This window comes from Miniopterus natalensis, chromosome 1, assembly GCF_054644295.1.
Source record: "Miniopterus natalensis isolate mMinNat1 chromosome 1, mMinNat1.hap1, whole genome shotgun sequence".
NCBI classification, from domain to species: Eukaryota; Metazoa; Chordata; class Mammalia; order Chiroptera; family Miniopteridae; genus Miniopterus; species Miniopterus natalensis.
Genome location: NC_142081.1, coordinates 18,774,002 through 18,844,128, shown reverse-complemented (window position 1 = coordinate 18,844,128; position 70,127 = coordinate 18,774,002). Strand labels below are relative to the sequence as shown.

Sequence of the window (70,127 nt, the reverse complement as noted above, 5' to 3'; positions counted from 1 at the left end):
TGTTAGCTTCTTTTAAAAAACACACAAAGGAAACATTTACAGCATCAGTGAAAGTGCTAAACATACTGGGAGTAAGTCTGACCAGAGTTGACAAGAACAGCTCTCATTGATGCTGTTGGCTCCTGGTTCCCAGCACCGAGACATAATACAGTCCAGGGCAGAAGTCGGTTTATAGTCTTGAGTACTTCAAACAGAGTTTATTCACGTATTATTACTTATTCATTACTGTATTATTTTCCATACAAACAACTGTAAACCTTCGTTTGCCCCGCCCTGTAGATATTGGTGCAGTGGTGGGACTGGCTCACAGATCAGTGGGACAGAAGAGTGTATCTAGACCAAGACAAAGCACACTTGCTGTGCAGCGGTGATCCTAGTGGTCGCCAACACGCGGTGGTCCCCACGTGCCAGGCGTTGTCTGCACCCCTCACCTGTAGCCTAACACGGTCTGTAGGGTGGAATATACTTAAGTCCTCTGTTTCCTCACTGATCTTCGGTCTGGTTGCTCTATGCATTACTCAAAGCAGTTTATTGAGATCTCCCACTATTATTGTGTGACTGTTTCTCCCTTCACCTCTGTCACTGTTTGCCTCATACATATATGAGGGGCCCTCTGCTCTTAGGTGCATATATATTTATAATTGTTATATCTTTCTGGAGAGTTGACCTTTTATGATGATAGAATATCCTTCTTTGTCTTTTGTGGCAGTATTTGACTTGAAGTATTTTGTAGTATAAACATGGCCACCCCTGCTCTCTTTTTTTACCATTTGCGTGGAATATCTCCTTCCATCCTTTCACGTGCAGCCTTTGTGTGTCTTTACAGCTGAGGTGAGTCTCTTGCGGGCAGCACACAGTTGCGTCTTTCTCCACCCTGTACCTGAAAGAACTAATTTATTTTTCACAATAACCCTAGGCACATGGTGCTGTTCTTGTGCCCATTTTAGAGGAGGAAACTGAGGCATAGGAAGGTTAGATAACTTTTTCTAGATCCAGTGAAACTGGAATTTGGACTAGCACTTGACTCAGAGGTCTTGCTCTTTATATCCATCTGCTACACAGTTAAATTGAGATTTTTTTAATCTAGAGGGAGGGTGATGATGCGGGAAGGAAGTGGATTATTCAAACATGATTTGGGACAACTATGTAGCCTCCTGGAGTAAAAAATAAAGCTGGGCCCTACCACACTCCTATCACCAAAGTAAATTCTAGAAAGAAAAGATTAAAAAGAAGGAAAGATCAAAATGAAAGAAAACCCTGACAATACTAGTGAAAAACACAAGCAAATATTTTTAGGATCCTCTAGTTGGAAATACTTTTGACTACAAAAAAACCTGAAATTTCTGTAAGCAGAAGATGCCATAAATAATGTAAAAAAAGAGACAAATGACAATTTGCAATACACATGACCAAAAGTTAGTTGCCTTAATTCAGAAATACCTCTTAACAATCAGTAAGATAAATTAGAAAAGATATAAACAGACAGTTCACAGAAAAATAAACGCAAAGGACAATCAATCAATAAACATGAAAATAATGCCTGCCCTTTCCGATAATTAAGAATTACACACTGAAACCTGATAGCACTTTTCATCTCTCATATCATCAGTGTTGAAAATTTGATAACACAGTGTTGTCAAGGGTGGAGGGCAACGGGCACTCTCGTGTGTGGCTGAGCAGCGCAAACTGGTTCATCCCCTCTGGAAGGCAATTGACAATATCTGTCAGAATTTTAGATACACCTAACTTTTGATTCCTTACCCCAGAATTTATTCTTCTACAGCTAACCTCACACATATGCACAAAGATATGGAATCAAAGATGTTCATTGCAGCTTTGTTTTTGCAGCAAAAAATGTAGAAACAACCGAAACATCCACTGACAGGACAGATTCATGGAAATGATAATGCCTCCTTCGATGAACACTATGAGTTACTACATGAAAGGTCTAGGATGCTATGCAGAGATGTGTGATGTATGTTAGCTGATGAAACAGAGACAGAGTACCAGGAATAAGTTCCTGGTTGGGTTTAATATAAAAATGCAGGCATAGATACATATATTTGTCAATATTTATGGGAAAATATTTTGAAGAAAACAAACAAGGAGCTTGACAGTGTTTATGTTTGGGAGTGGAACAGACGTCTGGGATAGCAGGCAGACTTTTCATTGTGTGTGTTATTTTGAATGGTTTTATTTTCCCCCCCATTAGCATGTTATTTTCGGAATTTAAAAGAATATTTAAAAAGAAACTAGTTATAAGGAAGAATACTATTTAAAATGTTGCACCCTGAACTTTCTTTTCAAATTCTTTGCTCAGTGAGTTCACCAGTTCTCACATTAAAATTTTACATCTCAAAGGGTCCAAGAGACTATCTCCAATATTCATTTTGTCCATGAGGAAAGTGAGACGTAGAGAGGTTTCGGCAAGCTGCCCAGGTCCCTTGGCCTGTGTCTCTGCAGAGATGGCGCTCCTATAATGCCGCTTTCAGGAGAGGGGTTGATGGCCTCTTTATGCACATGATCAAAGCTTCATCCTTGGACTTGGCCTTTTCCCAGCACATAGTCCAGTGAGTCTTATTCCATGTGGATCCCTGTGGGGAGCCCATTAAAATGCAGATTCCCGGGCATCTTCCTAAAGAGTCTTATTCAGTAGGGCCCTTAAACCTGCATTTTAGCAATGTTCTCCACCAAATGATTCTGAAGTCCTAGTTGAAGTCACCTGATGGCTCTGGCCCCCTCTGCTCTCCCCAGCTCAGCCCTGCTGGCAGTGTCTGTGTATCTAGGCTGAAGTCCCCCACCCCAGCAAGGGAAAGTGGGTTGCTGCAGTGGAAGTGGCAGAGAGACCTAGGTGCTTGGACTCCCAAGGCAGTGCTCCATCCATGGTCCCCCTCCCCTCGGGCCCCTGCTCAGCTGAGATGAAGGATGGCCCCTGCTCACTCACCCAGGGGTGGGCAGCTGGATGTGGAGGTGGGAGGTAGACTGGGAGTCATAGCTGCATCTGGGGTGCCCCTCACCCCATCAGAGCTCCCCTGAGGCAGGCCTTAGGGGAAGATGCTGACCGGTATGTTGGACCTGGGCGGGGCCTGGCCTGCTTTTACAGGGGAGGAGCCCTGGGGAGGCTAGGGGAGGATTGGGATCCATGCCCGCCCGCACTGACAGTGCTCATTGTCCCCGTGCCACAGAGCCTTGGACCAGCCACCTTTGTGGTCAGGAGGCGAGCAGGGCTGTGGCTGGGCCACTCGGAAGCACCTGACAACAGATTGAGAGAAGGGACAGCTGGTGACAGCCCATCTGCCTGAGCCCCAAACCTCACCTGCTGCCCAGGTAGGTACCCTTGCCATCCTCCCACTCAGCAGGGCTAAACCCCTAGCTCCAGCTCCTTCCTGAGCCTGGGAAATGTAGCCTGTGGCTCTCCAGTCAGTGCTTGGGAGAAGGCCGTCCCTAAGCCCCCTAAACCCACAACCTGATGGGGGGGTTCAGGTAGGGCCCAGTCCTATCTCCAAAGGATACTATTCCAGATGACCCTGGCTCCCAAGGCCTGGGAAGGGGGCCCAAGACTCTCTGGCTATAATTAGGATGTCCCCTACTCCACAGAAACACCCCAGGCTGGGCTACTAGCTGCGTCTCTTGAGTGGCTCTTGCCCGGCTGACCAGGGTTTGGGACAGGACTGGAGCCCAGCCAGACATAGCTTTTTTGAGAGTTCCAGGCCTCTCAACACCTCTTCCTTGAGAAAGAATTATGACAAATGGTATCTTCCTGGACTGTCAGAGCTGGACTGTCATTTTACTTCTCACGGGTTACTTATGTCAATAGTGTCGTTTAAAATGTTGTGACTGAACAGCTCAGAGGGCTCAGGTGTAATCTCATCAGAACAGCCCTGGAAGCCCTCGGGTCTCAGGGGCTCAGGCAGCCCTTCCTGGCTCAGCTGCCCCCTAACCTGCCGAGCCTCAGCAGCCTCTGCCTCCCCTCCACTCCCCCCACCAGACTCTGCCCCCCCCAACTCCTTTCCTCTCCTTCCGCCAACCTGGTGACTCCTAGCAACACCCCCCCATTTGTGAAAGGGACAAGAGGTGATCAAACCCCCAAAGCTGGCAAGTGTTGGAACCAGGTTAGCATGGAGGCGAGGCTTTCTTCCTCACTAAGAGAACAAGTTAATAAAATCAGGGAAGGCTTGGCTAGTCGAGAAGCTATAACTGTGATAGGGGTTTTTTATTTGAGAGTGTCTCTAAAATCTCTTTTCCATGAAAGAAGTTATCCTGTGTGGGCTGTTGGCCAAGAACATTGCAATCGTCGTTATTATCCATAAAAGTAATCTTAGGTATAGCTCTGTTCAGATCAAAGTGCTCGATGCTCGCATCTCCCCTATAATGTCCTGGTCGGCCTCGTGAGAGCTCTCCATGGCAAGGAGTCTCAGCTGCAGGCAGTGCATGTATCACTTCTGTCCCTCGACCATGCCAGCTGCCCCAGCCCTGAGCTGAACCCTTGTCCCTCCAGCCTAGATTCCTGTGAAAATGGGGGACATCTGTAATACTTTCAACAATAAAATAAATTAAAAAGAAAAAAAGAACTCAGGCTCGGGAGTCAGGTGGGTCCGATTCCCAGCTCCACCACCTACTAGCCTAGTCATCTCCATGTACGTCAGCCTTTTCATCTGTGAAATGGGGAAAACAACAGTACCCGAGGGGTACCGTGGAGATTAAAGTTAGTATCTATAAAGTGCTCGAAACCACACCTAGCACTTACTGAGTGCTTCAAATGTTAGTTCTGATCATTATAAAAGCCTCTCCTCCCCATCTGCACCCTGCTGCCTGATGAACCTCCCTAAAGCACAGGGCAGTCATCTCACTCCCCTGCTCCAAAACCATCCATGGCTCCCTATTGCATATTTGGTGACTGTTCTCTGACCTGCCCTTTAAGGGCCTCAAAGGCAGAAACTCTACCATTTTCCTTGCACATATTAAGGAATCATTAACATTTGCTGAGAGAGAGTGTTTCCACCCTCAAGGTGGAACTGAGACCCTTGGAAATGGAAGTGCAGCCACCTGCAGCCCCACAGCTAGGGGTTTTGATCCAAGCTCTTCTGCCTCCCCAAATGTGGCCTGGCCGTGACAGCCCTGGATGTCAGGTGCTGTGTCTGACCACAGGGGAGGTTTGGTTTCCCTTGGATCTGCTGGGGCCTCAGATGCAGGGAGCCCTATTTCATACTCCAACCCTCATGGTTCACATCAGAGTGAGGACAGGATGCCTGGCCACAGGCCAGAACAGGCAGTGACCGCAGTTACGGCTCACACTCTCCGATGGCTTCAGGCCAGGTGGCAGATGTGACATCACTGTTCTTATTCATCCCTTGGAGGTGACCCAAACCTCAGCTCCCATAGCTCAGGTGGGAAGCCTGAGGAAGCAGAGACCCCTGTGACCTGGCACCTTGGACAGAGAACACAGCAAGCTTCACACCCTGCACCTCAACTGCTTCTCTGGCAGCAGGGAGGCCATGTGCCATGGAGGAAGGGGCACTGGGTTGGAGTAGGAAGACCCATGTTCAAAACCAGACTCCTCACCTGGTGGGGAGAACTTGGCCATGTCAATGAGCTTCTCTGAGCCTCTATTTTTCCATCTGTAAAATGGGAGGATAGTACCCATTTTTGTGGGAATGGAACAAATGCGCAGAGCATCTGCATAGTGCCCACATGGGGTGGGCACTGGGTAACTTGCAGATATTCTGATTGACCCATCAGAGTTGTTCTTCTAGGCTGCCGGGTGAAGCTGCCAGCCTCTTGTTTTCCTTAGCTGAAATTTTCCTCTCTTGATCTCCTCTCCAAGATGAAGGAAAGTGGTGATGTTTTGGCAGAGGAGGGGAGGAGGAACAGTCCAAATCTTCCCAGACTCCTGGCAAGTGTGAGAGGCGCAGCAGGGGAGAAGCAGTTCTGTCTGATTTTCCCAGAGATTTTTCCACTCGGGCGATGCCAAGCTCAGGAAGCCAAGAGTAAAGTGACAGACCCTGCTGGTTCATGCAGGGTGGTATTTTTCTCTTGATTCATTCAACAAATGAATGAATTTGTTGGGATTCCAGGCACCATGCTTGGCAATGGAACATTTAGCAGCAAATATAATGGACATGGATCCTCCCCTCATGGGGCCTTCATTCTTTTCTTTTTTCTTTTTTTAATATATCTTTATTGATTTCAGAGAGAGGAAGGGAGAGGAAGAGAGAGATAGAAGCATCAATGATGAAAGAGTCATTGATCAGCTGCCTCCTGCATGCCCCCCACTGGGGATTGAGCCCGCCACCCGGGCATGTGCCCTGACCCAGAATCGAACCACGATCTCCTGGATCCTAGGTCGATGCTCAACTGCTGAGCCACGCCAGCCGGGCTGGGGCCTTCATTCTAATGAGGGTAGAGGCGATGACAAACAGCATAAACTATGGATGAAATATGTTAGAAGGTGGTACAAGCGATAGAACCGAAGGAAAGGGGGATCGGGAGTGCCAGGGGAGTTGTGTTATTAAATATGGTCATCAGGACAGGCCTTACAAAAAAGTGACATTTGAGGTCCCAATTATCTGTATCCTTGAAAAACCCCTAAAAAGCTTGTGGACCAGGTACCTTTCATGAGATTCTAGGGAAGGAGCAAAATCTAGGCCTTCTAGTCCCAGCCCAGATGTTATGCCCTTCCTCCTACACCCTACGAATTAAGTGCAGATCATTCAGCCTGAGATTCAGGGCCTTGTGTTCTGGCCCCAATATGTCAGTTATCTCACCAGATCCTTCTTACCCTACCTCTGCAGCCAAGCCAGTCAACCTGCCATTTCTGGAATATTCCACCCTCTGCTTTCCTCCTCCACTCATTTGTCCCTTTACCTGCTCCCACTGGTTTCTGTCAGCCCAGAAACTGTACCTGCTACCTCTTCAAAGCTTTCCCTGGACCCCCAGGGCTGTCGTCTCTGAGCCCCATCACCTTGGCTTATACCATTCTCATTGCATGGCCCTTACTCTGGGTGTAGGCATTGGTTTACCTGTTTGATCTCTCCACTAGGCTGGAAGTGCCCTGGGCAGACCTGGAGGCCTTTCATGTCCAGCAGTTAGAGGGCTCAATTGAGTGTGCCTGAGCTCAAAGGCCCCAGCAACACTGGGACAAGTGGGGGTGGGAAGAGCCTCTGGTCTACTCAGACAAAGAAGCAGAAGTGGGAGGCCAGCAGGAAAGGATAGAGGGAACTAAAACGTAAGTGAGATTTGATGAAGGAGCTAGTGAAGGAAGGAGAGAGAGAAATCCCCACCAAATGTCTTCCAGAGAGGCGGACTGAGACGGAAGGATGGGTCTCCCCCAGAAATAGCTGCTACTCCCTTCAGCATCTCTAGCCAGTGCTTCCTTGTGTCTAACTAGAATACCTCTTGCTGCAGCTGGAGCTCGCTTTGTCTGGTTCCGTCTTCTGGATTCAGGTCTCCATTTGAGTCCTCATTCAGCATGAATCAGTGGCTTTCCTGACCCACCAACCCAAGGGACAGGAGCAAGGTCATCATGAGGCTGGCCCCTGTCCTGGGGCCCTGTGCTTTTGTTAAGGGGACCAATGACCCCTAGAGCCACACAGAGACTGCCTGGGGCCAAAGCGTGGGGGCCACCATGGATCATAGAGCTTGTGCCAGCTAGCCACCCCTCAGCCTCTCTTCCAAGCTAACCCTTCATACAAGCAAATCCAAACAGAGAGAGCCCCCACTACAGGAGCCCTGTGATTCCCAACCCCTCTTGTTCTGGGCTCTCTGCCCTGTAGCCCCTGTGAAGCCACTTAAGCCAGACTCGCAGCCTCTGCCATCTGGCTCTCACCCGTCGCTGGAGCAGCTGAGCTCACAGAGAGAGCCCCCTCCACCTCTCTCCAATCCCACCCCTACCTTTGGCAGCCAGTGTCTCCTGCCCTATTTAGCCAGATGGGGCCAGAGCCTGGTGTCCCTCCCATCTCTGCTGCCCCAAGGGGTGGTGCGTTCCCACCTGGGGGACCTGAACTCCCTCAGGGGAAAGCCTCCCTCTCTGCTTTGGTGCATGCCTGGTCTCCTGGAATGTCCTGCCCCTGACCTCCACAGGGCAACTCCTCTCCAGGTGGGAAGCCCGTATGCGCTCAGAGCTGGGAATGTGACTGCTGGAAGCAGACTGACTGGGCTCAAATCTCTCTTCAGCCACAGTAACTCCCATCTTGGGGTTATTGTGAGGATTAAAAGAGCTCGTGCTTGCAGAGTCTTATCACAGTGCCCAGCAGTAAGCCATCAGTTAATGTGACTGCTGTTCTCCGTCCTTTAAGAGCTGCCTTTGCTAGAACTTCCTCCAGGCAGCCTTTCCAGATTGCCCAGGGCTCAGACAAGTGCTCCCCCTTTGTATTCCCCGAGCTCCTTCGCCAGGCCTCTGGAGTACACTAATGCAGACCTGTCATGGTTTCTTTGTGGGGGGCTGTCTGTGTATCCGCTAGAATCTTACGCCTAGACTGTAAGCGCCTTGAGTGCGGAAACCAGAGTCTGGACTATTATTTTGCTGAATAAATGATTTCATGAGTGGCATGTGGGCGGCTGGGAGAGAGAGACTGAGAAAATAGGGTTGTACCTGCCAGTACTGACTTTTCCAGGGCCTGTCCTGAAAGACCAGGATGCCCCCACTAAGCATGGTTGGCATCACCCAGCAACTTGTTAGAGGTGCAAAGTCTCAGGTTCCACCCCAGACCTACCGCATCAGAGCCTCTGGGGTGGGCCAGCCACCTGTGTAACTAGCCCTCCGGGTGATGCCGATGCACCGTGGCTCTAATGTTTCAAAGTAACTTGGATTCACAGGAGGTAGAATCCCTCTCCAGGCTGGGAGGGGTCTCTGCTCTGCTGAAGCCTCCCCAAATGGGTGTCCAGCTGGGCCCCCAGGGTACTGCTCCTGCTGAACCTACACTCCTGAACTTGCTCATAGGGCAGGTGTAATGCGGGACACTCTGCCATAGACCTCCCCTTTCCCAGGTGGCCCTGGATCCAAGGGGTTGCTGCCCCAACCTGGGTGTGATGATAGCCCCCCCTCCATTGACCAGCATCCCTCAGCGCCAGCCCCTGCAGCAGGAGCCCAGGACAGACTTCTGGAATGTTAGGGCCAAGAGGGACCCTGGAGATCTTTGTCTACATACACATACGCGCTCACACACACCAAAACACACAAATATATCGACACACACAAATGCGTACACAGACACAACTCAACATGCACATATATGAACATATAAACCCCAAATCACATATTAGCACCTCCAACCCAAATTATAGTCACAAACGCGTTCCCAAGCACACCCAAATACCCCCCCCAAACATACACGGACAAAACACGTTGATATACACACCTCAAAATACACAAACACAAATGCATAGATGCAGTGTATTCATTTCCTTGGGCAGCTGTAACAAATTACCATAAGCTGGGTGATTAAAACAGCAGAAACCTATTCTCTCAGAGTTCTGGAAGCGGGAAGTCAAGTCAGGTTGTTGGCAGGGCCATGCTCCCCCTGCAGGCTTTCGGGAAGCATCCTTCCTGGCTTTTTCCTGGCTTCTGGTCGCTGCTGGCAACACTTGGATTTCCTTGGGTCGTAGCTGCATCACTCCAGACTCTGCCTCTTACTTCAGTGGCTTCTTCTCTGTGTGTCTCCATGTGTCTTTCTGATAAGGACACTAGTCATTGGATTTAGGGCCCACCCTAATCTCGTGTGACATCATTTTAAGTAATTCTATCTGCAGAGACTCCATTTCTAAATAAGATTTTATATACATATTTTAATGAAAGTGTAATTGACATAACATAATATTAGTTTCAGGTGTACAACATAATGATTTGATATTTATATATATTGCAAAAGGGTCACTACAGTAAATTCAGTTAATATCCATCACCACCCGTACGTACAGCAATAAGGTCATATTCTGTGGTTCCAGATGGACATGACGTTTAGATGAACACTATTCAACCCAGTGTGTCTACGCATCCCAAATCACACAGGTGCAGATACGGAGGGACAAATGCACACGACCCTGGCAGATGAGAGCCCTCAGATCCTGAGGCGAGGAGCAGCCCCCAGTGTCAGAGCTGCCCTTCCCTCTGGGCCCAGCACAGAGCAGGTCACACCTACTGCAGTGCCTCTCACACGGCGCTGCTTTTCTTCTTGGTTTTGCTTTTGTCGTCGTTTTATTTGGTTAGATATACACACAGTACAAAAGCTAAAAAGAGAATATAATGAAAGCACGCCGCCCTCACCCTGCCTCAGCCCTTACCTAGTTTCTCTCCCGGAGGCGTCCACTGTCGAGAGTTTCCTGTGGCTCCTTCCAGAGAAAGCCCCGCGGCAGGCGGGCTCGCGGGAGGTGGCATTCTCTGCCGCCTGCCCCTCCCTTGTTCGGCTGAGCTGGCATCTGTTCCTCTCTGTCCTGGTTGGCTGCTTCCGCATTGTTTGGGTCTCCCCCACCCGACCGCGCCCTCGCCGAGGGCAGCTCTTGCCGCTATTTATGCCCCCCCTCCCCCCCCCCCCCCCCCCCGCCCAGTTAAGGCTGGGTCTCCCTACACGTGGACAAGTCATCAAGAGCTGGTTGGGTCTTTGTGGACTAGGACTCAGTGTCCTGGCTCCAGAGCCTGGGTCTCTGTGTCTCCCCCAGCTCCTGGCACCGTCCACCAGAGCCTGCCCGGGCAGCGGGAGTTGCCGGGTGGGACGGCGCCCACCAGCATCCTGCCTGTTTGCTCCTGCTGCTGGGCACCTTCACCGCAGCTCTGACTGACTCTGAGGCCCGTGGGGCCTCTGCCACGCTGCATCTCCTCTCCCTGCGGTCCCCTCAGTCCACTCAGGGCTCCTGCAGGGGAGCGGGAGGGAGCTGCAGGGAAGGGGCCGGGGGAGTGCTGTGCTGCCGAGTCTCTTCTGTCTTTGCTAGAGGAAGGCTTGGTCTGGACCTGTTGCCACGGAGACGGGAATTACCGCAGTGACAGGGTCGAACTGGAGCCTGCAGCTTCAGGCTGCTCTGGTGGGAATGCGTTTGCTCCGCAACACTCAGATATGATATGTGCCACATTTTTTTTCCTAAATCAAGACAGAAATGGATGCCTCTGTCCAAAATTTCACTCAGTGTCCTGACTGAGCAGAGCCCCAGGGGGAGATGGAGCTGGAGGTGGGCAGGGGCTGATTGGAAGCCGAGGCAGTGTGAGCCGGCGGCAACCCTTGCTCATCTGTGGGAGGAGCGGCTTAGGTTAAAGGGTTTGTAAGAACCCCTCTGGCCACAACACTCTGGGTCTGAGATCGTGGGGTCAAATGGGACCCCCTTAGCCCCACTGCCAATCATTCCTTTCTTTAGCAAATATTTGTAAGGCACTGAGCTCTGCCCAGCACAGCAGAAAAAATGAGCAGACACAGCCATGGGCTCTGTCATCAAGGAGCTGTCCATCTACTGGCAGTGTCTGCCACTTGCTACTACATCCCATTAATAAACATCAAAGTTCTAGGTCCTAACGAGGAAAATAATGCTGAACCGCACTGAGCCAGAGCTGTGCGCTAGGCATGTTCTGAGCGTCTTGGTGGATTGGTTCATGTTATCTGCACATTCACCCAGTAAGCGTGGATGCTATTAAATCTCCATTTTACAGATGAGGAAACTGAGGCGCAAGTTAAGAAATTTGCCCAAAGACATGGGGCTAGTAAATAGCAGAAGCAGGATTTGGACCCATGGAGTCTAGCTCACCTTAGGACCCACACGTAAATGCTACACTATGGCAGGCTGGTCCCCACTCGCCCGACTGAGACCTGTGTTGGGGGGAAGGGCACAGAGCCCCTCATCGCTGCACCTGGGTCTTGGTGCTGTGGTCAGCATCATGCCACATCTGGGGAGGGAGGAGGATGGTGCCCCTGGCTTCCAGGCAGACTCCCAGGGGTCTGGTGGTTACCTTGGCCCACACGGTGCAAGTTCAAGCCTTGATCTTCCTGCACCTGGCCCAGCCAGACCCTACGGGGGCAGGGAGGAGGAGATGGCATCAGATTCAGGCCTTGACTCCTGAGTAGACAGCCTGTACAGATACCACCAGGCCCCTCCACTCCTTCCATCCCATCACAAGCTTGAGTGGGAGCTGGTTAAACTGGGGCACTTGAAGAGGAAAGAAAGGTTTGATGCAAAAGAAAGAAGGAGAGGTGATTGTATGCATGCTGGGAAATATCAACCCTTCCTTTCTAAATATGACTTTTTATAATTATAAACAATAATGCATGCTCATATTAAACAGTTTTTCAAATTCAGAGAAAGTTTTTAAAAGACCACAGTCCCACCACCTAGAAACAAATGGTCTTTTCCCCCCCCCCGCAGGTATAACTTAGTTTTTTATTCTTTCTTTCCTTTTTTTTTATTTTTAGAATTGAGATCACCTAGTTTAACAGCCTTATAGCTTGCCGTTCTTACTTTCTTGTCTTTTTAGCACAAGCAGGGAGTCACCCCTCCTCCTCCTGGTGTCTCCAAGTCACTGCCCAGCTCCCAGGGGCCTGGACGTCGTTGATGTCCCCACAGCTGTCTCTCCCTCCTTCCAGCCCCATCTGGGCACTATTATGGCTACTTGTGGACTCAGGGCCATGGCAGAAAGGCGTGGGCCCCTGGGTGGGGGTGCAGGGTCTTCAGGGCAAGAAAAGGAACCTTTCAGCAAGGAGACAGGTTCCAGAAGTGAGATGGGTAAGAAGGAAGCCTGCACTCTCAGCTTCCAGCCTGGGCCAATGGCCACATTCGCCCCTTGCTGCACTCCAGCTCCCTCTGCCTCCCAGCCTTTCCTCCCCATTAGTGGAGAGTCCTTTAATGTAGCACAGATCTGTACCCCAGAAATACAACCCTCCTGGAATGGGCAAAATAGCTCTGTCCCTAATTGTGCCTCAGAGGTCCCATGATGTAGTGGAGCCAGACACTTAGATTCTAGTCCTGCCTCTGTCTCTCTCCAGTTGCGTGACTTTAGGCCAGTGACTTAACCCCTGTGAGCCTCAGTTTCTCTACCTGTGAAGTGGGGATACTGATACCCACCTCTCTGGCTGCTACCTCTTAGCTTGCTTTGAGGCGTCAATGATGGTCAGTGGGATAACCATAAGGAGGCACCTGGTACCATACCTGGCTCATGGCAAAAAGTCCACATTCTCTCCTTCTCCTGAGACCTTCTCAGGGGCTGTGCCCACTCTGGCCTGGAGTGTGTTCCCAGAATTTCCTTCCAGTATTTACTTTTCTCCATTTAGCTTCTGTCTTCAGCCTGGGGGCATCATTCCTGGAGGAGGTTGGGGAGTCAGGTGTCCTGGGTTCAGGTCCCACTGCTCACCAGCTGCCTGACCTGGACTAGTCAGTTAACCTCTCTGTGCCCAAGATTCCTCATCTGTAAGATGAGATAACAGAATCTACTTGTTATTTGTGTAGGAAGCAAAAACCACTCTAAGCACTTTAAACAAAACAGAATTTAATACAGGGAATTACATGCTTACAAAATCATCAGAAGGGTTAAAATCTGCATCTTCAGGACAGAGCAGAACTGACCCACCAGACAAACCACTCCTCAGCCACAGCCAGGATGGTACTACTGGAGTCTCACCTGCAAGCCAGGGATCAGGGAGCCTCTGCAGACTGCACCATTATTGCCTCTCACTCCTTACCCCCACCCCTCACCCTCCAGGAACCAGACTGGGGATTGATCTGCTGCAGAGAACTTCCTTTCCTCGGCATTACATGTCAGCAGAACACAGCCCAAACAGCAAGAAGGTGGCTCCTCCTCCCTTCCACCTTATAAATCTGCCTCCAGTGCATCTGAGAGAGTGTTGGAAATGTAGTTTGTCGCTTTCTAGCTTCTGCAGTATAGGAAGGCACACTAGAAAGAGACGGGAATGGATGCTAAAGGCCATTGACTAGATCCAACATGTCATCTGATAGGTGCATTAAGAAAGTTGGCACAGTGCCTGGCACATAGAAATCTTATTCTTGTTATTGGGCCAGGGGCATCATCGGGTGCTGCCGGGCACTGCATGGAGAACCCAAGCAAAGAGGAGCAGCTGCAGAAACGTGGTGCTGTCCATGGTGCTGAGCGCCCCTCTGCTGCTCCCTGCTGCTGCTGGTGCCTTATTATTTTAGAGGGCCAGATGGCAGGGTGGAACCCCAATCCACTCACCCTGTGCTGGGGCTTCTTAAGGAAGGCTGGTCTCAGTCATAGGAAGACAACAGCAAAGGCAACATTCAGCATTTGTGGTACTCCTACTTTACAAAAATGTCTCCACATACCATCTTCTTTAACTCTCACACCCGCCCTGGTGTAGGCAGGATGGACACAATTATATCCATTTATAGAAGAGACAACTGAGCAGCAAGAGATTAAATTGCAGTTGATAAACAGTAGATCCAGATTTACACCCAGTCTTCTGACCCCAAACCATATGTTCCCTCCACTCCATGCTGTGCCCTGGGGAGCAAGACTTGGTCACCAACAATGTGCTTGGGGGAGGCGAAAATGACTGTGTGCAAATGTATGCAGATTGCCCAAATTTTATTTTTCCTGCTCCTGAGTGTAGCCCTGGATAAAGGAGCATCTGTCCTTCATTGAGGTCTACTACATGCTGGTCATTGAGAATCACAGTGACTCAGGCCCTGCCATCAAGGAGTCCACAGATTTGCTGGGGAACTGGCTATTCATGTATGTGAAAAGGAGAGGATAGTGCCAGGCAGTGGTAGCAAAGGCGAGCCGTGTACAGAAGGTGAGACAAGGCACAGACTGGGCTGCTCATTGGAGGAAGGCTTCGGGGAATAGGATTTGAGCTGGACCCAGGGGCTGTAAATGCTGATGAGGCCAAGGTCCCAGGCTAGCCCAAGAGGAAGTAGCTCAGGCTCAGTCAGGGCGGGGCAAGCAGCTCTGAGACATCAGGACAGGACAGAGGGCAGGCATGGTGCCCATGAAGAAGTGGCCATGCCAGTGACCTCTGGCCACAGGGAGAAATGTAAGAGTTCGGGGATTCAAGTGAAGAGGTGGTATGGCCTCTACAGATCTCCAGCCAACTTTGCACAGACTCAGAATGAACTGGGAGTGGGGGAGGGGTGATCTCCTGAGAGAAGACTCTAAGGGCAGGTCTCACGAGCTGCCCCATTGCAACATGATTTAAGGGATGCTGAGCCACCATCCTTTATCCCCACATCTCCACATTCTCCCTCCTCATTTAAGGAGAGTCAGAAAACATTTTGAATCCTCAAGAACTGCTTATTTAGATGCAAAGAACCCTGATAATCTTAGGCTGGTGTTTCCCTGTGTTGATTGCACATAAGAATTGACAGGAGATTCTCATTCTTAGAGTCTGGAGTGGGGCGTGAGTATCTGGAGCCACTAAACACCTTCCAGGTGACTCCAGTGCCCTCACCCCCACCCCAGGCTCAGGTTTCACTGATGCAAGCTCTAAGAGCACTGAATGAGAAGCCATAAAACCCAACTTCTGATCCCAAATCCACCACTTCCCCCAGCCTTAGGCAAATCTCTTAGCTTGCTGGCAACCCAGTTTCTTCATATGTTAAGTTGGGCAAACCATTCTTTGCTGTGAAGATATGAGGAGATTGAGACTTGAGTGCAGTTTAGACGGAGGAAGGGCTGGCACTTAGAAGGTGCATGGCCAGCTGGCATGGTGGGTGGGGAAGGACATTAGCCGGAACCCTCATCATAGTATCACCCCTCCCCTCCTCCAAAGGCCTGGCCTCCTAGCAGTGAGAGTGGACCTGGACCACTGAGCTGGTGTCCTGGAAAGAGGGTGAGGTGGAGACCTGAGAGCAGAGAGCATGGAAGCGGATGTGAGGAAAGTCTCAGAGCCGAAGGGGAGATGGGACACAGCATAAACTCCGGCTTATGTTTTCAAGGTTCAGAGCCATGGGAAATAATCTTTCCTGTTGTTAACAAAAAGGCGATGAATTATTGAAGAGATTGAGAAGGTCAGGTGTGGGGGGAGCTGGAGGGTGGATGCAGGTGCTCTGGCTTCATGCACTCTGGAGGGGCAGGGTTAGGGGAGAAAGTGGGGGTGCCCCCACCCACAGCTTCTCCTAGGAAATGGCTTATGGCTACAGTGACTAGCTTCTCCAAATCAAAATGCAGTCCCTGTGGACCAGCTCCTGAGCACTCATGGGGATGGTGGAGCAAGTGAGCTCTGGGCAGTGCCAAGAAATGTAGGCTGTGTGGCTGCAGGCTGTGTCTTTGAAACATCTGGATTCCTAGCTCTAGTCTGGCCCTCAGAGACCTGCTACCCAAACCCCTCATCTTACAGACAGGAGTCCTAGAGAGAAGCAGGCAGCTGCTCAAGGACACAGAGATGGCCAGGGCCCAGCTCTCATGGGATCCCTCAGTCCACAGCATTTTCCACTGAAACCGCCTGAAGGGCTGGGAAAGGTTCTTTCCCTGGACTAGGGTTTGAGAGAGGTCATCCCCTTCCTCTACTCCCTGCCCAGCGCTGCCAGCCCAGCAGCAGGAGGTAGCAGAGCAGAGGCTTACAAACTGCTGACGTTCAAGGGCCAGTTCTGCTAACTACCATGACCTTGGGCAAGTTATTTAACCTCTCTGGGCCTTAATTTTCTCTTTCATCTAGGGACTATTCTAGTACCCTAGGGCACTTGTAAGCATTAAATGAGCTAGTACTTAAATGGGAAGTATTTATCCTATAGTAAGTGTTCAATAAATGTTAGCTACTAATAAGGTTGCCCCCTCCTAGGGCTTCCTGGGCCACCCTAGCTCTGGGATATGGGCTCCCCATGCAGAGGAGTTGACCTTGAGATGGGGAGTGGGGATCAGAGTGCTGGCCTGGCTAAGCAGTTGCTGAAATCAGGCCACTGCTGGAAGGAGGGGTGTGAGGGATGGACCAGAGGAGTAATAAAGACAAAGCAAGTTATTTTCGAAGCCTTTGCCCAGTTGCCAAGAAAAACTTTACCCAGGTCCAGGACTGATAGGCCTCCAGCTTCTGCCACTGGAGGCTGGGATGTGGGAGAAATGGGAGGGGAGGAAGACCACATGCTTCCCCTATCAGATAAGATGTGTAGCTGAGGAGGGACCTGAGAATCCTGACTCACCAACCAACATTAGCACCATCTCTCACTGCCCCTTTTTGGCCCCAAAATCAAGGCTGACATTAGCTTTTCAGGCACAGCAAGAACAGAGGCGACAGCCACCTACAGGCTGCAGTGTGGGGGGTACTGGGCTGTCCTTCCCTACTCCCCATCTTTCCTCTTGCCAGTTCCTCATAGGTGGAAGGAGACTAGGAATGGTCTAGTCTGGGCTAATATTGAGCATGTATAGTTCTCAAGGATAGTACAAAGGGCTTTATGTGAATGATCTTATTTCATGTTCACAATGACCCTGTGAGGCAGTACTGTTCTTATCCCCACTTTCCAGAGGTGGAAACTGAGGCTCAGAGAGGTGGGCCATGGTCACACAGAGCTAGCAAGAGTGGATCTAGGATTTAAGCCCAGACAGTCTGCTCCAGAGAGTCCACATCTCCCCGATGCCCTGAACAGCCTCCCTGTGCTCTGATGTGAGATTTACAGTCAAAGACAGGAGTCCCCTATGCCCCCTGCACCGGGCAGATTGATGCCTCTGCTCCGTGTTCCTTTAACCTACTCAGATTTCCAGTTTCATTCTTCCCAGTGCCGGTGCTTTGGTCTTCAGAAAGCGCTCTGTCCCTCTTCTTCAGGCTCAAGAGCTGGCCTTCCCTTCAGAAGGGAGGATGGCCCAGGCATGGTTTGGGGTGAAGAGAAAGGGCAGGGTGCTGCTCTAGGTTTCCATGGCCACCGTCTCCCTCACTATTGCCTCTGCTCGCTGCTGGAGAGCTGCGGAGGGTGGTAAGATGGGGGTGAGCTCTCTTCTCTCTTCTTCCTCACCTCCCCTTCAGGCTGGGTGGCCAGGTGAGCTGAAAGCCTGCACCCAACCCAACCAACCCTGCTGGATGGAATCCACCCCACTCCAGGCTTAGGCTCTGGGACCTTGTAGCTCGGGGCCTCCAGGCAGAACGGCAGCCTGGGCAAGGCCTCCCAACAGCAATCCTCCTCCCAAATCCCAGAGGCTGTGAATTCCATGAAGAGGACCTCATGTTTATACCTCCAGGGTCTATACAGGGCCCGGCAAGAGTAGACACTCAGTGAATTCTTGTTGAAGAGATAAATGAACAAATGAAAGAACAAGCCAGTGAGCCATCCCACATGCGGGCTGCGAGTATGCGTTTCCACTTTCCCACATGCTCACTCTGCCCTCTGGGTCTCTGCCAGGACGGTTCCCTGTGCCCACGCTTCCCCACCGCACTGTGCTGACTCCAGCACCTGCTCTGGCTCTGGCTGGAGGTCGCTTCCTTGCAGAAGGCTTCTCTGACTCCTCGCACGGCTCCCTTTACCCCAGCTCCGTGCTGGAGCGTGTGGTGGCATGTGCCTGCGGGCTTGCCTGGCTCCTCAGTGAGCCTTGCAGCCTCGTGTGAGCAGGAACCAGTGTTCCAGGCCCCCAGAGCCTGGCATGATGCCTGGCTTTGGGTAGGTACTCAACCCTTTGTGGAAGGAAGAAGGAAGGAAGAAGAAGGGAAGGGAAGGGAAGGGAAAGGAAGGGAAGGGAAGGGAAGGGAAGGGAAGGGAAGGGAAGGGAAGGGAAGGGAAGGGAAGGGAAGGGAAGGGAAGGGAAGGGAAGGGAAGGGAAGGGAAGGGAAGGGAAGGGAAGGGAAGGGAAGGGAAGGGAAGGGAGGATGCTTTTGGAATGAGAGAATGAGAGAGTGGGAGTTGAATGGAAAAGAGCAGCATCCAGAACTCAAACCTCCTTCTTAGAGCCAGATGGATGCCCAGAGCTCTTCATCGCCCAGAACGCCCTTCCCTTCCCCCCTCATGCGTCGTATTAACCAAATAATAACAACAGTTCGCTGAGCCAAGCGCTCTCCCATCCTGGGCCTGGTTCCAGTCCCCAGACAGACCTGAGAGGGGTTATAAGCCATTTGCCTCATTTTGAAGGTGAGGATTCAACAAAGGATGCTGGGACCATTGGATAGCCACATGGCAAAAGATGAACGTGGACTCTTACCTCACACCATATGTAAAAATTAACTAAAAGTGGGTCATAGACTTCAGTGTAAGAGCTAAAAGTATAAGGCTTTAAGGAGAAAATCTTTAAGACCTCGAGTCAGGCAAAGATTTCTTAGATATGAAACCAAAAGCATGGTCCATGAAAAAAAATTTGATCCATTGGACTGTGTGATCAAAACTCAAAACTCTGGTGCTTCAAAAGATACCGTGATGAAAATGAAAAGACAAGCAACGGACTGGGAAGAACTATTTGTAAAACACTCGTGTGTTAAGGAGGAGCTTCCAGAGCATAAGATGGGGAAACGGGCCCCGAGGGATGGCGCTGCCAGAGAAGACAGCCTGGGTAACTAAGTCTCCTGGTCTCTCCACAGTGTTTGCCCTGTTGCAGCAGCCGGGTGGTGAGTGGAGTCTCCAGGCCTGAGTTGGACCCTCGCTGGAGAGCTGACTCAGGTAGGAAATCTCACCAAGGCCCATGGACCCACCAGATTCTCCTCCAGCCCAGGTGCCCACCTGCTTCCTCGGCCCGGGCTCCCCCTAGTGGCCACCGGCAGAACTGTAGCTTGTGCCACAGGTGACCAACGCGGGGAGAAGGCAGGATGCCTGCCCCGTCCACCAAGAGACCCCAGAAATGCCATCACTGCTACTCTGACCCTCTGGCGGAAAGCTGTTAAAACATACCATGTTCCATGTAAACTACTACAAGTTTGCATTTTACTAAACATGTTAGTGAAAATGAGTTAACCAGTGATCTGGTTATAATGAAACAGTGGGCAGCCTAGGCAGAAAGAGGGGGGAGCAGAAAGCAGGGAAACTGAAGAGAGGCAGGAGGCTCCCTGCTCCTGTTAGAGGCTGATTTGGAGGGGAGCAGGGTGAGTTTTGTGATCCCTTTCCTTTTTCCAGGACTGATCTCATTATGCCCCTTTCCCGCTATATTTGTGTTAGCACAGTAAGCCTCAGACCCCCCAGGCCACCTCCCATCTCCTCCATGCCAGTCCCTTTACCCTTATTTTCTCTCCATCCCCACCTTCTCACCCTCCCCAGCACCTGAAACTGTTCCACTCTCCCCCTGAAACTCTGAGTCCACGTTTCATTTTACAAACACCTGTGTTGTACTTCCTGTGTCCCAGGCACTGTTTTCCATGACTGACAAACCTTAACCCACTCACTCCTCTTAACAGCACTGTGAAGTGAGTACTAATTGCTAACGCACCCCCGTTTTACAGATGAGTAGATGAGGCATGGAGACCTTAGTGCTGAGTAAGCGTTGGAGCTGGGGTTCAATGCCATAGAGCCCCGATGCCCAGAAACACTCCCAACTTCAGTGCCCCGCCTTCTCACTGAGAACTGACCCCCCAGGACCCCACTTCCTTTACTGCCATCTCGGGGAGTGGTTTCTGTTTCCCCCTCAAGGATACTAGCCTGGGGATGAGAGAGATATCTTTCTTGCTTCTCTTTGCAGCTTTCAGACTTTCTTCTTTCCTCCACACTAAAGCCTTCATCTTGGACCCACAGTGTCAGCCTAGACATCCTGCTCTTGCCTTTATCACAGGCATTGACTCCTCCCCCCAGGCCACTCCCCTCCTTCCCTGAAGAGTTCAGCTCCTGCCTCACTGTCTCCATTCTTACTGATTTCAATTTCCACACAAAGATGACCCTTCCAACACTCTTGCCTCGACACTGCACCATTCACTCCATGGCCATGCCCTAGACCTTACTACCAACAGCTGCAATCCCTTCTTAGTCTCAGTGTCGCCCAGCTCATTTCCCAGCAGCCACTTCCTATCTGTCAGTTCACATCTTCTAGTACCCAGTGAAACTCTAGACTATTCACTATTCCTCACCCATCTCATGTCCCAAGTTCCACAGACAATCATGAAAATCACTCCCTTGCATACCCCTCCAGCCCTCTGGTCACATTCTCATACTTGCTTGGGAGATACTCCCAAGGCTCAGATCTTGAGCCTCACTCCACACTCTCTCCTTCGGTGACCCAATCCTATGCCTCTAAGAGTCATCTTCATGCTGGTGACTCCCATGTTTGTGTCTCCAGTCTCTCCTCTGACCTGCAGACTCATATAGCCAACCATCTGCTCAATCCTCTCCACTCAGCTCGACCAAACCTGACTCCCGGTTCCCTTGCCAGCCCTCACTTCCCAGCCTGCGCTTCTTGCCTTTTCCATCCAATAACAGCACCTGCGTTTTTCCAGTTGCTCAGGTCGAACACTGAGTCATCCTGGACTCTCTCGAACTCCCCATCCAATCTATCAGTGCGCCTTGTTGGCTTCCCCTTCAAAGTAGCTCTAATACCTGACCACTTCTCACCACTTCCTGTGTCCATCCTGGCCCAAGCTACCATTATCTCCTGCCTGGATTCCTACAGTTTCCTCCTAACTGACCTCTCTGCTTCTACTTCTCGGCCCCCGCCCCACTTACTCCCCAGACCAGGATCAAAGTGAACTCTTGAATACGTAACTCATTTCTTGTCACTCCCTGGCTCACCCTCCCCACACCTGTGCCCTTCACTAACCTGGGCTCTTTGCTCTCCCTCAGCACCCCAGGCAACATTTGCTTTACCTGAAGTGCCCTTTCCTCTGTAACTGCATGATTTGCTCACTCTCTTCAAGTCTTTGCTCAAATGTCATCCTCTCAGTGCGACCTTCCCCAGTCACGCTCTTTCCAATTCTAACCTCGCCCTCACCTCAGCACTGCTTCTTCCCACCAGAATCCCATGAGGGAGGGATTTTATTTGCCTTGGTTATTGATGTATCACCAGCGTTAGTCTGGCACAAGGCAATTGTTCACGGAATATTTGTTGAATGAATGAATAAGCCTACTTTTCTTGAATGGCAATGAAGAGTTTCTAGGGTAGGATAGGTCTGGAGCCAAAACAAATGATCTTTTAAAATCAGGACAACTTTGCAGATAAGCCCAAGCAGCTACCAGTCACTTCCAGATTTTACCTACGCTTTCTACTCTTACCCGTGCCTGAAGAACACTGCTCCAGTGACCATGGACCCTGCCATTGAGTCTTCCCATAATGCTCAGGCTCACTGGATTGGCTCAGGTCCCTGGGCAGGTGCTGATCTCTCTGCTTCAAGTTTAACATTAGACGGTGACTTTACTGAGTCACCGCTGTGTGCCAGGTAGGATCATTTGCCTCTCCTGGGAACTGGTTCTGAGAATAGTAGGATGTTAGAGACGAAGACCAGTGAGCCCTGTCCACACGGGCGTCCCGTGAATGCAGTGGCCCCATCCTCCTAACCTCATATTTCCACTCAGACCTGACTCACCTTTGTGAAGTTTGTTCATTTATATACAAAAAAGCTTTACAAAGGTTGAAGTAAGAAGACCATTTAGATATGCATTTTACAGTTTTTGTAAAGGGATCAAGTGGTACAAAATGCAAACGCTCCCTGGAGAACTGGGCTCTTCTGCCACCATGGCCCTGGGTTTGAGGGAGCTGCTCTTACAGGATGGGGCTGCGTGCCCTCTCAGGGCACTCCTCCTGCCTCTACCAGTTACAGCTGGTGCTGGGCACTGGGCCTGGGCCTGATGTGCACTCACACACCTCCCCCCAGCTCCTAGGCAGGCTCCTGTGTTTTGCAAAGTGTGAGAGATTCCTCAGGTCTGACCCGGACACCCCTGTGTTCACCAGGGAGCCTCACAGAATGGCTACCTCACCGGGATACCTGGATATCATGGAAAAGGCACGGAACATGACAGTGACTGACTGCTTTCAGTCTCGGAGCACCGTGCTGAAGGGGCAGCCCTTTGGGGGCATCCCCACCGTGCTGATCATCAACACCATCTTGTGGTTGGTGAGTCCTGGGCATGCAGTGGGCAGATCAGCAGGTCTCAGCTGGGCCCAACAGTCAGACTTTCACAGGCGATGCAACAGGGGCCCCAACTGGTCAGTGGACACCAGCCACAGTGGTGGGGACTCCCTGCATGATAATCTCACCCAGGGTGACCCCAGGTGGGTGGGCCTTGAGGGGAGAGGGCTGAAAGAACAGCCATTTTCCATGCACCATTGTCCAAAGGCCCCAGGCCAGTGCGCTTGGGCCTCCCATCACTCTCCCTTTGCTGATTTTCCAAGCGGTGTCTCGCCAATAGTTCTAAACATGCCCCCAGTGCCTTCATTCAATAAACCCTGAGCATCCACTCTGTGCCCATAAGCTGCTGGGCACTGGGATGCAGAGTTGAAAGGGCATGGCCCCCACCCTGTCAGCTGGCTACCTAGTGGGGAGTCCCCGGGGACCTCGGGGCCAGGGCCTCTTCCAGGGAAGTGCGGGGCCAGCCGGGGAAGGCGTCACGAGCTCTCTTGCCCCGTGTCTCCTTTCCTGGCCCGTAGTTCATCATTCTGATTTACTCCTTCCTCCGGAAAGCCGCGTGGGACTATGGGCGCCTGGGCCTGCTGATAAACAACGGCAGGTGAGAGGCGGGGTCATGCTGACAGCCGCGTGCTCCCTCAGAGACGGTGCTCAGCCGGGACGCGGCTCTGCCCAGTGCCCGAGCTGCGGCAGGTGGCACCTCATCACCCACCCCTTCCCCTGCTCTGGCCCTCCCTACACAAAGGTGACCTGGAAGGCAGCCATCTCTGGGCACGAGGCTACTTTTTTCTCAGACCTCTGGCTTTTTGGATCCCGTGACTCCCAAGATGTGTTTGTTGGGCACCTGGCAACAGGGGTGATCACCATTTGTACCCAAAGCTGTGTGCTCAGCGGGCGAGCTGAGGTGTGTCTGCTACTGGGCAGGAGGCAACTGGAGCCCTCGGCCCAGGGAGCAGGGCAGAAGCGAGGTGGGCACCTGAGGCCTCTCCTGTCCTTTTCTGCCTCCCCACCACTTTTCATGCCAACAGCCTGACCTCGCTGATCTACGGGGAGCAGAGTGAGAAGACGTCTCCCTCGGATATTTCCCTGGAGATGGAGCACAGGGACAAGGTGCGTGCTGGGCAGGCCCGGGCCAGGCGGGATGGGGGTCCTGGCTCCACAGCAGCCCTGCTGTGTGCAAGAAGGAACATGTTCATAACTAAGGGCTTTGAAGTCAGCCAGACCCAACCACTTCTAGCAATATGACTGTGGACACATTCCTCAGCTTTGCCAAGCCTCAGTTTCCCAGTCAGAAAAATGGACATAGTAGCTGCACTTATCTCCTAGGGTGCCAAGGAAGTATTAGCTAATTCTGATATTTTAAAGGGACTTTAAAAATGAATGTTTTTACTCTTTCCAAATCTCCAACCCTTCTCACAGCCCCAGTCCTGCCCCGAGCTCCGACTCTGAGCCAAGGATTCACTACCTTCTTCACATAGAAGATTCGAGATATCAGGCAGGGCCTCCCAACCCGCTGACAGAGCCTGGTTTTCTTCTCTTTCCTGTGGAATGCAAGTCCTCTATAGGGGCTTGTTTATTCATTCAGCCAGTTGCTGTGGAGCACCTGCCATGTGCCAGCCACTGGTTTGGGGGCTGGGCACTGAGCAGTGCATAAAATGAACCTAGTCCTGCCTCCTGGCACTTTCTTCCTGGGTGACGGACACAGACAGGCATATAGGACAGTGGTAAGTGTGTGAAGGAAAAAGGGCCAAGGAAGGCCCTCAACAGCAATGGAACAGAGCTGAGGTACCACAGATGGTGGTCAGGGATGGTTTGGGGCATAAGATGGCATTTGAGTGGGACTGAAATGCAGAGAGGGAGCGAGCCATGAAAACTTCCATTCTCCCCCCAACTGCCTGTCTCTCTTGGCCCTGAAACAACCAGCTGCGCTTGCTGTCTTTATTCTCTCACCTCCATTTACTCCTCAACTCCCTCAAATGTGGCTTCCACCCCCATAATTCCAAATATGGTTAATATTTCCAGACAGCTCCCAAGATCATCAGTGATCTCATGCCATGAGACCCAGCTGACTTTCCTCAGTTCTCATCTCATCTCATCTCATCTCATCTCATCTCATCTCATCTCATCTCATCTCATCTCATCTCATCTCATCTCATCTCATTTCATCTCTCAGAAACAGCTGGCCCTGTAGACCACCTTTTCTTCTTGAACAGGCACTTTCAGTTGCTTCTCTTGGCACCACCCTCCCTGGGTTTTCCTTCTACCTGTCTGTTCCTCCCCTACACACCCACCTGGAGTTCTCCACAGCTGTTCCCAGACCCTCTCCTTCTCCCAGGCAATGTCATCCACACTCATGACTTCAACTGTCACCTCTACGCTGATCCCTTCTATGTTTCTATCTCCAGCTAAACCTTCCTCTGGGCTCCTGTCTCATTTATCCAGTGGCCTTCAGAATAGCACCACACACATACTGTAAAGGCATTTAGTATTTAATATGTCCAAAACATGCCATGATCTCCCTCCCAAGATTCCTGGTCTCAGACTCTTCCCACCATCCACCAGTGTATTTGCTTCCCTTGCTCTAGGCCCCTGGCATGACCAGTTCATGACCACATTGTGTTGTTTTGACCTCAGTTTTGTTTCTCTCCACCTCTCCTGCCATCCCCCATCCAGGCCTCTGTCCGTCTCTTGCTTGGATGACCACAGTGGGCTCTGACTGATCTCTAGGTCCACAGTTGCCCCCTACCCCACCCACAGTGATCCACATGAATGGGGCACCCATTCCCCTGCATAACCCTTCAGTGGCTTCTTAATGCTCTTGGTATAAGTTGCAGACACCTTGATCTTGAGATTTGGCCTCTTACCCAGTCTATCTTTCTCCTTCCAACTCCTTCACGCCTGGCCCATGGCCATCTTTTAGCTCCTCAAAAGTGCCACCTCCTTCCCTGGCTCTTCCTTCCCCACCTTCCCCACTGGCCTCTCTCTGAGCCAATACACCCACCCTTGTTCGGATTTCAGCTCAAGCACCACTTCCCCTCCCCATCTGGGTCTAGATCTTTTGTTATATGCTCATGAAAAAAGCATCCCTTTTCTTCAGCGCTCCTAACGCAGTCTATAATGATACATCAACCCATCAGCCCAGTGTATGTGCTTCCCCAGTGAGAGCCAGTGCTGCTCCGGTCCTGCTCAGTGCTGTCCCAGTGCCCAGTCCAGCCTGGCATGTGATTAGGATCAGACATGGATCTGTTGGATCCAGCGAGTGAGTAGAACGATATTCCTTCCGTTGTCATCCTTCCAAGAGACTGGGTCACTTTATTTGCCAGGATCTCTTGGTCAGACTGGGGAGCCTCAGATAAGTTCTTTCTCCCCAGAACAAGGACAGTCACACCTACCTTCCAAGGTGGCTCTCGGGTTTACTTTTAGAAACATCACTTTGGTTGGTTTTAAAATTTTTGTACAATGACAAAAATCATTTTATTTTAAGGTATTAAGAAAAGAAATCATTATGGCAGCTAAGGGCAGTCAAACTGAAGAGAGTAGAAATCTGGCAAGGAGGGAGAGAGCTCCAGCCAGGATGGTGGGTCTGAGCTGAGCTAAGTGGTGAGGGAAGCAAACGGGTCTCACCAGAGTGCTGGAGCCAGTCAGGGCAGCTCTCATTACCCCATGTGGCAGAGTGTGGAGGATGGGGCCACCAAGATAGGTGCAACGAATTGGCCGCTGTCACTCAGGCTTGTCAGCTGAGCTGGCCCCTGGGAACTTGTGGCCATTTCCTGCAGGGGTGAGGAGAACAGGGGAGGTGGCTTCTCAGGCCCACTGTTCAGCTGCTAAGGTTTCTGAATGAGTCCTGCCTTTCAGAGCTACGATGTATATGCAGGGGTTTGTGTATGTGGGGGGGGGGGGAGCGAGGGAGAGAGAGAGAGAGAGATGGGTTCCATACATGCTCATTTACACATCTGTGTTGATGTGGTTTTCATGGGTACATCCCTGCCCTTTCACGACGGTCCTGTCCTGTGTGAATTCCAGGACATGTGTGTGCCCTGAGTGATATGCGTCTGTGCACCTGTCTTGGAAGGGGTGGGAGTGACTCCGGGGAAGGTGTGTCCTCCACTGTGCATAAACACTAGGGGCTGTCAGCAAACCTCCTTGCTCTTTAGTAAGTCACAGCCCTGTCTGCCCAGAGGTGGGCTGTGGAGAGAGACTCTCCATGAGGGAGGGGTGGTGGGACTCTCAGCCCAACTCTTGTCGCTATTCACCCCTCCCTGGGGACTTTCCCAATCGCTGCTGCCATCATCATGCGGTTCCTCGTCATTGCTCTGACTCATTCCTGGGCATCTGACCTTATTTTAGTTCCCCAGGATGTAACTGGGGACATGGTCACCCAATGTCCACCCCGAGTGGACATTCCCAGTGTCAATCAGCCCAACAAGGGAGGGGGACTTAGAAGGTGGGCCTTATGCCAAAGGTAGCAAAGAACTTCCTTTTTTTCTTGTTTGCATGCCTCGTTGCCTCCTTTTGGGACATACCCCTTCCCCAATCCATGTGGTCCCAGGGGACTGTCAGCCAATGTGCCTGCCTGGTTCACTGATGCGCTCATGACCCAAATGGGGCCAATCAAGAATGGCAACTTTTTCTGAGGTTTTGTTAAACCCTCTGGGATCCCGGAAGGAAGCATGTACCAGCCATGGGCCCCAGCCCGCGCTCATGCACACCCTTCCCAAGCTGAATGCCTCTCTAGGCCCTCCCAACTCCCCCCCCACACACAAGGCCAAGGCCACCTTTCCCACCACCCAGAAACTCCAGACAGCAAGAGCCCAAGAGAAAGGCATAACCAACAGAACCCTCAGAGGCAAGAGAAGAAACTCAGCTCAAACTAGTTACAATAAAGGGTAATGTGTGGCTGGAGTGGGAAAGTCCAGGAGAAGCAGCTGCTTCAGGTACAGCTAGATCCAGGAAGCCTAGTGTTGCCCTCTCTGATCATATCTCTTTTGAACTGGCTTTTTTTCTCAGACAAGATACTGCATGTGGCATCAAAGAGGGCACCAGCCCACCCCAGGCTTCATGGTATTTCCCAAGGTTCAGGAACTCAGAAGGAGAGAGACCCTCTCTCCCAACACCCATATCAATCCCCTTAGGAGAATTCCGATTGGCCCTACTTGGGTCATGCTCCTGTTGGTCACCTCACCATTGGTGGCAGCTGCCTACATAATGGACAACCCCAATTTGATGGACAACCCACCTACATGCATGGGGGAGGGACATGGACATTTCCCAGAAGGAAGCAATGAGGGACAGATGGAAAGCAACTGACACCCACCCCAGAAAGAGCCCCTTCTCTGCCTCTAGCCCAAGCCCTCATTTCCTATAACAGGATGCCAGGCGGCAGGAATGTCAGCTCACTAACGGGGAGACATCTCCCTCAGCAGTCACCACTGAGACCAGACCGGATCAGCTTCCTTCCAGGGCTCAGGCCCTTTCTTGATGTCTCCTGCCGGGGAAGGAGGGCCCATCTGGACGCTGCCTCACCGCCTGGGATGACGCACTGGCTGCCCGGGTTCCCAGAGCCGGGTGGGGCCGGCCCAGGCCCGGATTTTCTCACGCTTCCTCTCCTTTCTCCTCCAGGGCTTCTATTCCTGGTTCTTCAACACCATCACCATGAAGTAAGTGCCTGAGCTTTCTGGGCTTGCCACAGCAGAGTGGCCTTATTTGGGGGAGGGGTTGGGCAGAGCCTCCTACCCTGCATGACTGGGCCTGGGCCTGAGTTCTGGGTCCCCACTGCCCACTCCCCACTGCCTAGCACAGCCGGCTCAGGCAGAGGATGCTCTCTGGGGTTAGTTGGTGACATGGGAACTGGACATGGCCCACAGCCCATTTATCTCCACCCCAGCCCTCAAGGAAGGACTACTTTCATGTGCTTATAAAAATGCTTTCATGAGCTCCACACCAGGAAATAGAAACCCTTCCTGTCTGCTATTTGCTTTATTTCTGTGACCATCATTCATCATATCTGTCAAAATGGAAAAGAAAACCAAAAAACAACCACCACTGGGCAGAAGGGTAGGCTTCCTCTTAACCTCGGCGCCCGATGGCAGAGGGATAGCCCCTCGCCCTCCTCAACTTTGGGATCTCGTTAGTGCCAGACCCCATTTGTTAAGGAGACAGACCCCAAGTGACCTGTTTTATCCTGATTCCCCCATACCAGCCAAACACTTCAGTCAAGCAGATACTTGCCAGAGCTCTATGGCCCACTTCATGTGTGTATACATGCACACACACATGCACATGTGCACACAGCTCTGCCTCCACCTCAGAGCCCTGTACACTCCTGGGCTCTCCCTAAATATCCCCCATCCATCCTGCCCTGCCTGCCCTTCAAACCACTCCTCCAGGATACTTTCCTGCCTAGTGATGCCTGCCTTAGGGTGCAGCCTCACCGCCCCCGGGGGGTCTGACTGGGCCTGCTAATTTGCTTCTTTGCAGAGACGCATAGGACTTCTTTTTCATGTGCCTCCACACCCACCATTCAGGTGCTTTGCTGGAAGCATTCACACATTGTCCCAAACCCCCAACCCTATGAGCCACACCAGGGCACCTCTCTTTCCCCAGAGCTGCTGAAGGGCCTGGGACCCTGTGGGAGCACAGAGCAACCTGACTAGGCCTTGGGAATCCAAGCCGAGCTTAGGACCAGTGGCCTCTGGTGTTTGAGCCCCAACCCTGCTGATGGGGAGCCCCACATGACCTTGGCCTTCAGTCTTGATTTATCAGAGTCCCCGGAAAGTGATGTGACTAATTTGTGTGTGATTTGGGAAGCTTAACCACATGTGGGGGGAACAGGAGGGAGACTTTTATTTCCTGGTACCTTGTCTAGTTTTGCTTTGTTAATTTTTAAAACACGCACAAGCTCACAGAAATACATTTGATTAAGAGAAACATACACGCCCACCTCCAGTTTCTCATGCCCCTCTTCACAAATGGAGGCAATCCCTGTCAGCAGCTTCAGGGAATTTTCTTTTTGACAAGCATTTACTATTTTTGCATTTTAAAAATAACCAACAATGCATATGAACATTTGGAGCTTGTTTACCCTGGGAGACTGCATGGGCTGGCTCTCAGTTCCTGGGTTTACAAATTCATGAATGAAGGGCAGAGATGTAATGGCAAATTAGGCATCCCTTTGCATGGGAAAGAGGGAGGGAAACCTGGGTGAATGGGCCTGCCTGTGCCAACCACATCCTTAGGTCTGGGAGGAAAGGGTTAGTTTGAGGCTAACTTTCTGGATTTTCTCTGCTGTCTACTGACACGTTAATGGATACACACAAGGCAGGGGAGAAAGTGTCTGTGTTGGGAGGGAGGAACATACATGCAAAACATAAAGCTTCTTGTAGTAGGTACCTGTAGGGAGTGCATGTGAGTATGAAATAAAGGATGCAGGTCACTGCATTGGTGCAAATCTGTGTGTACAGCTGTTTGTGTGTGCACACCTGGTCCTGGAAGTCAGTAGGAAGTCAGTGTGTATGGACGTGTGTGTCTGTGTGAGATTCCTCTTCTCCCTGCCCCCACCCCACCCAAAGGCCCCTCCATCAGGAACACAGTATCCAGGAAGGGAGGAGGGCTGGGCTCCGCACTGTGCATCCTGCTCTCTTTGAGAGCAGCGTCTAGAAGGCAGCTTAATACATTTACTGAGCAAGAACAAGGAGGGCAGAGTCCCAGTGCATAAAATCCATCAGTCTAGTTGGAGAAGCAAAGGGTTAACAAGACTCAGGACAGATAATTCATAATGAGGAGGTTATAACCATGCAAAGGGCATTTAGGAGAGCAGGAAATTAATTCCAACTAGGAGGGTCAGGAGAAGCATAGTGTTGAGCTTGACCTTGAAGGATGGGAAGAATTTCAACCACTGTGCTGTGAGGGGCCCATCACAAATAAAGAACTGTGGGAGCAAAGGTTTAGGGCAGAGATGGGCAGGGACTCTCCAGAAATGGTCATTCTGATGTGGCTAGAGGCAAGGGTACGTGGCAAGAGAGGGGCGCAAAGTTTGGGCTGAAAGGATAGGGTGGGACCTTGACTACCATACTGAGAATCTCAGGCTTTGATCTAGAGGCAGTAGAGAGCCAATTACTGTTTTTGAGCAGGAAACTCAGGATGGCATCTGTTTATAGGTAGGAGTATGGGGGTGGGGTGGCGAGTGGCAGCTGGGAAAGTCCAAAGGTAAGGTGAGCAGCTAAGGGGGCTTTTCCTTTTCCAGGGTCCAGGTGAAAGGAGGTGGCGACCAGGGAAAAAGTGGGGAGGAGGCATAGGGGAGAGACATCATGGGGTGCAATCAATGGACCGTGGTTTCCACCTAGCTTCCACCACCTGGCTAAGAAAGGGAGAAATCGAGGCCTGGTTTCTGGGGAGAATAGTAATGTCACTAGTTAGAAGGTGATGAGATATGATGAGTTGGAGAAATAACCAGATATGGCCAGGGCAAGCATGTGAGTTGACCAGCAAGCTATTAAAAAACAGGATTAAAGCTTAGGAGAAAGGTCAGAGCTAGAGATTTATGTGGGTGCACAGAGGTTGTAGTTGAAGTCATGGGAGCAGATGGCTCACCCAAGGGAACAAGATCAAAAGAGGCCCAAGGGAGAGCGTAGTTGGGGTGGGAGGAAGGGGTGGCACCTCCAGGGCATGTGCCCTCTGAAGCAGGCAAGCGCCTGGAGGCTCCAGCGAGGGTGGCCAGCAGCCCCTGACGCTAGGAGGCTGAGTGGAATGGGAGCTGAGGGGAGGACATTGGCTTGGACGATTTGGTCTCTCTTGGGAGGGCAGTTCCAGGATGTGGAGCTTTCCAAGTACAGGCAGAGAAGGAAAGTCACTTTTTTTCAAGAGGTGGCTGGGAGGAGGGAAGTAAAGATGTTGGATGGAACTTGAGGGGCAACAGGTGAGAGAGTGGATGCTTGAGGAGCTGCTTATTTGATTTGAGAGACACAAACGAGCACTTGAACCTGGTTGTAGTTTAAGGGAAGAGGTGTGGGTGGGTGTTGAGAGAGGTGGATGTTAATTTAAAGATGAGAGAGAAGAACACCAGATACAGCAAGTCGCCAGAAAGAGGGAGAGAAGGGGCAGGGGTTTGAGCAGAGGTGAGAATTAATTGTGAGTAGGAGAAGGTGATGGCTGGAGCGTCAGGGCGGTGGCACCTTAAAGAGTGGTGGGAAGAGGAAAGAATTGAGTAGAGGAATATAGACAGACTAAAAAAATCCAGGCTCCTCTGGAAACTGTAAAATAAGCTGCTGAGTATAAGCTGGGCTTCTGGTGGAGCTGGAGGACAGGGCCCTGGGGGAAGCAGGAATTGCCAGCCCTGGAAGGAAAGTCTTGGGTACTCGATCCCGTCCAGCCCTCTGTCCCTCCTCGCAATGGGAGGCCCCCTTGGACCTCACCTCACCTCAGAAACACTGTTTCTGCCAAGTGACCAGATGGCAGCCCCCAAGCCAGCAGCAGGACACCCCTGTCGTCCCTCCCCAGCTTACAGCCTTCTCACCAGTTCTCATCCTTAGGATTGAAGTCTCAAGTCCAGGGCAGGAAGTATTTTAACTGCTTGCAGTTTAAAAAATCGAGAGCTCTAAATAATTCCCTAAATGGGGATATCGAAAGCCTTGAAGATACGCAATTTGTAGTATTGTTTAAAAATAAATCTGAATCCTGGACTGGATGTTGGAAGTTACATACAACCCACAGGCCTGACCCAGGGGGCAAGGGGGAGTCAGCTACAGTACGTCTACCAGTGGGGTGGGAAGGCCAGCCTGGTGCTGGACGTGAGCCAGTGCTCCATAAACAGAGGCCACTGCCACCATTATCCTTGTGCAGCCACGAAAATATTCAGACAGACATGTCAGATGGTCAGAAAAGGCTTAAGATTAAATGCTAAGCAAAAGAGCAATACATCAAGTGCTGTTTATACTCCAGTGAGTAAGTTAAACCAGCATAAGAAACTAGAGGAAATTAACCCAAATGCTCCATAGTCATTGTCTTCGGTCGGATGAGACTGTAGGAGAACGATTTTCTTCTCTTTTGTATTTTGCAACGTTTCTATAATAAGCTGGTGTTGCTTGTACATTTTTTATTGAAGTATAACACGCACACAAGAAAGTGCACAAAAGATCAATGTCCAGCTCAATTATCACAGAGCAAACCCTGTGCCACCACCATCCTGATCAGGAATCAGGACATTCCCAACATCCCAGAAGTCCTCTCCTGCTCCTTCCCAATCACCTATCACCTCCTCCTCTCCAAGGTAACCAGCATCCTGACTTCTAACTCTATAGTTCAATATTGCCTATTTTTGAACTTTGTCTATAAAATCATATGGTATATATTGTTTGTGCCTGGCATCCTTCACTCAACATTGTCTTTATGAGGTTCAGCTATGGTCATTCATTTTTATCTCTCTATAGCATTTTGTTTTCTATCTATATAATGTGATATATCTATATCTATCTATGTGTATGTATATCTATACCTATATCTCTATATAGCCATATATCACTACATATATCACTACATATATATCTCACATATATGCATATATATCTCATAATTCTTATGCCCATTCCACCTTTAATAGACACTTAGGTTTTTCCAGTTTGGGGCTATTACAAATAATGCATCTATGAAATTCTTAAACATGCCTCTTGATGCACAGGTGCGTGTATTTCTGTTGGATATAAACCTAGGAATGGAATTGCTAGGTCATAGGGTGGGCATATATTCAGTATCCATAGGAAATGCCCACTGTTACCCAGAGTGGCTGTGCCAATGTATGTACCCATAAGCGTGGGAGCACTCCCAGTGCCTCATACCCTTCCCAACGCTTGATGTCTGGCTTTATAACTTTGGCCAATCTGGCAGCATGCAGTGATATCTCATTGTGATTTTAAGTGTTCCTTTTTAATTTAAAGAATTAAAAGAAACAAGTTTTTAAAAGTAGGCTGGATCTTGATGTGACTAGTGGTTTGTCCGTTGCCTGCACCATAGCAAGCACTCAAAATGCTTGAAGATGCGAGAAAAGACCAAATGAATGCTTAGTTTCCAGAGTACCTCTGTATTAAGTGTAACATAGCCTCTATCTTTGATATGCCTGTGAAATTCAGTGAAATACATTTCAGACATAACAGAGGCTTTAAAAAGAAGGGCAATATTTCCTTTTAAAAAAAGTGTTTATTTTTAATTTATTTTTAAATGTTTTTATTGATTTCAAAGAGAGGAAAGGAGAGGGAGAGAGAGAGAAACATCAATGATGAGAGAGTCATTGATCGGCTGCTTCCTGTACGCCCCCGACTGGGTGTCAAGCCCCCCTGGACAGGTGTCCTGACTGGGAATCGAATCGTGATCTCCTGGTTCATAAGTCGACGCTCAACCACTGAGCCATGTCGACCAGGTGAGAAGGGCGATATTTCTGAAAAAAATTCCAACCTGGGGTTAAGGTGCTAATCTTCTCTTCCTTTCCTAGGAAATGCCCACTGTTACCCAGAGTGGCTGTGCCAATGTATGTACCCATGCGTGTGGGCACCTCCCTCCCTCCACCCCCAACTTAAGCTGTGGCCACACTGGCTCCTGAGGAATGTCCTTGTCTGTGTCTCTTCCAGGAACGCAGATCTGATCAGCAAATGTGGAGACGATGCCCGAATCTATATCACGTTCCAGTATCACCTCATCGTCTTTGTGATCATCATCTGCATCCCCTCCCTGGGCATCATCCTGCCCATCAACTACTCTGGGAACGTGCTGGGTAGGCAGAGCTCAGCGGCTGCTGGGCCTAGGCCACTGGACCTGAGGGTCATCCTGGCAGACGGGATAGAACTGGGCCCTGGAAGTCTAGAAATCTACATTTTAATTCTACTTCTCATAATTAGTTATGTGACCCAGCAGTCTGTGCTTCAATTTTCTCACTTGGAGACCGGAGATACCACCTCCTTTGTCACAAGTTTTACCTAGGACCTGGCACCTAGCAGACACCTAGTAGTAATTCAGTCTAGAAGTGAATGTTTATCCATGACCTCACCCCATAGCACACCTGGCCAGGTGTTCCTGGAGGTCCTTTTATGACATGTAAAGTCCCTGAACCTGATTTCTTCCTGTACCCACTCGGAGGGACACAGATCGTAAGTGCAGAATTTGTCTCATACGGCGTCTTCCCACACTTGTTAGAGCAGGGTAAGTCCTTTTGACAAAGTAACATTGTGGGTGAGGGCTTGGGCTGCAAAGACAGAAAAATCTTGATTCTCCAACTTTGATCCACATCAACTTCCCAGAAAATATCTTTGCTCAATCTAGCAAATTATTTCGTTTTATATTTGGTAAACCAATCTCCCAGGCCTCAGTTTCCTTGGCTGTCACGGGGATTGAGAGATAATACACACTGAGCGCCTGGCACAGTGCTCCATGTAGCGGGTGCCGAGCGAATAACAGCCAGTGTTTCACTTAGAAATAGAAGGTGGACAGAGCTGTGCGAAGGCTGTACGGCCAGGCCATCTAGAATAGCACCGTCAATGCCAAGTGGCAGCCGGCTTTCCCCTGATCGCTCAGGTTTCGACCTCTTTTCTCCTCAGGCCAGAGGTAGACCTCAGGGAACTCAACACAGTGTCCGGGCCACAGAATACCACCGCCAGAGCAAGCAGCTCCTCATCCCTTCTTTCCAGAGTCTCAGCCTAAGCTAGTGTGTTGGCAGTAACAGTATAACGCAGGATTTCCAGACACATTTCACAAAACCTGGAGCTGTCTAGACCCACAAATACACTTAGCCTGAAGGATTGACTCTGTCCCAATGAGGGAGCCGTCACATTTTCTGGAGTTCCAGGTTCTTGTAACTGTTGCCAGTGGTAACGGTGTTGCTAATTTCATCATTGCACTCATGGAGGGACTTCAGGTTCCTTCAACAAGCATTAACCAGGTGTCAGTTATGCACTGGGGATGCCACACCAAGGCTGGGTCTTGCTTCACGGCTGAGGAGCCCCAATCAGCAGACCCAGGGAGGAGAAGAGGCCTCTGCTGTGTTGGTTGGAAGTTGGGGACAAGCTCTGGGGAACCAGAAGGAAGAGCAGGTTGTAGGCTAGCATCTCTAGACCCTAGGCACCATTCAAGAACCTTGAATTCCGGCACCCACAGCAATCAGGGAGCCAGGCTTGAGGTCAGCAACTTTCTTCTCTTTCAGACTGGAATAGTCACTTTGGTCGGACCACCATTGTCAATGTCTCCACAGAGTAGGTACCTGATCTTCTTTCTTCCCATTCTACTGGCTGGGGGCTTTGGTGGGGAGAGAAGGTCCAACGTGTGGGTCCATGGCGTGGGCACCACTTTGCTGATAAGAAAGACCTGGTTTCCTTGGGAACCCAGGCCCTAAGTGAGATGCCAGAACTTGTGTTCTCTTGGTCGGGCAGAACTCTTGGTGCCTCAGTGTTCCCTGTAATGGGTGGAGCTACCCAAAACAGCCACCCCTGAAGACTTAGAAAGATGGCCCTATTTGCTTAGTATGTCCAGTTCCCAATAGGCAAAGACCCCATAGCGAGCAGAGGTTTAAGGTATTGCTTCTCTGCCCACAAAACAGGGCCAGGTAATTGAGTGAAGCATAGACCTGATTCCCACAGTGGAGGGATGGAGGAACCTGGGCCCATGCCCCACTTCTGCCATTAGCTGGCCCTGGGTCTGGGGCAGTGCACCTGCCTTTCTGAACTTCATTCCTAGTCTATGGTGGGGGAAACACTGTTGGACATGATCTCTAAGCCCACTCCAGCCCTCACGGCCCAGGAACCATGGATTTTAACATCAGTCAAACCAATGTGTGGCCAAATTGATTTGTACTGAGCCCGGTGGAGCCCTGCTGGTCCATGCTGAGAAAATAGACCTACTAGGTGTCTGGCCAACTTCCTGAGAAAGTGGAAGCATCAGTTCTAGCAGGCGTGAGTGGGGTTCACACACTCCTGCCCCACCTCCCCTCCCCCTTCCCCTCCCCCTCCCCCGCTGCACTCTTTCACTCCATGAACTCCCCAGTCAGCAGAATGGGGCCCTGGTGTCCTCTCACCTCCCTTTCAGCCCACTCCTCCTGGGGTGCTTACCGGCGTCTCCCCAAGCGGCCACTGGTGTGAGGCACTTACACCTTCCTAACAATTTTATTAAGGCAGCAAAGAGCCTTCAACATCCCTAAGTCCATATTGGCAGAGAGCTGGACTGTCCCTTAGAGAACGCGTAACCTTGCCCCCTCTGAGGAAATGGAAGATCGAGGTGTCCAGCCAGATGGGAATGTTAGAGGAAATGTCAGGGACTGGGACACAAGCGTGAGGAGGTGTTTTGAAGCAAGGCAGCCTTTCTATCCTCAAACCACTCCAAATAAGGTGGCCCTGTTTCTGAACAGTCACCCTGGCCAGATGCCTGGGGACAGCATCGCGTGAGCCCAAAGCCCCAGTGCCACCACTCTTCCTGCCCGAGGGGAGGTGTCTCAAATCTGCTGAGTCCTCCTTCCTCCAGGCTTGCATGTAACCCCAGAGTCCCTCATTTCAGAGGTCCAGAAACTGGGGGGGTCTGAGATGCAGGCACTTAGAGTGAGGAGTCTAAGTGCTTCTGCCTTGGCTAGGAGCCACCTTAGGCAGATCACCTACCACCCTCACCCCCGTGTCCCGCTGGTAACATGAAGACAGTCACATGGTGCGAGAGTCTAGTGAGAATGTGTGTATAAAGCATCTAGTCCACCCTGGGTCTGGCATATAGTAAACACTCAATAAACAGCCTTCATTAGCCAGAGCGGTACACCCCTGTCTCACCACTGCCATCCCGTCCAAGGTGGCTAGTGTCTGGAAGCACCAGAGGGGGGGCCTGGGGAGACAGCGTGGGTGGAAGAGAGGATCCAGGGGAGACTGTGTGCGTGGAAGAGGGTATCCGGGGGAGACTGTGTGGGTGGAAGAGAGGATCCAGGGGAGACTGTGTGGGTGGAAGAGGGTATCCGGGGGAGACTGCGTGGGTGGGAGAGAGGATCCAGGGGAGACTGTGTGCGTGGAAGAGGGGATCCGGGGGAGACTGTGTGCGTGGAAGAGGGTATCCGGGGGAGACTGCGTGGGTGGAAGAGGGTATCCGGGGGAGACTGCGCGGGTGGAAGAGGGTATCCGGGGGAGACTGCGCGGGTGGAAGAGGGTGTCCGGGGGAGACTGCGTGGGTGGAAGAGGGTATCCGGGGGAGACTGCGTGGGTGGGAGAGGGGGTCCGGGGGAGACTGCGTGGGTGGGAGAGGGGGTCCGGGGGAGACTGCGTGGGTGGGAGAGGGGGTCCGGGGGAGACTGCGTGGGTGGGAGAGGGGGTCCGGGGGAGACTGCGTGGGTGGGAGAGAGGGTCCGGGGGAGACTGCGTGGGTGGGAGAGAGGGTCCGGGGGAGACTGCGTGGGTGGGAGAGGGGGTCCGGGGGAGACTGCGTGGGTGGAAGAGGGGGTCCAAGGGAGACTGTGTGGGTGGGAGAGAGGATCCGGGGGAGACTGTGTGGGTGGGAGAGGGGGTCCGGGGGAGACTGTGTGGGTGGGAGAGGGGATCCGGGGGAGACTGTGGGTGGGAGAGGGGATCCGGGGGAGACTGTGGGTGGAAGAGGGGATCCGGGGGAGACTGTGTGGGTGGAAGAGGGGATCCGGGGGAGACTGTGTGGGTGGGAGAGGGTATCCGGGGGAGACTGTGTGGGTGGGAGAGGGGGTCCGGGGGAGACTGTGTGGGTGGGAGAGGGGGTCCGGGGGAGACTGTGTGGGTGGGAGAGGGTATCCGGGGGAGACTGTGTGGGTGGGAGAGGGGGTCCGGGGGAGACTGTGGGTGGGAGAGGGGTCCGGGGGAGACTGTGTGGGTGGGAGAGGGGATCCGGGGGAGACTGTGTGGGTGGGAGAGAGGATCCGGGGGAGACTGTGGGTGGGAGAGGGGGTCCGGGGGAGACTGTGTGGGTGGGAGAGGGGGTCCGGGGGAGACTGTGTGGGTGGAAGAGGGGGTCCGGGGGAGCCTGTGTGGGTGGGAGAGGGGGTCCGGGGGAGACTGTGTGGGTGGGGGAGGGGATCCGGGGGAGACTGTGTGGGTGGGAGAGGGCATCTCACCCTCCGGTGTCTTGCTTCTGGCAGGAGTAAGCTGCTGTGGCTGCATAGCTTCTTTGCCCTCCTGTACTTCATCATCAACTTCTTCTTCATGGCTCATCACTGCTTAGGGTTTGTGCCCAAGAGGAGCTCTAAGGTAAGTGAAAAGAGCTACCAGGACTGCTCTCTCCCAGCTACAGTCCCCCCCCCCCCCCAGCTGGACCTTTCCGCTCCTAGCTTCCCTCAGAGGCTTCCCAGCTGGGCGCATTCTGCACACCTATGGGGAGGAGTCTCCCCTCGGCCCTGTGAATCAGCACCTGGCACCCCTGCGCAGCCGTCCCAATTGTGAAAACACTGAATCACTTCCAGACTGGTTGGTAAATAGCTGCTCCTAGGTGTCTCCTACCCCTGCACCCCTGACAGTCCGCTCTCCAAGGACCCCTGAACCTACTCACCATCCAAAAACTCAAAAGTTAAGAAACCCCTGGACGCGCAGGGTCCTGCATCCTAAGTGGCCAGTGCCCCCTGCTGAACCATTGGGTAAATATTTTCACCTGCCTTGTCCACTTCAGCCACACCCAAGCTCCTTGGCCTTCCTGAATCTTCCTGGGGTCAGAGACCGCATGTCCTGCCCCTGTGTCTCCCCACTGTCTTGGTTTGGGTTACCTTCACCCCATCTCCCAAGCAGGCCCTGACACAGGATTTGAGTAGCATTGGTTTATTTGAGTGGTGATCCCAGGAAGGACCACTGGACCTGGGGGGGTGGGGCAGTGGGGCTGGGAGAGAAGACCTCTGATATAAGGGGGCAGTAAGGGGCAATTCACCACTGTGGGAGCTGGCACCTAATCCCATGGGGAGATCTGAGAATTGGAGTAGAGTGTGTGCCCTGGAGTTTCTGAAGCTAGTGGGGAGCAGTCAGGGGCATTTTCCCACCAACTCCCTTTCCATCACTGGCTGAAGGCTGTGCCTGGGGGCTTTAACTCTTCTCCACTCCTTGTTCTGCACATGGGCTGGGCATGCTCCCAAGGTCAGTAAAGGGACTCAGGCAGAGACCCTGTGTTTGAAGAGCTCAGGCGTCTTTGGGGTGTGAGACGAGTGCCCAGGGGTTGTGAGCAGGCCCCACAAGGGAAGGGGCATGAGAGCTGTCTGGCTTTGGTTGGGGGAAGAGAACCAGTGAAGAGGAACATCCCTGGCTCATGTCCTCAGCCTTTTGAAGGTTCAGTGGAGTGGAATCAGCTCCTTTGAGGCCACCCATCCTAATGAACTGGTTGACTTTGCCTCAGTTCAGAACCCAAATCTACATACCCCTCAAAGATTACCCCGAATGCTTCCACCTGCCAGGTGTGGCTAGTAGAAGACCTGCCCCAGATGCTGCCAGGCCCCTCCAAAGACCCAGACATCCAGGAGTCCCGTGTGAGCACAGTCTTACTTCATTTACCCTCCCCACCTAGGTCACAAGGACACTGATGATCACCTATGTCCCCAAAGATATCCAAGACCCAGAAATCATCATAAAGCATTTCCAGTAAGTGGTTTGGGTGGAATGAGCATGGATTGCCTCCTGCCAGGAACCCTGCCTGGATTCTTATGTGGGTAGTGAGTCGGCCCAGGAGGGTGCGGTGAGAGATACCCCAGGTGGTGGCTCTCCCTGGACTGGGCTAAAGATCAGCCTTTCAGAATGGGGGAGCCCTAGAGCCATAGCAGGGCTTCTAAAGCCTGGGGTTCCCTGCATGGCATCGGCATCAGGGGAGAGCTAGTTTCCTTTTCCCTCATGGCTCCAACTACGAGCCCGAGGAGCTCCTGGGCCGCAGTCACCTAAAGCAGGTCATCTTGAAATGTCTTCCATGACCCAAGTTCCCAGCCCCAGGAGCTAATGACTTCTCCATGAGCAGCCATGCCCAGCTCTGCCCCTTGGCCCTGTTCTGGGTCATCTGGGAAGGATATAGCAAATCTCAGATTACCAGGGATCAACCCTGAAGTTTGGCTTTAGGAGCAAGAGCTGGATTCTCCACCCAAGAACCAGGAACCACAGGCAGCTGAGCCACCCAGCCCTGTGGACTGTAGCTCTGGGCACAGGGTAGGGTGGCACATCCCCAGCCCCACAGCTGGCTCAGCATCCATGTTTGTGGCTGCAGCGAGGCCTATCCAGGGTGCGTAGTGACCAGAGTCCACTTCTGCTATGATGTCAGGACCCTGATTGACTTGGACGATCAGAGGTGAGGCTGCAGCGGGGCCTGTCTGATCTGGGGTGGGGGTAGGACGGGAGGATGTGGCTCTGCTGGCCCCTGACTACAAGATCCCCCCGCCCCCCATACCTGCGGACTGACAGGCGCCATGCGATGCGGGGCCGACTCTACTACACAGCCAAGGCCAAGAAACAAGGGAAGGTGATGATTAAGGTCCACCCCTGCTCGCGCGTATGCTTTTGCAAGTGCTGGACCTGCTTCAAAGAGGTAAGTGGCACAGGTTTCCAGGGACACAACAGAGGAGGGACTGAAGCACTGGGTCTCCGGGCTCCATCCACGGCTCAGGTAGTGCCTCTTGCCTGCCCACTCAGGCCCCAGGCCCCATCCGGTCTGCTCTGGTGCTGCATCACCTTCCTTGATCCCTTCCCACCAATCCTGCCTCCCTACTGAGAATGTAGAGGAGCGATCCAGGGAGGCTTGCTGTGGCCCACTTCCAGTCTTGGGTGGGAGGACCAGAGAGAAAACAGTAGGCTGCTGTAGCTGGCCAGGCCTTGGGCTTTCAAAGAGATATGACAGGAACAGTGGAAGGCAGTGGGCTTCATCTTATCACCCACCCACTGTGGCTAGAAGGCAGCCTCAAGACTCGAACACCTGCCTCAAGGTAGCACTGAGCTCTAGTCCAGAGAGAGAATCATCCCCCTTTCCTGGAAATGCCGCAAACACACCCTTTCACTCCTCTAGGGTCCACCGATGTCCAAAAGCAGTCCTAACCCCAGCTGTGCCTCACTATCCCCAGATCTAGGAGCAGGGAGTTAGTTTTAGAGTCATAGCCTCTTCCTGTTCTAGAGTTGGGTGCTTAGAACCCACCTGGGGTCCTGAGCCGGGTGTCAAAAGGAGCTGGGGATGGACCTGAGGCCTCAGACCCACTGCCCCCGGGGTGCTGAGTGCAGAGAGGGCCCATGTCTGGCCAGGCCCTCCTGGAGCTCTGCCCCTCCAGCCCTGAGGGCCCCATCCCACCCCAGGTAGATGCAGAGCAATACTACAGTGAGCTGGAGGAGCAGCTGACCGACGAGTTCAACGCCGAGTTCAACCGCGTTCGGCTGAAACGTCTGGACCTGATCTTCGTTACCTTCCAGGACACCAGGATGACGTCGCAGTGAGTGCCAGGGCTACACTGAGCCCAGCCCCGCCCGAGGAGTGGGCCTCTGTGTCTCTCAAGCCACCCTCCTTCACCCCATCTCAGCCAAGGGAAGGAGAGAGCCTCCCTCCAGTTTGCAATATCCTGACCCCCCCCCCCAGTGCCACCTGGCTTGCCAGCGCATGGCCATACCCATTTCCCCCAGGTGCCAGCTCAGCTTGTCTCGAGACACCAGGCCCTGAACCCCTCACTCCCATATGTCCTTGCTTCAGCATGGGGGTGGTCAGACTAGCCTTTGGACTCTCAGTTCCTCTTCTACGACAAGAATGATATCCATTTTCTCCCTCATCACTCGTCACTCCTCTCCTCACAAGTGACAGAGTCAGAGTAGAGAAGCTCAGCTTGCCACTTCTCTCCTGCTGCAGGCCTCCCCTCACTCATAGCCTCACAGCCTCCTCTCTCTCTGCCCAGCCTCTGGCAGCCCCATCTTGATAGGGAGTGGATTAGGTCCACTCTGGAATGTTCTGGAAGGATCCTTAAGTCCTTAGGACTGGATCAAATAGACGAGAGCCCCAGAATCAGTCTCTTGAGGACCGTGGGGTACCACCTCCCCCTGAGGGACCTGGTCATGCACAACACTGTCCTCACCTACCCAGCCCAACAAAGAAACAATGGGATCACCTGGAATTTAGTCACAAATAACTGTGTGCAATTTTGCAAATCACTTACACTCAGATTTCTTCTCTGTCAAATTTGGTTGCTTATATCTTCCCTGTCCACCTCCCAGAGGCTTAAGAAGCCTCTAATTAGCGTGCGTGTTCTATAAAACACTATACCTACACAACACAAAACTGCTTATTTTCTGAGACAGCGTCACTCAGTAGAGAGGATGTGAGGTTAATTACAGCAGAAGTGTGAATGGGAAGACCGAAGATGGGGGTCCTGGTGTATCTTCAGGCACCTCACTTTAGCAGTCTGTGCCGTTGGGATTATGTTGGTCACCAACCGGCACAGCGTTGGGCACACAGACAGAACTCCACGATTGGTAGATACTGATTTAGGTGAGAGTGCAATCAGTGCCTCCCCTGTCAAGCTCTGAGAAAGAGCGTGTCTTGTGTTGTCAGTGCTGTTAAGGGGCCAAGGCATTAACTGAGAACCATGTGGTCCCCTCCCTTCCTGGGTGGTCCCCCCTCTAACATCCCTTTCCTCCAGCAACTAGACCTCAGGAACTGCCCACCTCTAAGGTCCTGGGAGACATATCCAAGGCTTCACGAGGCCCCAGGAAGTGTGTGAGCCCCCACCTGTGGAACCCTGACATGAGACACCCCCCAAGCCCATCATCCTCACTCCAGACTTCTCTCTCCTTCCCCCGTCTCTATAGCATCCTGGAGGATTACAGGTACATCCAGTGTGGTGTGTCCCCCCGCCAGTCCTCGGTGAGCACCATCGTCAAATCCTACCGCTGGAGGGTTTCCTTTGCCCCACACCCCAAAGACATTATTTGGTAAGCCCCCTCTGTCCCCTCTCCTTTGAGCTCCTCTGAGACTACAGAAGGCAATGGGTAACAGAACAGGGAAAGGAATCGGCCCCCACTGGGCCTCCCTTGTCCTCTCCTGAGCACCCTCAAGCCCGCCCCACCAAAAGTGTGAAAGGTACCAGCTCTTGGGAGAAAGGTTTTTCCTGCAGAAAGAACTTGTCTATTTATTTTTGTTTTTATTTTTTGGCTCACCTATGCGATACATTCAGAGCTTTTACAAATGGTGTGATCGAGGGAAAGATCCAGGGCCAGTCGCATGCAGGTCTATGTCTGAGGGGCTGAGTTAGATCAGGGCAGCCTGGGTCCACAGCTGGATGCAGGAAACAACACTTGGGCTGTGTCTAAGGGCTGGGACCTGGGGCCCTAACTGCACCTCTGTGCCCCATCCCTCCCCAGGAAGCACCTGTCCATCCGCCACTTCCATTGGTGGGCCCGCTTCATCGCGATCAACACTTTCCTCTTCTTCTTCTTCTTCTTCCTCACCACTCCTGCCATCATCATCAACACCATCGACATGTACAACGTCACCCGCCCCATCGAGAAGCTGCAGGTACCTCCTCTGCTCAGGCCAGCGTGGGGCACCCCGGGCGGTGAAGGAAGAACTCAGACGAAGATGGAATGGGGGGCCCAGGGGGCCATGGCTCCAGGGCACAGGCCCCTCCGGCCAGCATGGTGGAGGTGGCAGTGGTGTAAATGGTGGCCTAGAGTTTCCGTTGTTCTAAAGGAGATGAATGCTGGTGGCTGCCCATCCTAGAAACTGGGCCTGGGGAGCAAAGGGAGAGTGGGGGAGCTGCAGAGAAGTTCTGGGGTGATTTTGGTAAGGGGTGGGCCAGTCAAACATGGATTCAGAGGGCTTCTTTAGATCCACCACCCAGGCCCGCTGGTGGCAGCAGGGGGCATGGCAGGTGTGACAGCTCTGTTCTCCCCATGTTCTCCCGAGCTGGGTCCGTGTTTGACAGATGGGGTTGAGGGTGGGGAGAGTGAGGTAAGTTGAACGCAGCTGTCTGGAAGAAGCAGGACCCCAGATCTGTCTTAGGTCCCTCACTTCTAGACACACCCACTTCAGGGTGGGAGTGCCGGGCCTGCTGAGCCATTCCTGAAGTCAGAGGATGCTCTGTACTGATAGGAAATCCAGAGGAACTAAACTGGCCCTTTCCAGATTCTGTAGCCCCAAGCTGTCATCATGCATCACAGCCCTAGAAGGCCTGTTTCCAGATCACCCTCATCCCTATTCCAGCAACACGCACACACACACACACACACACACACTTTCGCCTTCCTTTGTCACAATAGGCTCTAGGCAGGAGCTCCACAGCTCTCCCTGAGGATTCTTTATTTACACCTTCCCCCTCTTTGCCACTCTCACACAGCATCACGTTAAAGACAGTGTCATCTCCCTGAGGTATGAGACATGGGTGACAGCAGCTGGCTCTGGACCACTCTGCCCCTCCAGCAACCTCAGGATAGAAGGTCTATACCCTTTGGGGATGCCACTTGACCTTGGGGTGTTAGCCTCTGCCCTCCCCAAACCAGGCAGACCCCTGGCCAGGAAGGCAGGTGAGAAAGGCCCACTGTGCAGCTCAGGGACACCAGGCCTGCTCTGGGGCTGAGCTGGAGAGGCCAGGTGTGTGGGAGAAGGCAGAGATGGCTTAGAAGGGGACGGGGCCTTCTTGCTCTGATGTTTCTCTCCCTCCTCTGCTCCCCCCCTGCAGAGCCCGATCCTGACCCAGTTCTTCCCCTCCCTGCTGCTCTGGGCCTTTACAGTGATAATGCCTCTGATTGTCTACTTCTCTGCCTTCCTGGAGGCCCACTGGACCAGGTGAGCTGGGGCCTCCTCTCCAAGACCTGCTCTTCCCAGTCCTTCCCCTGCCACACCCCCTCCAGCCTCCAACCTAGTGCCCTGTCCTCCCATCTGGCCTAAGGAATGGAATTAGATACCTGAAACCATCCCAAAAGTAGGGCCTGGATTGTCTCTGGGCCTCTGGCGTCCAGGATGCTGAGACAGGGCCACCATATAAGAGATGTGAGACCAAAACCAGGTGTCCTTGGGCAGCTCCCTTAGCCTCCAGCTGTGCACTGAGGGAATGGACCTGTGGGCAGAGACACAGGCAGAGGGCACAGGATGAGGCCAAGAGAGCAGGACTTGTTTGGAGAATGTTGGGAAGGCTGCTATGGCCAGAGCAGAGGAGACCCTGAATTCAAACTTATTGTGGACCCATATGGTGCCCACATTTTTTTAGAAATATGTTTTTATTGATTTTTTAGAGAGAGAGGAAGGGAGAAGGGAGAGAAAGAAAGAGAAACATCAACCTCAACCTTGATCGGCTGCCTCTTGCACGCCCCATGCTGGGGATCAAGCCCACAACCGGGGCATGTGCCCTGACCGGAATTGAACCCAGAAACTCCTGGTGCATAGGTTGATGCTCAACCGCTGAGCAACACCGGCTGGGCACGGTTCTCACATTTAATTTTTTTTTTTTTAAATCCTCACTCAAGGATAATTTTTCCATTGCTTTTTCAGAGAAAGTAGAAGGGAAAGAAAGAGAGAGAGAGAGAGAGAGAGAGAGAGAGAAACATTGATGTGAGAGAGACACATCGATTGCTTGCCTCCCGTGTGCTCCCCAACTGGAGACTGGGGCCGGGGATCAAGCCTGCAACCTAGGTACGTGCCCTTGGCTGAAATCAAACCCGCGACCCTTCAGTCCATAGGCCAGTGCTCTATCTACTGAGCGAAACCTGTTAGAGCAGTGCCCACATTTTAAACAATCAGGAACTGTTTCCCATTTGTTAGCCCTAATAGTTCTACGGTGGCTAATTGGATAGAATGTATTTATTATATCCTGGGGCAGGTGAACCTGCTTTGGCCTGAAGGCTATGTGGGTCTCAAAAGATATTTCCTGCACCTAAAGTTCCTACCATCCTACCAAGCAACAAGCCAGGAGGTTTGTTCTAACAAATCCTTACTGGTCGCTCCTATGGCCAGGAACAGCGCTTATGCTGATTACTGAAGCTCTAAAGGGATTTTGAGTATCATTGGTAATGTCCCTTTAACAGTGTAAAGTATATGGTGGCACATGTGCCTCCCCTCCTGTGCCAGGACAGACATCACTAGCTGATCATGCTGTTCTTTCCTGCTGCTCCCAGTCATAGCACACCTCACAGTGCCCCACAAAGATGGTGCTGGGATGCACTATTAAATCACGTTTCTAGGCCAGGTAGCAGCCTCTCTCTCTCTTCACTCTGTAGTGTTAAGCTTTTGGTTCGTATCACCCCTCACTCCCTGATGAATCTCTTTGTTTCCTTCCAGATCAAGTCAGAACCTGATCATAGTGTATAAGTGCTACATCTTCCTGGTGTTCATGGTGGTCATTCTGCCCTCTATGGGGCTGACCAGGTACCTCACCTCTAATTATTTCTCCTGTCTTGGCCAGGCTCACCCTGAAGTTGGAACCTCCTCTTTCGGATACTGTAGGTCTATCTGTGGTTGCTGCAAATACGTCCCTCAAATGACAGTCCAGTGCCTGTCATGAGCCTAGCATGTCCCAGGTATCATGCTAACTCTAAGGTGCCATGAATTCTGCCCTCAAAGAGCTTATCATGGAGCTGGGGTGACAAGTCATGCCTGCCAGCTAACTGCAAGCCCAAGCTGGGGGAAACGCAGCCAGCATGCAGTAGAAGTTCAGAAGAAGGAGAGAGCACTGTGGGAGAAATGGCTGGTGAAATTTTGCTGAACGAGGTGGCCTTGAGCTGAAAGGCCCAAGGGTCAGGTGCAGGATGGCCCAACGTTAAGAAGGAAGAGAGGCAGTGTGGACTGGCCAGTTAGAATGTTAGGGTGTAAGAGTCTTCGGGGCGTGGGCAAGGGAAGCCAGTCCAAGAAGAATTGAACCCTGGGCCTTAGTTCATAAATTCATTAACCAAAGGGCCTGCCTTGTTCTTGCTTCTAGTTTGGATGTCTTTTTCCGCTGGCTCTTTGACATCTACTATCTGAAGGAGGGATCCATCAGATTCCAGTGAGTACTCAAGTGCATGGTCCAGGTGCACTCCCAGCGTGCACTGGGGCTCCATGGGTTCACACCAGGTGGATATGTGCATCCTTTACTTGCTCACACAGTAGAAATGAATGCAAACAACACTCATTAGGCAGCTTCTTAACCTTTCCTGTGCCATGGACTCCTGTGGAAATCTGGTAAAGCCCAGGGACCCCTTCTCTGAAGTTTTTGAAGTAACTGTAGATTCACAGGAAATTGCCCCCCCAAAGTGTCCTGTGTACCCTTCCGCCAGTGTCTTCCAATAGGAATGTCTTGCATAACTCTAGTACAATATCATAACCAGGAAACTGACATTGAAACAATTCACAGAGCTTATGCAGATGTTGCCAGTTTTACATGTACTCTGAGTAGATGTCTTTAAATACACAAAATACCCGGATTACACAGAATACCAATTACACTGAAATATAGTTATCAAATATTTTTAAAAATCAAACTGGTAACATGGTTTTTGCAACACATTTAAAAACAGGACAATGCATGTGAGGTATAGTTAAGCTAAAGTTAGTTTATTGTTTTAAAGGCATCAGTGTGAAAGCTGATGTTACTTAGCCGGAAGAAGAATATTAAATGGGGTTGGGGGAGATCTTTGACAACACAACAGGCAGGTTGTGTTGGACATCCAACCAATTTCAATTATTTTATTTTTAAGGTTATAAACGTTGAAAATCCCAAGTTTCAAAGATGTAATGTTGCAAATGACACGCAAGCTTCCATAGCTTCCTCTGTAGAGCAAGCACCAGAATTCTGCAAGGTTTCTGCACTTTCTGCAAACTATAATTGCAATATGTTGTGTGTTTTTGTCCAAGATGAATGAGTTCATCTTTGGCTATTTAATATCTTGAATACAGTTTACAGATCAGAAAGAAAAGCATTGGGAGTCCATGACAACTCTGATGCCATCAAGAAAGTACAGCTTTGGGAGGAGCTCTGAAATATGCCCAGGGCTCCCAGATTTCTCTTTTCAAAAAAGTTGACAGAATTGTGTAGATGGGGACCCTGGAAAGCAAGAGCTGCCTGGGCCACCTCTGTGAGAACAGGCAGCTTGGCCATTAGGTGGCTGCTTGACTCCTAGTTGAAGTTGGCCAACTACATCAGATGCGGGTCTGCAGAGAGGAACTTTTCAGTCATGCATTAGCATAGTAGCATGTGGGGTAACTAGCATTTTGAAGTCGTGATGAGCACAAATGATACTGTAAGATGTCAGCAATGACTGCAGGCGGTGTGATATGAAAATATCTGATTTCAGTGGGTGACAGACCCACAACCAGGGCTGACATTGCTGCAGTTGTTGGCTCACGTTCTTAATGGAAGGAAATGCTACATTGTAGTTGGCGGTTAGTGGAAATAAAGATGTAATTTTTCTCCATTCAATGTCACAGATCCCCACCAAATTCTACTCATAGACTCCCCAGGGTTTGTGGGTCCAGGTCAAACAGCCTGCTTTAGATAAAGCCAGCACATGTATCTCATAACATATCCACACTTTATGTAGACCATCCCTATCCCTGCTCTAAAGGGCCCTTGTTAAATTGAGCTTGGAGCACATATATATATAAAACTTACTCTCCCCCTCTTGATAAGACAATAGACAGGTCATGTTGGACATCCAGCCACTTTTGATATATATTTTTTTATTTTTAGGGCTATAAACATTGAGAATCCCAATATTCAAACATGTAATCCCCACTCCCTTGGCTCTTTTCTTTGCTCTCTCCTCCCCTCTCTCAACACCTCTGCCCTTTCCCTCTCCCCTGGCTTCCACTGCTGTCTCCCGCTCTCGCCATGCCCAGGTGTGTGTTCCTGCCAGACAACGGTGCTTTCTTCATCAACTACGTGATCACAGCATCTTTGCTTGGCACGGGCATGGAGCTCTTACGCCTGGGGTCACTCTGCTTGTACAGCACCCGCCTCTTCTTCTCCAAGTCGGAGCCAGAGAGAGTCCACATCAGAAGGGTGAGGGCCAGGCTCTTCCCTAAGCACAGCCCTCAGAGTGTCCCTTGGGAGGGTGTCAGGAAGGAGGCCTACTGGAAGCCCCAAGTGTGAGAGGCATGGGGGGGGCTTGCTTCTTGGACTCCAAGGTTGAAAGGCCGGCTGCCAACCAGCTCCCAGAAGACAGATAAGGAGCCACAGGAGCAGCCAAGCCAAAGGAACCAGGCCACCTTCAGGTGACTCCTGTTTTCTGCCCTAGGACCAGGCCATAGAGTTCCAGTATGGGCGTGAGTACGCATGGATGATGAACGTCTTCAGTGTGGTGATGGCGTACAGCATCACCTGCCCTGTCATTGTCCCCTTCGGTGAGTCATCCCAGAGGCACCCCCGGCGCTGCGCACCTCCAGACTGGAAGGAGCAGTTGAGCCCCACAGCATCAGGCCACGTCCTGGAGCAGGAGGAAACCTGGGACGGCCTGTGGGCAGGGTGGGAGGCTCTGGGGCTCGAGGGAAGATGCTAGTCCCAGAGGTTGGCACCATGGGGTTGCCACCGCCTGTCCTAGGCCCTTGCTGCTCTGACAGACGCTGAATCTGACTTCTCAGTTGTGTGGGGGTTTGGGGATAGCACAGGCCCCGACTGGAGCAGCCACTGAGTGTGGCTTCATGTTCCGGCCCCAGGGCTGCTGTACCTGTGCATGAAGCACATCACAGACCGCTACAACATGTTCTACTCCTACGCGCCCACCAAACTCAACGAGCAGATCCACATGGCCGCCGTAAATCAGGCCATCTTCACGCCGCTGCTGGGTCTGTTCTGGATGTTCTTCTTCTCCATCCTACGATTAGGTAGGTACCAGGCCTGCCGGGCCGTTTTACCACTGCCTGCCCTGCTGCTCCACAACCCCCCCCAGCTCTGCTAGAGCAGGAAAGGCCAAGAGGACACGGCTCTGCTCATTGAGCGCGACTGAGCCCAGTGGCTTCTCTAGGCCTCGGGAGCTCCTTTTAGAGCCCTTTGAAGAGAAGGGAGGGCTTAGGCCAGCGCCATCCAAATCCTATACTTTTTGGCCCCAGCCATCATGGCTCAGTGGTTGACCCATGAACCAGGAGGTCACAGTTCGATTCCCGGTCAGGGTACATGCCTGGGTTGTGGGCTCGATCCCCAGCAGGGGGCGTGCAGGAGGCAGCCGATCAATGACTCTCATCACTGATGTTTCTCTCTCTCTCTCCCTCTTCCTTCCTCTCTCTGAAATCAATTTAAAAAAATCATATACATTTTGGTTGACCAGCCTCAGGGCAAGAAACATGATGTTCCTTCATTCTAACTCAGGGCTGGCAGGAAATAAGATATTAGCTCTCAGGCTCCATTCCCATGACATTCCCTCTGGGATCCTACAAAATGCCTGGTCTTGTGAGTTGCCAAAAACCCAGAGGAGGATTCTGAGTCTGCCCCTGCAGCCAGCTTTTTCCCTACTCTTGGCTCCACAATGCTGCTGTCCCTGTTCCCACGGGCCAGATACTGAAAATCCCCTGAGGCAAGAAGCTCACACTGATCCCATCCGCCTTCCTCCTCGAGGCCCATACTGTTTTCTGCCTCCCCCGACACTAGCCTTCCCTCAGAGATGCTTGACCTTAACCTTCTCAGTAGCATGGAAAAGGGAGAGTCCATGTGTTCTTCCTCCCCTGTCACCATGGCATCTGTAAATACTCAGCTCTCAGTCACCCTGAGCATTATCTGTTGTCACCTCCAATTTCATAGGCCCCAGCCTTCTCCTGCCACCTCACAGATTTCAGTTTTATAACGCTTTTTTCTAAGTATGAAGGACTACATGTTTATTATCAAAACTGGAATCCCCTGAAGCCTGTGGTTGGCTGCTCCCAGACCTCATTCCGCACACGTGTTTTTCGGGGGGTGGAGGGACGGGGCAAAGCAGGAGGGAGTTCATTGATTTATTGCTGCTTTTCCAAATTGTGAAATTCACTTTATAACATTCAGTCCTGTATCCTGACTTTCTTCACTGAACATTATGTTCTAAGCAATGTCCTGTGTTATTAAAACACTGTTTGAGCACATGCCTTTTGCTGACTGCGCTAAACTCTGTTTTAGTCAGTTCTCCATTGTTGGATATCGGTGCGATTTATCATTTTTTGCTATAATAAAAAACATGATTATAAACATTGTTATGCAGTAATGATGTAAAGACTAATTTTTAATATTTGCCTAGTTAGAAAACGGCTACCCTAAAATAGTTACCAAATAACCCCAATCAAAACATAAATGACTTTTATTTATTTATTTATATATTTTTTTATAAAGAATTCTCTTTTTTAAAATTGATTTGAGAGAGAGGAAAGGAGAGAGGAACATCAATCGGTTGCCTCCCGCATACACCCCACCTGGGATCGAACCCACAGCCTTTTGGTGCATGGGGTGATGCTCCAACCAACTGAGCCACACTGCCAGAGCAACATAAATGACTTTGGCATTCTGGATTGCTTCTCAGTGCCATTAGCACAGATCACTGTGCATGTGTACTTGGATAGGGCTCACAAGGAAAGGTGTGGGTCAGAGATTGTATTTGGGGGCAATGGCACAAATGAATAACTCAGAGACACTTCCCAGGGACTGTGATATGGCAGGTAGCTGATGGGTGGAGAAGAACATGTTTAATGGGCCCTTAAGTGGATACTTAAGTCAATTAATTTTTTTTTTTTCATGGAATCCACAAGATGCCAAATTCTAAACTGGTCAAATAGCAACAAAGGAGGATGTCATTGTGTCAGGCCCATTGATCCCAGTTGTTAGGAAGAGAATTGGGCAAGGGCCTCTCTGCTCCAGAGGTGCTGAGGTGGGCCCTAGGCACCTGTCAGTCTGGGTAACATCCCAGCTGGCAGACTGCTGCCCACAGCTCTGGTCCTCAAGCCCCTTTTTGTCTTGGCAGGTTCACTCCACAGCATCACCATCTTCTCCCTCACCGCTCTGATCTTCTCCATGATAATTGCCTTCCTGGGCACTTTTATAGGGAGGCTTCGGAGGGCACGTGACTACGAGGTGAGTTGCCAGGCTGCTTTTCCTCCACTGGTTCTCCCAAGCCCCCAGGGACAGAGTTCTAGGATAGCCTTCTGACCCGGGCACCCACAGTGCCACATAGATGAAAGATTCTTGCCTTTCTCCCTGATTAGGGGCTGTACAAACTCAATGTGTGTGTGCGGGGGGGGGAGGGGGTGTCCCCTTGCACTGGCCCAGACACTGCTCCCCTCATAGGGGAGGGATATTTAGCAGACAGCTGTCCTCTCCTCTGACACCTTCTCCCAACAGCAGGCTTCTGGCCCACCCCTCCTACAATGTGAGCCTGTTCAGCCACTGAGCTGACCACCATTTTAAGGGATGGGGGAGTTGACAGTGGCCTGGGGAAGGGGGGATAGTCATCACTTTTAGGAGTTCCAGCATATTGACCTTGAGGCTGTCTGGAGGGAACCTGGTTCTCTGGGCCCCACGACACCTTTGCCAATGGGGCCCAGCCTAGAGAAGGGAGCCAATCCATGCCCACCGAGAGCCATGCCAGCAACACTATGCGCTCTTGACCAGCATGTCCCAAAGTGAGGTGTCTGTGTACGCATACTGGAATGATTTCCAGGGGACTCAAACATTATTTTTCATGGTTACACATTTATTTTTCTATTGGTTCCTATTTATTTGTTTTTCTGCTTATAGCAACTGACACAAGTTTTCTGTTTATACTAGTGAAGCATTTCCTTTTTAAATGAATTTATATAAGGAAAAGAAAGTAAGCTGATCTGAAGTGCTGGCACCAGCAGAGTCTGAGGAGGGAGCCTCTTGGAAGAGGAACCTCTCGCTTCTAGTGGATCTGCCATCTCTGGGACCGTGGGCACAGGCCCTCACTGCCCTCCCTGCCTGGCCCGAATGCCATGCTAGTGAAGGAGCAGAGTGAATGACACCTCTGGCTCTGTCTTCCCAATACAACAAGGCCACATGATTATGTTGTCCAAGTGCCCACTCTGGAGAAGAGAGGTGGCAGGGGACCTAGACCAGAGTGGTTTAGGACTCGTTCCAGATGGAGAGGGGAAATCCCAGGGGGAAAGAAGAGAGAGTTGAAATCAAGGCATTTCCTAGACTCAAAGCAGGATCATCTCTGAAGCCCAAATCTGCTTACTTCCTCCCACTATGGTCCTTGAGAATGGAACATTCCGGAAGGGTCGCCCTAGCATCCCAGTCACCTCTCTGTCCCCCTGGCCTCAGCTCTGCCAGCTGGGCTGCAGGCCTGGAAAAACAGAAGATCAGTTGAGTTCAAAGGGAGCAACAGGCCCAGGTGCAGGGCCTAGGCTCCCCTGAATGTGGGGAGGGAGTGGGCAAAGGGCAGATACCCCCATTCTGTGACCCTGCCCGTTTCTCCCCACTGCTGCAGCCTGAGGAGGAGATGGAGACCGTGTTTGACATGGAGCCAAGCAGCACCTCCTCCACGCCCACCTCCCTTGTGAGTCAGTGCCTTCACCCTGTGGGACAGGTCAGAGGGGGGTGCCTAGAGGGGGGGCTACTCCAGTGGCATTGTGGGGGCACCAGCATTTAGTGCCTGCCCTGAGTATTGGGGAGGAGAAGGGCCCCCCTCCCTGGGCTCCCTCCTCTGACGCAGCAGGACTTGGCCCAGGTCCAATGCCTGCCGTGGCCCTGGCTGAAGAGCAGGGAAGATAGAAGATCCAACTTTAACCTGACATTCTCTAGAAGGAGCTCAGAGAGGAAGAGAAAGGTCAGGGAGACCCCAGCCACAGCAAGCACAGTCGTGTAGACGCAGGGACATGCTGGGGCTTGGCCTTAGGACCGAAGGCTGCCTCCAAGGGCACAGGTGCGCAGACAGAGCTACAAGGAGCTACTGGAGGTCTGGATGGAATGGTCGGGCCGGGGCGCACCATGTGAGTGAGCCCATCCACATGCGAAGAGATGAGGCTAGACTCAGAGTGCAGGGGTCCAGCAGGCTGGGCATTGGCTTCCACACAGTGGCTCGTTGTACAGAGGCATGAGCACTCGCCCACATCCCAGCCACAAGTATAGATACAAGGCCACCAATGCCAAAGCCCAGGTGCCTTGGAGGAACACTGAAGAGGGCACTCAGGGAAGGCTTCCTGGAGGAGGGAACATGTAATCCAACTCCAGGAATGGGAGTCGAGGTTGCCAAGTGGAATAGTGTGTGGGGGAAGAGCATTCAAGGAAGAGGATCAGCCTGTGCAAATGCCTGGAAGAGACAATTGGGAACATTTGGGGAAAGGAAGACAGCCTGGTGGAAATGCAGAGTGGGCCCCAAGGCTCGGTGGAGAACAGGCTCTTTAGTCGTGGCAGAGCAGGTGAAAGTGCAGACACACCCGTGCTGGACACGCGCACCCCAGTGCACAGAACTCCGCCATTCTCACTCTCGATCTTTATGATAAACCCACCCAGTAAGGGTTTTTATCCCCATTGTACAGATGGGGAAACTGAGGCTCAAAAAGATCAATTAATTTAGACCCCAGGATGCTACTAAGCAGGGAAGTGGCAGAACAAAGTTTGAACCAGGTCTGACTCTAAAGCCTGAGCTTAAAATAAAAATTACTGGAATTGATTTTTTAAATCTTTCATTATTACAACAGTGATATATGAATGTTGTAGGTGTTATGGGGGAAAACAGATAAGCAAAAAAAAGAAAAGAAAAAGTCCATATTTTCACCACCCAGAGATGACCTAAGTTTTATTCTTCCATATATAAAAGTTTTGCTAAAATGAAATAATATGCATACTGATTTATAACCTGCACTTTCTTTAACAATCTCCATCTTTCCATATAAATTTTTACCTTTTCAAATACTCAGTAGGTCCATATTCAAATTGTCCTAAGCATTCCAGAAATACCTTTTACAGCTTGTCCAAAACAAGGTCCAATCCATTCTCTGTGCCCCATTAACCCGGCACCTGTGCATGTCCCTTTAATTCTAGCACCGCCTCTTTTTAATGCTTGTTGGAGAGACCGAGCCAGTCGTCCTGCAGAATGTCCTACCTTCTGGGTTTTTCTGACTGTTTCTTCATGACGTCTTATAGCAGATTCCAGTCTCCTATATTTCCTAAAAACTAGAAGTTAGATCCAAAGGCTTGATAGATTCAAGTTCAATATTAGGTGCTAGACCACATTACAGGTAGTGCTGTGCCTCACACTGGGAAATACATAATGTCCCATTTATTCCCATTAATGATGCTAACATGACCCCCTGATTAGAGGGATGACAGCTGGCTTTTCCATTGTTCAGTTACAATTTTCCCACTTACCACCCAAAGGTCATATGACTATGGGTTTACTTTGGCGTTATGCAAATGTCTAGATTCTTCTGTAGAAAAATTGTGCTCTCATCTACGAGGGCTTTTTGGTTTCCCTGAAAGGAATTCCTGCAGGAAAAGTTTAACTCCATCCCATAATTACCTATTTTCAAAATAAGGAGTTGGTTTAAAAGTCATTTCAAAGGATGACAAACAGCAATATCCCTGTACTTCCTAAGTTTTTCCTGGATTTGAGAGGTTGCATGACCAGGGCCTCAGATAGCAGTCTCAGTTTCAAATCCTGATTCACAGGCCAACTAATGACAGCCCGAGGGAGTTGTGGATGCTCCTTTGAAGCTGTGTTAGAAATTGCACTAGCTCAGGAAGTGGGGGGGGGGGGCTCTCCAGACCCCAGCATAGGGGAACCTATTGTTATCTACCCCTGGGTTTAGCCTGAGCTGGAACCGAGAATGAATGGCACAGGTGTTGAAGGAACAGCAGACTAGGAGTTAGGAGATCTGCACTAACCAGCCCTGGGAGCTCGTGGATACTCATTAAATGACCAAGGGCAACTGGGCAGGGGGATGGCTGGACTTGGGCTGCTGGTGAAGAAGGATGCATGGCTTGGGGGGCGGGGCAGAGGCTCTGGGAGTAGTGCTTAAGGGGAAAGGGAATGTCCAGGGCCAAGTCCCCAATGTGACCTCACCCCGATCTCCCCTCTCTGTCCTGAGCAGCTGTATGTGGCCACAGTGCTGCAAGAGCCGGAGATGAACCTGACACCAGCCTCTTCCCCTGCCCGGCACACCTACGGCACCATGAGCAGAGCGCCGGAAGACGGAGACGAGGGGAGCAGTGTGAGGGGCTTTTCGGGGGAGCTGAACACGGCCCAGTTCCAGGAAGGCCTGGAACTGGAGGGCCAGAGCCAGTACCACTAACCAGGACCCGAGGCCTCCCCACGGCGACTCTAGCCAGGAGTGTCAGCCAGGGGAGGGCCAGGCGGGGGAAGGCAAAAGGGCAGCCTGGACCTCCCCACTACTTCCTGCAGACTTCGGAAAGGCCTAACGGGACGTCTGCCAACCTGGCCATTGGGTGCCTGCTGACCAGACACAGTGGGAGTTGCTGGGCAGTGCACAGGGACCCCAGGACAGGATAGAAGATACAGGCAGCCACCACGCCTTGGGAGAGGTGGCCGAAGCCCTGAACACAGACACTGACGGCGGGGGTCCTTCCTGGGGTCAAGATGGAGAAATGTGTGCATGCGGGAAGAGGCAAAAAGAAGCCCACTGAAGACTCCGGGGTCTTCCCACCCTTTGACCAGCTGCCCTGCCAAGGAGCTGCTGCTCCTGCTCCTACCCACCGCCACCCCTGCGTGTGAGGAAGCAAAGGTATGTGTGCTGGGCCTCACTGACAAGACACAGACGGCCACCTCATCCAGGTTTCCCTGCATGGGGTTCTGTAAAGAGAGAGTTTCTGCACCCATCGGAGCAAGGGGCAGCTGAGACCCAAGACTCGAGAGAAGGTGACTGAGGCCCTTCCTATTCTTCTGCCCTGAGACAGATGTCCCCTTCTCCTCTCTATTCCTGTAAGGGTAGCTGGGACATGATCACTCGGGGCTCATTAAATGGGACCTGTGTGTGTTTTGATGAAGGCAAACCTTGGCTGTTACTATAAGGTGGGAGGGGCAGAGGCAGAATTCACAGGAGGTTGGGGAGGTCTTCTCCCAAAATGCTGGGTGATGGGAAAACAGATACACCTACCCAAGCCCCAGGGCCTAATCAGAGGAACCCCTAAGGCCAAGGATGTAGCCACTGAGAGCTGCTCCTGCCTCATATCCACCTGAGTGCCTGGGCCCCCAGTGTGGCCAAGGTAGGCAGCAGCTTAGGGTAAGGAGCCCATGCTTCAAACTGGAGGCACTGGCCTGCCCTCCAGGTAGGACCCTGCCTCTGCTCTTGGACTGAAGAGCACTCAAGTGGTCTCCAAGGTGGTCCTGGCTATGACACTGCGGATGCCCAGTGAAGGGTGGGGTTGGGGTGGGGCTGCAGAGTAAGGCTGCCCTCCCAGATCTGCCACCTCCTGAGACCTGGAGCCAAATTCTGAGCAAAAACAATTCTGGGGACACCTAGCACCTTTGCCCCAGGCAGGGGGGTGCAGACCTCTGCCTCTGGGGACAGGCCCCCATCAGGACTACCAGGCAGCCCAGCAGGGCAGACACAGAAAAGGGTCAGCTGGGGCCTCAGTGGACCAAGACAAGCCAAGTCGAATGGGGTCTGCATGCTCTAGAGCTCTCTTGAACTTCCTCCACAGGTCAGGGTCCCTGCAGCCAACCTGCTGAAAGTGGGCCCCAAGCCTCCCTCACCTAGGTACTTTCACTGGGTCCCAGGCCCATGGGTGCCCCTGACCTCAGATCACCTGGACCTTGTTCTTGCTTCATCCTTGCCTACATCCCAGCTCCAGAAGTTTCAAGCTTCACCCCACAGATCCTCCTTGGCCCCTACTTTGGCTTGAGGGATCTTTCCAGAGAGCTCAAGTCTGCTAGGGAGGAGGCAGTGTCTCCCTGTCCTTGTCCAGCTAGGAAAAGGAAGAAATTATACCCAGCCAGTCCCTCATGAGCCAAGGTCCCGCAGGGCCCCCTCCCCCTAGCATTTCACCAGCCACCAGGGGACAGTCCTTTCCAGAGGAGGGTGGTCAGGGCCCCAGCAGGGAGCTCCAGGTGCTGCCCGACCCCCAGTGTGTGAGGATGGCAGGAGTCCTGCCAGGAGCTGGCCTGCGGGCTCACCTGCACCGGGCACTACTTGCTGGCACCTACCTCTAGTCTCTGCGTACCAGCTGGGCTGTTCCTGCTGCTTCTGCCACCGTCCCTCCTCTTCCCTCCCCTGCCCACCTGGCAGCCTGTGGAAGCTGCATATGCAAAGGGACCTAGCAGATGAAAGGGCCCAGGTCTGGGGGCTTTCCCCTCAGAATTTGGGTCAAATGCTGACTGGTTCTGAGAAGGCAGTGAGAATGTATGGAAAGTTCCAGAGTCCACTCACTTCTGTACCCTTCCTGGAGACCCAGGGCAACTGGCAAGGCCCCACCACAGCTGCTCAACCACCCTTGGTCACTGTGTGGGGCATGGGCATGTTCTGGCTCCTGACACCTCACATCCAGTCACCTCCCCCCCAGTTGCTCTCAGCCCACACCTGCCTCATGCACTGGCCTCCACCTACCTCACTGGTCCTTCCCAACTGCCCTTCCCCTGTCTGTCTACTGAGGCACCCCCTCTCAGACCTGACCCACTCTGGAGGGAGCTCTCTTGGGTGAGGGACCCACTACTGCCTAGAGCCTTCAAGAAGTGCCCCACTGGGCCTAGAGCAGCTCCATGCCTGCCTGCCTCTTTCTCGGACGCTTCTGGAAGCAAAGTGCCTATCAGCAGCATTGCATCCTCTGGGGACCCAGGTGAGGGGTATGGACTTCCCTTGGCCACCACTAAAGGAATGTGCCAGAATGCTGAACCTTCTTGTTATTAATGCTGTGACCGTGCCTTGAATAAACAGTCCTCCTGACCTCTGCTGGCCTGTGCCTCTGCCTCTGGACCCCCCAGCTGGGCTCCCCTCCACCTACAAGGGATGAGCCTCCCAAGCTCACCGGGCTCACTGGGCTGGAGCACCACACTTTCCTGGCTCTGACCCTGAGATCAGAGCTGCCCTTTCTGGGACCCTCTCACCCCTGAGGCCCTTGGTGGCCCCTGTCCTCACAAGGGAAGGCCTCGCAAGAGCTGCCTAGTCTGCTGGAGAGATAGGAAGTGTATCTGCCTCATTCTTTCTGCTGTGGAGACCCTGAGAGCTCCCTGAGAAACAAAGGAGAACTTTCTGGTCTGTGCACTACCTGGGAAGCGTCTGGGACAGTCTCCCCTGGGCAACAGGAGCCCGTGGATGAGCGCTAGGCCCTGAGAGCGGGCTGTTGGCCACTTTAGAAGTCAGATTTGACAAGATGAAGATTTCAGGTGAGGCCCCCAGGAGAGAATAAGAAGCACCCTCTAGCGAAGGCCAGTTAGGTCTATAGCCTGTGGCAAGGAGGAGGAAAACTCCCTGCCCTGGGGGCATGTGTCCCAGCCTAGGACACCAGAGTTCCAGCCTTCTTCTAGCCAGCTTGATGACCCTGGGATGGTTGTCTCAGCCAGAGAGGAGGGGTAGGAGGACAGGAGGCTGGCTGTTCTGCCTCGTTACTGAACACAGAGGAATAGTGGGGGCTTCCTCTCCACTGCTTCCCACGAGGACAGTCAGTCTCGGGCAGGCTACACAGACCTTTCAGGGGACTTTGCTCTGACAGAGAAGCTCAAGAGGGAGGGCTCTGGTACCTCATGCATGAAATCCTGAAGGGAGACTGGGGTTGGTCCATCTTCTCTGTCCTCAGCAGGCAGGGAAGACTGGAGGCCTGGAAGGTGGGACTAGGCTGGGGATGGGACTCAAGGGCAAGTCAAGAGGGAGGCCTGGTGCTGGGGAGGCCTGGTACCAGCTAACGGCCTCTGCCTAAGAGGGCCCTGGGAGCTCCTCGGGGCTGGGAAGGAGGCAGGAGAGCCCTGGGCTCCAGAGGTTCTGCCTGGAGGCCAAGCATGAGGCGGCCTCCGGGACCTCCAGGGCCTACTCTCCGCAGTCTCCCAAAGCCACATGCTGGGGGAGGGGACTCAGGTCTGTCCTAACTAACCCCCATGCTGGCCCAACTCCAGGGTCTACGTGTGCACTGTGGCAGACATGGGAGCCTGGCTTGTGGGAAGAGGGGTCACAGGTTCTCACCAGAGGACGTTTTCTGAACACTTGACTATCCCTGAGCCTTGACAATCAGCAACCCAGCATCTCTCAAGCCTCCGATGCTGGGTTCTCCATCCTGGCTACAAATGAGTCTCCTGGGAAATTGTCAACAACCCCAGTGTCCAGGCCCCATCCCAGGACAAACTACACTTTCTGGGGTGGGGCGTAGGCACCACTATTTTACAAAAGCCCCCCAAGGAGAATTGAGTGGGTAAGGAAGCAGATCCCCACCTCCAGTCCCTGGAATGGGGGAAGCTGGTCTCAGCATTTCACACTCTCTCCCCAGGGGAGGCGTGGCCCTGCAGCCTGTAAATAATCACAGGTCCACAGGCTGGGAAACCGCCCTTCACCCTGCCTCCGGAGCTCCAGTGTCAGGTGCCTGGTAGGTCTTCAAGAGTTAGGCCCAAACAAACATTTGCTCTCTGGATTATAAGGGATTAGTACTAGCATTGGCACGACTTCCGTTGTAATCTTACTTTGCAATAAGTACTACTGTGTGGGGCGGCACAGACATACACTAGGTCACAGGGGTCACTCCTGGCTACCTTGTCAGCTTCAGCCAGGGGGTTAAAGAATTTCCTCTTCCCTCCCCTCCAAACACAGAGCTCAAGGTGGCCTTCCTAGCAGCCTTCCCTTTTCAAGTGCAACTATCAGTACAATAAATTTATGTAGTGCGTGTCAGGTAGGGAAAAGTGCTTTGAGAACAAATAAAGCAGGATAGGGAGAGGGGAGTGAGTGGAGATGAGGAGGATCCGTGAGGAGCTCCGTGGGAGTGAGACTTGCCGTGAGCATGTGGAGGCTGCAGGGTGGTAGCGGGCAGATCTGGGGCGCCCCGGGGATGGTGGGCCGCTCTGACCAGCACGCGGGTGGTGTTTAAAGCAAGGACTGGCTGAGGCCTCTGCGGGAGCAAGTGGAGGTCAGAGGAGGTCCAAGGGAGGGGGAGGGGAATCCGCAAGGGAGACAGAGCAGTGAGGAAGGAGGAAAACCAGGAGGTTCCTGTGTCCCTAAAGCCAAGGAAAGAAAGGAACTCAAAAAGGAAGGAGGGAGCCCCCAGCTCTGACCACACTTGACAGTATACTTGAGGCATAGAAGAATGAATGCAAAGATGCCAAGTTAGAATGCTGGACATGCCGTTAGACAAACAAGCTGGTTTCTCCCACAAACCAAAGGTGGAACGGGGCGGGGGGGAGGCTAGGGAATGACAGGTTTAAGAGACACAACCAGATGCAATGTGTGGCCCTGGTCACACCCTGAGTTGAATAAACCAGCTACAGAAAGACATCTCTGAGAATCAGGGTATTGCAAATATGAACGGGGCATTAGGCGAGGTTGAGGAAATACTGTTTATCTTGGTAGGTGTGTTGATGGGATGGGGTAAGAGGTGAAAAAGTATCAGCTAGAAGCCAGTGAAAGACTTTACAGATGAAAGACTAGGAAGTCTGGGATTTGCTTTAAAGCTCTCCAGCCAAATAAAAGGGGCAGGGAGATCTTGAGTGCTCACCACTGATCCTAGGCGAAGGGTATATGGAGATTCACTAGGCTCTGATTTTTGTGTATGTGAACATTTTTTCCATAATACAAAGTTTTAAAATAAAAGACAGAGTGATCAATTCTCCCCAGTGCTGCTGAGCAGAGGAGCAAGATGAGGACTGAGACATGACCCTGACTTTCACAGGGTAAAGGTAGTTGGTGACCTTGACAGTAATAGATTAGGGGTGGGGATGAAAGCCTGGTTGAAAGGTTCCCATTTGCTTGTAAGAGTGAGGAAACAAAAAATTTTAAGGAAAAACAACTCTTTTGAGGAGTTTTGCTATCAAAGGAAGTATAGAAACAGAGTGGGAGCTGGAGAGAGAAGAGGGGCATAGGGTGGGGTGGTTTTTTTGTTTAAGATGGGGCATGTGAACAGACAGACTGAGGAGGAACACTGGAATGAGAGGATTACCGGGCTGAGGGAGGAAGGAACTATCCCCCACACACACACATGCACATGCACACACATACATGCACATGCACACATGCACACATGCACAAGCAGAAGGGTAGTCTTCAAGACAGGTGAAAAGCACTTATGCTTAGGATGGCTCAAGACACAGGTCAGAGGAGAGTGCTTGGTCTTTCCAAAGCCAGGTCACCCCGGTTAGGTGAGTGGGTGTCAAATATTCAAGAACCATAGGCGAAGCATGGCCTCTTGAGTCTGAGTTGTTACCAGATCACAGTGGAGGAGGCCCTCTCTCAGTGGAGACTGTGGGGCTTTTGGTGCCACAGTGGGAAAAGCATTCCTAACATGCTCCAGACCCAGTGTCTGCAGTTACACAGCATGGCAGGCCTGACCACCTGAGTTTGGTTGGGAGCTGGGTAGGCTCTGCTGGCACCGGCAACATTGGTCTTAGCTGAGAAAACTGAAACCTCAGAGTGAGGGCAGTGGCCCAGGTACAGTCCTTCCAGCCACTCACAGCCCAGTTCTATGAGCCCACACCTTGGAGGCCAGGAGCATGTAGGGGGTTAACCCCAAGCCTGCTGACATGATGCCCACTCTTTTATTGAATTTATTAGGGTGGCATTGGTTCACAAAACCATACAGGTTTCAAGCGTACAGTTCAACAAAACATCATCTGCACACTGCATCGTGAGCCCATTATCCCAAGCAAAGTCTCTTTCCATCTCCATTTCCTGCCTCCCTTTGCCTCCTCCATCTAGCCCCCACCCCCCTTTCCTTCTGGCTATCACCACACTGTTGTCTGTGTCTATGTGTCATATAATCCCTTCACCTTCTTTTATCCAGCCCCCAACCTCCCTCCCCTCTGACATTGTCAGTCTGTTCCATGCATCCATACCTCTGTTTCTATTTTGTTCATCAGTTTATTTTGTTCATTAGATTCCACACAGAAGTGAGATCATATGGTATTTATCTTTCTCTGACTAATGATATGCCCACTCTTAATGTTTCTCCCTCCCCAAGCCTCTGGCTGTCTCTCTACCCGTCTGCCTGATACTCCTGAACACACACACACATACACACACCCCTGCTCTTCAACTCCAACATTAACTCATTTACTGTCCTTAGAAAGCCTGCCCTGAGGCCTGGCCTGCGTGGCTCAGTGGTTGAGCATCAATCTATGAACCAGGAGGTCATGGTTCAATTCCCAATCAGGGCACATGCTGGAGTTTTGGGCTTGATCCCTGTGGGGTCATGCAGGAGGCAGCTGATCAATAACTCTCTCATCATTGATGTTTCCATTTCTCTCTCTTCTCTCTTCCTCTCCATGAAATCAATCAATAAATATATATGTGTATATATGTGTGTGTGTGTGTGTATACATACATATATATATATTTTTAAGCCTGCCCTGGGATTGGCACTTTTCCCTCCAAGGAGAATCTACAAGCTTTCCTCAGAGTCTGTGGTGCCCTTCGCTGCTGTCTTGGCACCTGACTCATTCCTATCCCCAGCCTCACCTTGTCCACCAGCAGATGGGCTCCCAGGTCCCTGACCAATGACCTGCTTCAGACTTTGGATTAGTGGGGGCATGTATTGTAACAAACCAACCCCCAAATGTATGATGACACAAACACAATAGAAGTTTATGTCTCTTTCCTGTAAAATTCCAAATGGGTGAGTCCCTGCTCTACCTGCTGGAGAAGAACCTGGGCCCCACCAGGTACTTCTGATTAGTGGGCTCTCTCCTCTAAGCAGTGATTCAGGAACCCAGGCTCCTTCCACTTATTGGCTCTGTCACATTCAACGCATGGCCCTCAAGGTCACTATAAGGTCTGCATCAAACCAGCAGAAGGATGACAGAGCACAGAGGAGCATGCAGGAGTATGGGGGGGCCAGGTCTGGGAATAACATACATGTCCACACATTCTGTTGGCCAGAACTTGGTAATATGATTCATCTAATTGCAAGGGAGGCTGGGAAATGTAGTCTAGCACTCTGCCTAGGAGGAAGAAGAACTGGATTTGTCTTGCCAGGCAGTTTTCAACACAGACCCCCTAGCTCCATCTCCACCACTGGCTTCCCCAGGCCTCTCCCTTCTTTACTACCTGTTCTCACATTGACCCTTCTGACCCCATTCCTGCCCTGCCCTACATCCACCACGCTGCAGCTTCATCTGATACAAGCTGACACCCAAGAAAAGACCAGTCCCGGAGGGTCAAAGAGGCACACAAAAGAGGTTTATTCCTCAAGTTTACACAACCACAGCATGGAGCAAAAGATGTAAGTGCATACAGCTCGGGGTGAGGGTAGAGGGCCTCTCCAGCTGCTTTCTCGTCTATCCACCCACCTGAGTACAGGCACGCGAGGTGTGAGAGATGGGGAGCTGTGGGCCCACCGTTGGTGCAGGCAGAGGCAGAAAAGAGGGTAGGGAGATGGGCTTCAGGCCCTGCTTGGGTGGGTGGGTGGTGAGGAAGAGCCGCCTGAACTCAGATATCTCGGAATGAAGTCGCCCCTCCTTCAGATGGCCTTCTGCAGACCCACCCCACCCTGGCTGGCTAGCTGGTTCCTACAGAGCAATGACAAGGGAGCTGCCACCAGAGTGCTGAGTGAAGGAAGGGGGACACTGCAGTGATATCACAGTAGGCCCCTGAAACCCAGATGAGCACCTCACAGAGCCAGGTCACCTATCCCTTCCTCAGAGGTTCTCCTGATGACTGGCCGGTGGTTCCACCGTGAAGGTAGAAGCTGTCCCACCCCTTCCTTGTGAAAAGCAAACACCCTGGGAGAGAAAAGCATTAAAGAAGGTGTCTGGAGCTCGGCCATCCCACTCCCTGACGTGGTCCAGGCTCACACTAGAAGGGTGGCTGATAGAAGAGTCCATTCCCTGAAAGCCCTGTACCTCCTCGGCACCAGGCCACCAGTGCCACCAAAATGGTGCTCCTCCTCACGGCAGAAGATGGGACACCAGAGTGGAAAGAAGGCAGGGAGGAAGCCACTGTGGGTGCAGGGAAATCCAGAAGCCCTTTCCTAAGGGAAAAGTCACGCTTGTCTGTACTTAAGTGGGGGTGGGGACAGAGACCCAGCCCTGCTCCATCACCCCTCTAGTATAGTCAAGGGGACAAGGATCTGGGATGCAGGCAGGCCTAGGGGAGCCTGGGCTACAACAGACACAGACCAATGGACAAGCACAGACTGATGAAGGCCACCAGGTGGAGGCTGCTACGTGGTCTAGCCCAGCCCCTGTATAGAGCAGTACAGCAGCCTCTTACTCGCCATCCCAGCCCCGACTCATGGCCTGTACCACAGCCCCGTAGAGCTGGCTCCAGGCTGCACGCACATCCGGTGTGAAGGCGGGGCCCAGGCACTTCTCCAGCATGTAGAGCAGGGACTCGCCCACTGTCTGCAGAGGCAAGGAGCACCTTGTTATTTTCAAAGGCAGGAAGGCATCACTCCATGCCACAGGTGAGAAAACTGAGGCCTGGGTCTTTCTTCTCTCCTGCACAGGGTTCATGCTTCCTGAGCAGGATTTTGCCCCAATCCTTGGGTACCACATTATACCCACTTTCCCCCTTAAAGTGAGGCTTTATAGTGAACAAAGCCTTTCACCCCACTCCCAGCCTTGCAACCACCCCATGAGTGAGGCCGAGGCATTGCCTGGGACCCCCAGCTCAGACCAAGAAAAGTCATTGCCCACAGACCTCAGTTTCTTCCTCTGCAAGGCAACATTCATGGTGTTAAGAACCCAGGCTCTGCAACCAGGTAGACCTGAGTTCATTTTCTGACTCTACTACTTATGAACTATGACCTTGAGCAAGTTACGTCACCTCTCTGAGCCTCAGTTGCTTCATCAGTTAAAAAGAGAAAGTAAAAAAAAAAGTTCTGATTCATTGGGTTGTTGATTAAATGAGATCATCTATAAAAAGCTCTTAGCACAGCATTTGCACACAGTAAGCTTTTGAGAATAAAATGGCTCTCCTGCATTATTAGTCATAATAAATCGGGTTTATTTATTCCACAAATATTTTCTGACTATCCACTGAAGACCAGCCTCGGCGGTAGTGCTGGGGATGGAGAGCACAAGACAAATTCGGTCCCTTCCTCAAGGTTCCTACCACCTGGCAAGGTGACTGGACAATGTAGTAGATGTCACATCAATGGCCTCCAATGAACCCCACCTTGAGTAGGGGCCTTCCACCTTAACACTGGACTCATCTGTGGGACTGGCCTTGGCCAATGGGACATTAGCAATCGGAGTCTGGAAAAGTGCTTGCACACCAGGTCTGTCCTCTTAGACCACTCTCTCTTAGAACTCAGCTACTGCTCTGTACAGAAGCTGGGCTAGACCATCTAGTGATAAGGCCACAGGGAGAGAGACCCCAGGGATGACAGGCCACCTTGGACATTCCATCCCCAGATGAGCTCCAGCTGAATGCACTGCATAAGTGACTCTAGCTACACCACATGGAACAGAAGAACCACCCCAGGGAGCCCAGAGAAATTAGACATCACTGTTTGTTTGGGATGGTTTTATACCCAGCAATAGAAAACTGAGCAGACCAGCTAATCCTACAGGCTCCTTAGCTTTCTATGGTTCTAAGAGAAGTCATACCAGACAAGAAAAATTAATGGCTCAGAGAGGTCAAGGCAGCACCAGGGTCACACAGCAGGTATGTAATAGATGCAGGTCCCCAACCCTAGCCATGTTAGGGTATAGGAATGGGGATATAAGGGGGGACGGAGAGAGAGGGGTGGCCTTAGGTCAGGAGTTCAGGAGAGAGAAGAGCCCCTTTACCCACCGAGAAAGAGCTGAGTTTCACACCCACTACACGGTGCTTCCTGCCCAGGCCAGCAAGGTACTCATCCAGCGAGGACAGGTCCTCCACATTGGTCACCGCAGCATCGATCACAAGCATCACCTGTCAAGGTCAAGGCAGCAGGGAAACAGAGTGTCCAGAGCAATCTCCCTGCTCACAACCACAGTCCAGAACCTGGGGGTCCCAATTGGTGATGAGTCACCAGAAATGGAAAGCAACCCATGTCTGCATACAGTAGGTGTTCAATGTGTGGTTGAACTACTAATATTACACAACAAGAGAAGCCTCTGTCTTCTGAGGAACTCAAAGCCTTGAACATGCCTGTGGGACAGCTTTGTCTGCCTGGGATAATGGGAAACTGAGGCCCTGGGAGAGCCTCTAAGAAAACCCCAGCTTTGTTGTCATAAGCAGACAGCTCCTAATAGATGAGCACCACCACCTAAGGGAGCCAGGGGACAAGGCCAAGGGCAGTGACAGAGCTGGAACCAGCTGGCTGAGCACAGGGTGGGGAGAAAGCTGTCCATCCCAGACTGGGTCCAGCTCAGCACAGTGGGAAAGGGGCAGGAGGGGAGTAAGACCAGGCCTAGGGCAGAAAACAGAAGTAATTTTTACTATCCCAAGTCCCTCATTGTCTCCCAGGAAGGTGCTCTGCTGGATCCCAGAGGCCACTCCAGCTATCCTTCCCCTCACCTTCCTGATGTGGTCCAGGAACTCAGGGGAAGAGAGGCAGTCCTTGGGGCTGGAGAACTGGCGGCAGTTGTACTGGAAGAGGGGCAGCAGGTCGGGCTCCAGGTCAAACAGTCTGTAGGGGGAGGCCTGGGTGTCAGCCCTGGTGTTAAAGCCTGCAGGCCCCAGCAAGCCCGTGAGCCCCAGCTGCCGCAGCGGGAGTGGGAGTGGACCAGGGGTTTGGCCGTAACCTCTAGCATACCCTCCAACCTGGTACTGACCCCTTCACCAGCTTTGCTGGGACCCCCTTCCTAGAAAGAGCGTGTGTCCCCAGGCCACTCATAGGACCCAGCATCTTGAGGGGTATGAGGCAGGAAGGGATCCTCAAACAGAAAGACTGAAGTCAGCCTCTCTCTCTCTCTCTCTTTCCTCTTTCTCTCTCCCCTCCTCCCACCCTTCCCAATTTTGGGTCAGAATAAACTAGTCTCATCCTGTCTGAGAGGGCTCTGGCCAGTGATGATAATCATAGTGTTAGGAACTTACTGAGCATTTAGTGTACACATGGTTAACTTGTATTGTATATTCCTCACAATCCTAAAGTTACAAAAATTGGGATAACAGTGGGCTCAACAATTATACCAATTTTATAGAGGAAACAGAAGCCCAGGGAGGTTAAGTAACTTGCTTAAGGTCACACAGCTTGGAAGCAGTGGGACCACAGAGGGTGCCTGAATAAACAGTAGGCTTGGGGAAAGCCCGGAGACACAAAGCAGAAACTCTCAGCCACACCTGGGAGGGCTCATCTGGGTTTTGTGCAAGTCTGTGAATTTATTTCCCTTTTTGTGGGAGGCAAGGGTGGAAGCCTGGGGAGTTGTGCGGACAGTTTGCAAGAGCTTCCTCAGAAGTTCTGTGCTGGCTTAGGGAGCCAAGGCTCCTGAGAAACCATGTGAAAGGGAGCCTTGCCTCTCTGCGGATGGCAGAGCGGCTACCCAGACCCTCAAGCCGAGGTTGAAGACTCCCCCTCCCCCTAGGGGCTGGCAGCCCCTTACTCCGCTTCCCGGTCCTGAGACTTGGGCTCTGCCACCCTTTGCCTGGTGGTTCTCTGTCCTAGCTTGGTCTTTTCGTCGGAAAGGTTTACCCTCCTGTTAGTTGCTGCAAGTGCACTCTCCGGGGGCTGGACCCCACGCTCCGCCAGCCAGCCCACCCTCCCTATAGGGGCGGGAGTGGGGGGCGACACCCCAGTCTCCCCTTACTGGCAGCGGTGGGCACCCCTGGAATTACCATCCAAAGAACGAACGCTCTGGGTGAGTCCCCACTGCCGCCCCGGAGATCCTCCGGGGACACGTGGGGGGCTGGAAGCAAGCGGCTCCCTCGCCCGCCCGGGAGGAGCAGAGGGGTCGCCGCGCCCGGTCCTCTGGCGCGCACCTGGAGGCGCCCGGGCGCAGAGGCAGAGGGTCCGTTTTCCCTCCTCTGGAGCCGCCCCGAACCCATTCCTGGCCAGGTCCCCAGCTCCCCCGGGGCTCAGGGCACCCTCACCTGGTGAACAGGACAGTGCCGTGCTCCAGTGGGCTGCGGCTCACCTCCTGCCAGCTCTGCCGGATCAGCTCGGGCTCCGGGCGCTCCATGCTCGCCAGGGGCGCGGGGCGCAAGCCTGGGACCTTCAGGGCGCGAGCACGGTCACCACACGTACCGCGCCATCTCCGTGGCGAAGCGGCCACTCCGCACCCCTCGCAGCCCCTGCGCCTCGGCCCGGCGGGGTTTCTGCCACCGCCCCTTCCCCGCACGAGGTGGAGGCGCCCCGGCCCTGCCGGCCCCTCTGGCGCCGCTGCAGACCCTGCTCCG

At 52.1% G+C, this 70,127-nt stretch overlaps 2 protein-coding genes across 2 annotated transcripts; one reads left to right on the top strand and one right to left on the bottom strand.

Moving 5' to 3' along the window:
• The first annotated feature begins 22,727 nt into the window (after nt 1-22,727).
• Nucleotides 22,728-57,014, top strand: TMEM63C (transmembrane protein 63C). The gene is made up of 22 exons (XM_016220416.2): nt 22,728-22,877; nt 23,411-23,490; nt 23,918-23,999; nt 28,509-28,546; nt 34,505-34,647; nt 36,070-36,118; nt 38,992-39,100; nt 40,395-40,468; nt 41,079-41,159; nt 41,273-41,396; nt 42,152-42,285; nt 43,649-43,771; nt 44,201-44,354; nt 45,517-45,623; nt 47,112-47,198; nt 47,749-47,814; nt 49,647-49,809; nt 50,045-50,150; nt 50,463-50,630; nt 52,724-52,833; nt 54,209-54,277; nt 56,814-57,014. Exons 1-22 carry the CDS (start codon nt 22,728-22,730, stop codon nt 57,012-57,014), a joined length of 2,418 nt encoding a protein of 805 aa, XP_016075902.2.
• A 9,056-nt stretch (nt 57,015-66,070) lies between these two features.
• Nucleotides 66,071-69,910, bottom strand: NGB (neuroglobin). The gene is made up of 4 exons (XM_016220404.2): nt 69,822-69,910; nt 68,310-68,421; nt 67,602-67,721; nt 66,071-66,205 (listed from the first exon to the last, which is right to left on the bottom strand). Exons 1-4 carry the CDS (start codon nt 69,908-69,910, stop codon nt 66,071-66,073), a joined length of 456 nt encoding a protein of 151 aa, XP_016075890.1.
• Between the last annotated feature and the right edge of the window lie 217 nt (nt 69,911-70,127).

Coding starts and splice junctions, on each gene's coding strand:
- TMEM63C (XM_016220416.2), top strand. CDS start 22,728: ATGGCTACCTCACCGGGATACCTGGATATCATGGAAAAGGCACGGAAC. Junction 34,648..36,069: donor CTACTCTGGGAACGTGCTGG/GTAGGCAGAGCT, acceptor CTTCTCTTTCAG/ACTGGAATAGTCACTTTGGT. Junction 43,772..44,200: donor CACCCCAAAGACATTATTTG/GTAAGCCCCCTC, acceptor ATCCCTCCCCAG/GAAGCACCTGTCCATCCGCC.
- NGB (XM_016220404.2), bottom strand. CDS start 69,910: ATGGAGCGCCCGGAGCCCGAGCTGATCCGGCAGAGCTGGCAGGAGGTG. Junction 68,422..69,821: donor GGCACTGTCCTGTTCACCAG/GTGAGGGTGCCC, acceptor CTCCCCCTACAG/ACTGTTTGACCTGGAGCCCG. Junction 66,206..67,601: donor TGAAACTCAGCTCTTTCTCG/GTGGGTAAAGGG, acceptor TTGCCTCTGCAG/ACAGTGGGCGAGTCCCTGCT.